This window comes from Lissotriton vulgaris, chromosome 7 (assembly GCF_964263255.1).
Source record: "Lissotriton vulgaris chromosome 7, aLisVul1.2, whole genome shotgun sequence".
NCBI lineage: Eukaryota > Metazoa > Chordata > Amphibia > Caudata > Salamandridae > Lissotriton > Lissotriton vulgaris.
The window spans coordinates 272,368,110-272,440,198 of NC_141695.1; the positions used below are offsets into that span (position 1 = coordinate 272,368,110).

Sequence of the window (72,089 nt, forward strand, 5' to 3'; positions counted from 1 at the left end):
CCCAAAATGAGTAGGCTCACCAAAGATGCTTTCCTCCCCTTATGACAACCGTTTTTTAGCTCTTACCTCAGGTTCTTGTTGGTCATGTGTAGAGTCCACAGTAGTGGCAGGGCCCTTACCGTAGGCCGGTGTGTTGCTGAAGACTACAGGGTTCAGTTTCCTGCATAGTGGCACACCTTTGCACTCTCCGAGTGTCACATGACATGCAGGGGTCCTAAAGCCTCCCTTCTTCACCTGTCTCAGCCACCTTGCTGCTGTGTCCTGCAGTCTGCCACTGCAGAGCCCCAAGTGTGACCAAACAAAGCACTCTCCCTTGACTGCCTACTGACAGCTTGACAGCCACAGACAAAAGCAGCACACAGAGGCCTGGCATCAAAGCACTGCTGCTTTGAAAAACATGACCTTTACATTTTATATTTATTCAGCGCGTCAAATTTGCACATGGAATAAATAACCCAGCAGCACCTACAAAAGGATATATCAAAGCCCATTATGTTTTAAAGCTACAGGTTCAAATACGCTCAGAAAAATAAAAAAAATGCCATTTTGTGGTCAGAAAAAGCTGTCAATCTACTACTAAAGTGAGTTTTGGAAGGATGCAAATATATTCTGACATGCCATTGCCAAGGTGCTGCAAAGCATTTTGGGGTAGGGATTTTGGGAAGCATCCTGGCTGGGCCTTTGAGCCAGTAGGCTTTAATGTGGACAGTGGAGAGCTTTGAATTTTATCCTTGCATGCCCTGGGAGCTGATGCTGAGCTTTCAGGGCTGGGTGGTAGTAAGTTCAACACGCACAAAAAGAGTTATTCATTAGCAAACAGACGGCACAGAGCCGCCTCTACGGGGATGGGGGCGGGGGCGGAGCAGCATCTCCGCAAGGGTTTGGAGGGGCACAGAGCCGCCTGGGTGTTTATGAAACATCTACAGGGCACAGGCAGGCAGTAGATCATGACCGTGCCACAACTGCTACCAGGTGCGCAACACCCATTGGACTCATAGGACTTCAGCCCCCCGTCGTGTGTGGCAGCCCGGGATTAGACAGCTTACCGGGCACACACACAGCCGCACCTGAGCACTTCAAAGGTCTTTAAAAGACCGTTTGCATATTAATGAGCCCCTGCAGTTGTTTCTAAGAGCCCCTGCAGCTCTGCATGTTGCCTAAAGATTCAGCCCCCCAAAAAATTTGTGTTAGCCCCCCCGGAATTTGGCTCTAGTTGCGTCTCTGACTGAGGCTAATTTATAAAACCATTACCATAGCCAACGAGGTGCGTCTGTACTACTGATGCTGTGTACGTGCGTGCGGGACCCTCGCCCTACCGCCAGTACCATCTCTGCAGTTCAGCTTTACTGCTCCTCACAAAGGAATTAAAGTAGTTGATCTGCTAACACCGCCCAGTTCCACAAAACTGCACAAAATAAAGCTGTATTTCTTTTTCCCTTTTACTTACAAAGAGGTCATGTTGTAGTAAAATTGTTTTGTGTTGATCTAGAATCCCACTTCCAATTTTACATCCTATTGTTGTTTCCTATATGATTGAATCGCACCAGACATGACGTGGAGACACAAACTTGCAAATAACCACTAAACTTCGAGAGTCCAGACGCAATTGCTGCCACCTCGAAAAGGCCTGGAGGAACATCAAATCCACCGAAGCACTCAGCAATTTCTGAGCTGCTACCAATGCCCACCACCAACTCATCAGCAAAACAAAGAAAAAAGCAAATAAGACAGATTATTCACACACGCACACAACAGCAAACAACTCTTCATCATCATCAAGAAGTTCGCCCAACCCACCAGCGTGTCGACTCCCTCACAAGAACACTGCAACAAACTCAGCACCTTCTTTCACCACAAAATCAAGAGCATCTACGACAACTTCGGCCAAGACAACCAACACACAAAACCCCCAGCAACCACTGCTGACACCCTGAAGCCAGCAATTGACAACTGGACGGCCCTCACCACCAAAGACACATTGAAGACGATGAAATTATTCCACTCCGGGGCACCCGCGTACCCCTGCCACCTCCACTTCTTCAAAAGAGATGCTGACACTATTGCACCGATTCTCCACCACACCATCAACCGCTCCCTGGCAACCGCCTCGTTCCCTGATGACTAGAAACACGCAGAGATCAACCCCCTCCTGAAGAAACCTTGGCGGACCCCACCGACCACAAGGCCCCGCTCGCCCCATCGGCAGAAACTACGGACTCAACTTTGTGTCATACGCAGATGACACCCAACTCATCCTCTCCCTATCCAATGAACCCAACATCGCCAGAAACAACTTTTGAGAAGTCATGGAAGCAATTGCCAAATGGATGAAAAACAGCTGGCTACAACTAAACACCAACAAGACAAGTGCTCATAATGGACTCAAACCCCGACACCTGGAACGACACCTGGTGGCTCCCCACCCTTGGAAACCCGCTCACCCCCACAGACCACGCACACAACCTGGGAATCATCCTGGACTCCAAGCTCAAAATGTATGCCAGATCAACTCTGTCTCGTCCTGCTTCCATACCCTCCGGCTCCTACGTAAGACCTTCAAATGGATCCCCTGAAACACAGAAAGACCATCACTCACACCCTGGTCACCAGCAGACTCGACTACAGCAACGCACTCTACGCCGGAATAAACAAAAACCTCACCACAACCTACAGATCATCCAGAACGCTGCCGCAAGACTGATCCACAACCTTCCAAGACACTGCCACATTTCCTAGCACCTGCACACACTCCACTGGCTCCCCATCGAGGCAAGAGTCACTTTCAAGATGCTCACCCATGCACACAAGGCCATTCACGACACCGGACCAGCATACCTGAACAGCCAACTCAATTCTATGCACCCAAAAAGACCCTATCATCAGCCCAGCTCTCCTGCGCTGTGGTCACACGCCCCAGAAGAACTAGATCAAGAGGCCGTTCCTTCTTCCTCGCGGACGAAACCTGGAATGCCCTTCCGCTCCACCTCAGGCAGACTACATTGTTTACCATCTTCGCAAGAATCCACAAAACCTGGCTCTTCGACCGATAGACTGGAGCCTGCAAACGCCCCCTCCCCCCAGCACCTTGAGACCTTTATGGGTGAGTAGTCACAATAAACAAACCCACTCCTAAGACTGATTTGCATATGGCTGGGTCCAAACTGGGGTGGCATGGTGGGCAAAAGAACAATGGATTTAACCCAGATCTTTTGACTGGGGGAGAATGTTTGCATTGTCAGCATTCCGTCCATCATTTGTTTGCTGTAACACTTTTCGCCTTAAGTGGGATGAGTATGCACAGACGTGGGTCCCTTGCTCACTGTGCTACTGGATTCAGGCTAGCCTGCCTGAAGAAGAGTGACATACCCTGAAACTGTTCCCAGGATGCTTGTATCCGGTCCAGGGGAGGATCTGGCCTGCTAGTTCGGTCTGCACTGTTCCCATGGGGCACAGGGTCAAGACTGATTTGCATATGGCTGGGTCCAAACTGGGGTGGCATGGTGGGCAAAAGAACGATGGATTTAACCCAGATCTTTTGACTGGGGGAGAATATTTGCATTGTCAGCATTCCGTCCATCATTTGTTTGCTGTAACACTCACAGCAGGAGAGCAGTGCCAGTATTGGATAAAGGGGTCTCTTCCAGCACTCCTAAGAGCACTGGAGACCTGCGCTTTCTCTAACATGATATTATGCTATACAATACTTTTTTACTATATTTTTTAATATTGTTTACCATGATATCTTGTCATTGATCTCTACAAATGTATTTAGATCATTAAAATTCATAATTTGAGACAACCAAATATAAAACAATGTCATTTTCAACTTTTCATTTAATTTTAGATAGTAGTGACTCTGTGAATCAGACCCCAAATCCATGAAATTAAGCACCAGAATCCAAAAGTAAAGCCATAGCTGAAAGGCCCCATTTCAGGAGACATCTTAAGTAAACAATTTTCCGGACCATTCTTAATGACACGTGTGTGTGTATTTTCAGTTGTCAAAATACTTTGCATTTGTGAAACACAGACAGAAATACTTTTGCAACTTTTGATGCTAGTGAGTGCTAAGTTCATAAAAGAATAAGTGACATGCTACAGAGTTTTGATCAGAATATTGCTGCCTTTGCAACTGAAAGTCAAGGTGCTGAATGATACAGCTGCGTTTCTGTCACCCACCGCTAGACACTCACTGACAGTTTATTTCACGCCTGGTGTTCTCTTTCTCTCTAGTCATTCTCTTCTTTCATCTTACCCACTTTTGTGTTTTTAATTCTTTCTCTGGATCATAGTCTGTTTCATAAAAAATAAATTAAGATTTTTTAAAATGAATGAGAGTTGGCCACAGGCTCAAAGTAATCACTGCTGAATGCACTTGTTTTTATAGATTTGGGCACCAGCCACAGAGTGGCAGCTGCCATGTACCCAGGAAGGTGAGGTTAGAGACTTTTAAAATGTGCATGTCTGGCTGGCCGTCCCAAGACAGCCAGCCAAAGAGACATGCACAGTTTAAAGCACACAGCTTCCTGTTGCCACTAGGCAAGACTGGCCCCACCGTGTCCTACCACTTAGTTCAGGATGGGTTGGTTGAGAAAATGAAAAGGTGATAAATAAACTTTATCACCATTTTATTTTTTCAGTACCGGTGTGTTGGGCAACGCTCCAACACTGAAACAGAGGAGCCGCCCCTGTCACCAGAGCGGTGTAAACATGGTGCCACCATTGGAACATTTTCCAAACGACTTCCTCCGCCCATTGCTTCACAATATAGATTAACATGCATCTGAAGTGCCAGCTAGTGACTGCTGCTCTACAGCTGCCCTTCTACAACTGCACACCTGTAAGAGTCTGAAAAATGCATTCTCGAATGCCAACATCTCTTACACAGGGACAAATTGCTACTCGATTGATGCATTTAGAATTGTAAGGGAACAGTGTCAAAAAATCCAGTTTGGGCTGTAGCAGGCCGAGCTATTTATAACTAATCAAACCCAAAACAAAAATACACACACATACGTGCAAACGCACAGATGCATGATCCTGGGCAGCTCCCCTTCCTTCAAGCCGGCATCTCTTTGGCGAAATTGCCTAGGCCTTGCCCCGGCCCCTAAAGACCAGATTAAGAGCCTTGGTGTATGGCTGGATTGCTCCCTTACTTTAATTCAACAAGCAACTAAGCTTTCAGTAACGTGCTTTGGCCTACTAAAGATGCTTCTAAAGGTCCTCCCCCTTCTCCCTTTTCATGCTAGAAAAACCAGGGTTCAAGCTCTGATCCTCTCCCGTTAGAGTTATGAGAATGCCTTATACCAAGAAGCCCCGCAGTATACCATCAACAAGCTCCAACTGATTAAGAACTGCGCCGCCCTCAGTCTTCTGCATATTCCTCGTTGGCTGCCCGTTAAACAAGCTCTAAAGAGCTTGCACTAACTGCCGATCAGGGAAAGGATTCAGTTTAAGGCTATGTGCCTGTCCCATAAAGCCTTTTGGAAGAATGGCCTGCCCATTCGACAATCTCTGCTCATTCCTTATCAACGGAGGAGAGACCTTCGGTCAACTGCCGCTTTTCTTGCCCTTCATGCCAGAATAAGGAGAGCCAGATGTGGTGGGCGCTCCTTCTCATATAATGGTGCCATGGGTTGGAATGGAAAGAGGCTAATCTGCTCTCATTCCGAAAACTCTTAAAAACGTGTCTGTTCTAGATCTATAGTCACTTCTTACTGTTCTGTTTCCTTTACCTGTCTGCAGCTCTGGGCGGCCTCCGGGTAGCCATTGTGCTATATAAATTTTATTTATTTCATTCATTCATTCATTTATTCATCCACTTAGCGCTCGCACGGACGTATTTAATGCACACACGCGTAACAACAAATCTATAATTCTAACTTACATTGCAGAATAGTCATCCCCCGAAGGTGGGAGGCACGGCACTAAGCAATCTCTTATATGCCGATGATTTGGTTCTTTTGAGCCTCACACGGGTCGGGTTGCAAAGGCTCCTAGATAAACTATTTAGCTACACCACCACGAACCAACTAGAGGTTAACCTAAAGAAAACCCAAGAGGTACCCTTTGGGAGGAAACGTCATGTCGGTGGTGGGTGGTCATACAATATTATAAGCCTTGTTACAGGGAATACATATAAATACTTAGGTGTCCACTTTGACTTTAGGGGTAACTTTACCAAACAGTGTAATGAGATCACAGTAAAAGCTACGACCCTAGGGGTGACCCTTGCCAAGCTTTCAAAAAACCTGTCCGGTCCAACTCTATCGCCATTACTGGAAGTCCTGAGAGCCTAAATTGGGCCTACCCCATCATATGGCATTGAGATATTTAGGCTCAAATTGAACACTGTTTTAAATCAACATGTGACTAAAATCTATAAAAAGGTCCTCTATCTGCCCAAAAATGCCTCTGCTGCCCAGATACGATTAGAGCTGGGCTTACTAAATTACAAGGCTTCTAATATTGGGACTTACTCACATTTCTGCCATAAATTCAGACAAGCGGACACAGGCACACTAGAGTCCCTAGTCTGACTAGAAATCACTCAGAAAAACCCAGGGGGCGCGTATGGTCACCTTTTTAAGGATTCTATTCGCAAAATGCCTGCTGGTGATCCATGGGCCCTCAACCCTAGCATGACAGCATTTAAAACCACTATTAAAAAATGTCTGAGAATGAGCTCTCTCATTATCGACAAAGCCCTTTTTGCCAAACGTAGTCATGCTTGGGCAACTATGAACTCCTATGGGCGATTGTCCTCTGCCATCTACTTGTCTTGCACATACCCATTGTATTTAAAACGCAACTTCATGGCTATTAGAATGGGTGATTGGCGATTCCTAAAAGATCTGCCCCCTTGGCGACGCATTACGGAAGACCTTATGTGCAGAGGGTGCGGTAAGACAGCAGAAACTTTGGTCCACGTGGTCTGCCTTTGCCCCGCCCTTATCTCCCAACGTAGACGCAAACTTAAGCTGAATGGAACAGGCTGGGCGTTCGGACCTGCAGACAAGCAATCATTGCAGCTTTGAACCCTGAAACCATAGACTTAAATATAAGACTAATAATCTATATACGGCAGGCATATTGTAATTTTACGCATAAGAGGCCCAGCTAACGCTCCCGCCTTATTTAACCGTCTTAACCAATACGTACTTTTCCTCTAAGTACTAAAAAGAGAAAGAGGGAAGAAGGAAAGAAAATAAAATAAAAGGGGAATAAAAGGAGAAAAAAGGAAAGAGGAGCATTTTATGTTTTAATGTGACTGGCCATTGTATCCAGGAGCACTCTCCAGAATACTGGATTGTTTTTTATATGTACAATATCATTGCTTGTCAGCGCAACACAATTTTCTTGGCTTTATGCCATGTGTCTGAACTATTTTGCACATTAGGTCTCAACTTTTAATATGTAATAGAAACAGGAAGATCGTGATGCGGATGTTCAACATTTTACTATTGTAGTCCAATTGACCTCTTGCTTTTATTTATTTTTTGTACATGGTGTGAATTGTTGAAAAACTCTTTTAAGGATATTTGTTTTATATCCAAATAAAGATATATTATTATTACATTGCAGATCTTAAAGTGTGAAAAAAGCAGCTGACAGGAATTGTTTGATTTACATATGAATTTAATAATGAACATAAAACAGAACAGTTTTAGAAAAACATGCCTCATCGACAGAACATTCGGTGAACAAGACGGTAATGCAAGGGAATGCATTAAAATATAACTCTTTTTCCTTGTTAATTATCCTACTTGGGACACTCAGACATGGGCACGCATGTGCGATCGGCAGCAGAGCGGAACACATAGCCCGTATCGCAGACACACCAGGGCTCGCAGGCTCTGGTGTTAGGTTTGACATCCAGATTTGCACAGGTTGCATGATCGGATTTCAAACAAGGCTGAAAATGCATGTTCGCCGGGCACTTAACTTGGCACGTTTCAAATGTTACACATTTCTTAGAGTCGCTGGTCTCGAATATGAAACCAGGATCACATTCACACCCGTAGTTGCATTCCCTAGTACAGTCAGGAGGTTTGTTTTCGCTAAGCTTGTCGCAGTTTTCTCGACAGGTCTTCATGCATTTAAATGTGGCGTTGGGTGGGCACCCTAATATAGGGAGACACAATTGGGTTAGTGATATTTTTGTTTTGATTTCAGCATCATTCACATTAAAATATTACACACAATAACCGGTATTCACCGACAAAGTGAACTAAAGAAAAATTAAGAAATCAGTAATTAAAAAACAGGCATTCTTAATTATTACAGTGAAATGCATTTACATGCATCTTGTAATATCACCAGCTATTCTTTAACGGAAGTACCCTATTCACAGTGCATTGATAGGACCTATTACTTATAATTTCTCTGCCTACTTCTAATCCTGCGCTGGGAAATGGCATCACGTCTACGGCCCTGTGAGGAGAGTGTCTCCTAATATTTTTGCAATTATTACCCGCCCCGAGATGCTGCACTGGTGAGTCTGAGGGCATGACTGCAACTTGTCCAGTCTATCCAGATATTTGACCACCGTCATTTCATCTGATCTTTATAATTTTTAAGAAGGAATCTGTCAACTACAGGTGGGTTCCTAAAACTCTGAATTGTAGTGAGTCACAATCACGCCTACCTCATGAATATTAACTATAATTGGATACCATTATAGGGAAGGTGGCTTGCAGCAGCCAGCAGACCATCATGTCTGTGACTTCCTTTCAAGAAAGTATTTCTTTTGAAATGCCCCCCATTTTTCCTAAAGAAAACAGGATTGCAATTAAAAATTAAAGAGGACAATTGTTTATTATTTTTATTTTAAAAAGGTGACCCCTTCCATTTTGTGTATGGATTGTCACCTCCTCTAAGATGTCAGTAAAAGGCAACATTTTGTTCAATCAATTAAAATGTCATATCGTTTTTTGGCCATTTTACACAATTTTCACAAAGGAAATTACATACATTTTGCCAAGGCCAAGTACATTTTTAACTTTGCCTCCCTTGCCCAACAGGGCAACCTAAAGCACCTGGAAACAATTTAGTTAAGCAGTGTGTGCTAAGAATGCTAAGAATAAACATCAAACACCTCCACCACTACATAAGCCGTCCAATAAATTCCCAGCTGATAGTTATTTTTCAATCTTTCCTAATATACACCTTAAAGCAATTTAGCAGTACTTCGAAAGAGCTTTTCCTCCGCACAGCAGTCTGTCCTGTTTTGCATCTTTCTGTGTCTAAAAAGAAGATATAAACACCTCAAAAAGGGATGGAGCAAAACAGTACACTTACATATGTCGGTGTCAGAAAGTGGAATGGGATGGCCCATCAATCAAATATGACACATTTCCTAGGTTACAGTACAGTTCACTGTGAAATGGCTAGTGGCCCCCGAGTCAGTCGAGCACAAAGTTCCAGCCTTATTTTCAAGATAAATGCATGCTACATTCAAGCAGTACCAAACATAATTCAAGTCAAGAACACCATAACATTTCCAAACCAATTATAGGATGCTAAATGTCACAAAATGCTTAAAGTACGGTTAAGGGAACAATAGATATGAACTCATGATGTGAACGCAAAAAAAATCCTTTCGAACAATGGGGCTGTAAAAGTCACTGTTTAAAAACAGCCAGTAGAGAAGACAACAAGAATTACATGCAATCTATTCTAACATAGAGAGACCAGAAACTCAGAGGCACAACAGGTTGCCTTCCAGGTTGGTAATCTCCAATGCTTTCAATTTTCCTGGTGGTCTATTGAGGGACTCAAGTTGCATGTCCAAGAGTATGACAGAGTACCTTCCTCCTGATTGCCATTTCAGTAAGGACTCACACATTGCTGTAGATCATAGAAAAGACTCCGCTGGTCTCTCCAGAATCTCTCAAAAAAGCTCCTAGGGAGCAGGCCTCTCCCTAACCTGGGCTCCCATATTATCTACTCCGTTGCAATTCATTTCCAACTCAACAGCGAAATCATCCTCAAAGGAAAAAAGGGGCATATTACCAAGGCGGGCGATAATTCTATCGCCCTAGTAGCAAGCTGTCGCTAACAGCAGTTAGCGACAGCTTGTAGGCGATAGCGAGCGGTTTGGGGACCACTTTGCATGTCAGCAATATTTATCGCTAATGACATGCAAAGTGGGCAATACTGAAAGCAGTCGTTAACGTCGCTATCGCATTAGCAAGGCAGGCGTAGCGATGGAAAAATTCACACTAAGCGCGAATATCTCCAAAAACTAATGCCTGCTCAGACCAGTTCTTAGCCATTATATCCAATGGGAGTTGGATATTATGGCTCAGTCCTCATTAGCAATAATGCGTGAATATCACTGGATTACAAGCGATATTCATGCATTTCGCTGCTAACCCCGGATATTATATCGCTTTAGAGATAAACGTTGCTAAAAGCACGTTATCTCTGCGATAATAATCGGAGATGCTTGGCGTTAAAAAAATACTCGCTAGTTGTTGGTAATGTGCCCCTAAATCCTTCTTCATCTTCCTGTGTCCATAAGTCAATACATAAGACCATTGGGTGTAGTTAAGCCTGCCACTTGTCATAGGGACAGAGAAAATGCCCTACCAAAATGACTAGCAGTGTCATGGTCCTCTGAATCTTCATGCCAGCACAAAGCAGTCCATAAAAAGGCGAAAATCTAATGAGACCTTGCAGAAAACATTATATTGTTAGAGTATGTATATTTTTGTGCATGTAACCACGTTGCAAACATAACTGGAACGCATTGAAGGAAGAGCAGCACAGAAGACTCGTGAAAGTTCATGGGCATTTAGAGTGAGGGAGAGAGAAGGTGGTAACTTTGCGGGTGAGATGATTCTGTCGAGATATGTCTCTTCAGTGGCCTTCTTTTTTTTTTGTGAAAAAATACCTGGCACATTCAATAATAAATACAGTTTGCATTGCAGTATTGATAAAAATCTAATATACATACATCTGAAGCTTATACAATCATACAATACATTACACAATAAATAGATTAGGGCATGACTTTATAAAACAGTAATTAGAAAATAATTCATTATTACAGAGTAAACCTGGGCTGGTATCTCCATACCAGAGATAGAAATACACATCCGACGCCCTTGATAAGCTAGTACATACAACAAAAGGATGTAGGGGATCTATCCCGGGAGCTTCGTACAGACCGGAATCCTCCATCCCTTAATAGGAGCCCAAATATTCAATCCTAGTTCCCTCATTTTCCGACCCCTATGCATATATAGGGTGGATTTAATATTATGGATAATGAGGAGCCTAGCCAACAACATCTTGAAGGATGGTGCTACAGTATCCTTGTATCCTGCCGCAAGTAAAATCCTGAGGCCCGCCACAGATATGAATACAAAGGCTTCCTCCTCCTTGTTGAGCCCCAGATTGCTATTGATTCCTATTATAATTAGGGCTGATCTTAACGCCTAGCAGCCCCTCCCAAAATTTCTCAACTTCTCCTTGAATTGCACTTAATTTATCACAGTAATAAAACGTATGCAGTAAATCAGCGGGCCCTTCCCTACACCGCTGGCACCCTATCAAGCATGCTTCCGCTCCAACTAACATACGAATTCCATCAGAAAACCGACAACATGATCTAATAATTCATATGGTAGGACAAAAGGGCTAGGATTAGTATCCAGAAACTGAGACTAATAAAGAAACATGGAGGCCTTAATCTCACGGATTTCCAAACATACCAGCTAGCGTTCTTGGTAAACCAGGGATCACAATTTATTTATTTATTTAGAATGTTTTATATAGCGCGAACAAGATCTTCGCAGATATCAGAGCGCTTTACAGAGTAGGGGAGCATATATAAACAGATACATCAATAGTGTTAAAAGTACAGTGAAGTGATATCATAAACAATCAAGTAAGTCAGTTTCAAAGTCAAACAAAAATGCAAAGGGTTCGAACAAGTAGTACAGATCAGTATCGAGTCTTTGACGCTAATCCCCAGTAGTAGTTCAAGTTACTCCCCAGTGTGGCTCCAGGTAGAGAGAGCAATACTAAACAATAGACAACCCCTCACACTTCTCACAACAAACACCTTCCCCTCCTCCTCCAAACAGACTTTCAAAAACACCAAGATATCCATGAAAAAAGTAGACAAATAAATTGATGACCAGTATCAAGAGCTCCACCTATGAATCGCCATGGGCAAACCATAGAATCAAATATAGAGGGAGGAGCCTCAACTTTGAGACATGGATAGAGAAAGTTTTTTATGGCTAGGAATGTAGTCTGGGTAATGTGTATGGTGAGGATAACTAGTTTGATTCTGTAGTACTCTGTAACCTGTGCCATACTTTGCTCTCTCTCTTTCTTTCCCTCATCTCCCTCTTACTGTTCTCTCTCTGTCTTTTCTACCTTATAATACTTGCCTGAGAGTATACTGGACCTCTGCAAGTGAATTTTACGACTGTACTGTATCACCCGTAAAAATCTAATAAAAATATATATTTTTTTTAAATTAAAAAGGGTCTTATAATGTTGGGCTCTCAGATTCATGGAGCGAAAGAGTTTCCCCGCAAGTTGCAGTGCTTTATCTATATCCACATCTGGGTCCCCAAGTTTCGCTGCCCACGAGGCTTCACATTTTTCCAAATCATCCTGAGTCCCCAATAACAGGGACCCATGTGTCAATTTAATCCTAGTTCCACCACCTAATAAAGAATCCAATATATTAATTCTGCCCCCAGGGGTAATCCGTGGTCTGATACCCATTAAAGTTTCATGGATTTGAAAAAACTCAAAGCCTTGATTGTCCGGGATGCATTATTTCTGCTGAATATCTTCAAATCTCATCAGGCTGCCCCCCTCAAAGATATCACCTATTCTTTTAATTCCATGCTGCTCCCAAAGCCTCCCCATCCTATCATTACTAAATTGAGGGAACAGACTGGAGTTCTAAAGCGTTGTATAGTGTATAATTTTAGGGATTGTTATTAATGTTTGCATTAGTTTCCCTATTTTCCGAACACCATCTAAAACCTTATAATGCATTTTCTTATAGTAGCACCTATCGGTTTTGTGGAGCAGAAGCCTGAGAGCTTCTCTGCCCAGCAATAGTTCAAAGATGGAGGGTGGGTTAATATTGCCAAATGGAGTGTCCGCTAAATTTGAGGCCGGATCAAATAAAATCACCATCTGGCATAGCAAACAAGCCCAATGATAAAATCTATTATTGGGGATTGCACACCCACCTTTTCTTGTGGAAGAGACAGATATCTCATAGAGCGCCTGATTTTACCATATTGCCAGATAAAATTCATAAAAGCTGCCTTTACTGGCTTTATTAGGCCTTCCTCGATCATAAATGGGATAGAATAAAAGAGATATAGTACATTGGAGAGCATGATCATTTTGAGTACATTAGCTCTCCTTACTAAAGTTAGATGTAAGGCATCTATTCTTTTAAGGTGTGTTGTTATTGACTTCAGGAGCAGGGTAAAATGATCTTTTATAGTTGCATCTGTTACAGCGCTGTTACTGTCTCCCATATAAACCGCTGAATCAGTTACCTATGACCCTTCCCAGCTTTCTAGATAGAACCTTGGCATAGATCTTAGTGTCCATATTGAACGATATGATCCGGGGTTCTCCTTGGGCTTCCCTTTCTTATGGAACACAATAATATTTGTTTCCTTCCAGGATTCTGAAATTAGACCAGAGCATATTATACCGTTAAATAAATCCAGTAGCATAGGGGCAATCTCATTCAGGATACTTTTATATACTTCAAGTGGTATACTATCCTGCCGCGCGGCCTTTCCTGCTGCTAATTCCTGAAGTGCTTCCAACACTTCACCTATTGCCAGATCATTCTCCAACATTTCTTTATCCAAATTACCCAGCTGGGGGTCTATATCCTCAAACCCCAGGCTAACAGCTTCAGGACCACCCTCTTCTTTGTACAATGTTTGATAGAAGTTTTTTAAAATGTTCAATGTATCGGCTGGGTCCATATAATCCTGACCCCCCTCTTGTATTCTTGAAATTATATTTCTGCTACTTTCTTGCCTGACCTGGAGTGCTAATAGCTTGCCTGCCTGCTCTCCCGTCTCATACATCTTGCCCCTATTTGTCTGATACTCATCGGCAGATTTCTGGGATAGCCACTTATGCAGCTCTGCTTTAATGGTAAGAATCTTCTGCTGGCTCACAGCAGCCTTGCACCCTTGCCCAATATCCTTTATATGCTGTTCTTTTGCCGCTGCTAGCTGGCAGACCAATCTCTCATTTTCTAGCCGAGCCTCCTGTTTTAACCTAGCTGCCTTAAATGCATCCCACACATTATTTCTGGATGAGCAGAAACGATTCATATCAAAATAATCTTGGGCCCATATCCTCAGGTGATCTACAAATCTGGGGCCAGCTAATAACTTTCTCTTGAAAGTCCACCTTGAATAATTTTTAGTTAAAGTATCTAAATCATACTGCAAAGTTAGTGGATTATGATAGGACAACACTTTAGGCATTTTATTAATGTTAACGTTCTCCAGTTCAGATGAAGAGATCAGGAAATAGTCCAGCTTAGTATATTTCTTGAAAGGGCATGAATAATATGTGAAAACCGATCAGTAGGTTCCAAATGTTTGCCAATCCGTGTGATCCCAATAATGAGGTCAGTGCCCGGTATACCCTGGGCTTGCGGCCTGCATAAATAACATTATTTGTAAAATCAGCAGAGATATTCAAGTCCCTGCATACTATAATGGGTCTCGGCCAATTCAATAATTCCACTTCAAGATGTTCACATATCTCAGGGTTATCCAGGTTGGAACCATAGATCGTACATATTGTAAATCCTAGACCATGTTCGGCCAGTGCCCACCTCCCAGGGGAATATGCCAGATGGTGCATGCCCCTCCCAAGGTAGATCAGGCCAGTATTGCCACCCCTCTAACTGTAGATGTCTGTGAGGATCAGGCCAATAACTCAAAACCACGTATTCTTAACAGATGGCTTTTTTGCCCATGGTAGATGGGTCTCCTGTAAACATAGCACATCCACATGGTTCGGCCTTACAAAATACCCCATCATTTGCCTCTTCCTGCAGTTATTTAGGCCCCCAATATTGACCGTACAAATCTTAAGTTTCCCCATTTAACCCTGCTTGGATGCCAAATTTCTTTTGAACCAGCCCATACATCTGATTAGAAACAGAAAGCCCTAAACCATCAAAAAATAACACCAGGTATTTTTTATTTTTTTGGCTTTTCCCCATTCCTTCCCATCCTCCTCTGCCCCCTCCAATCCCCATCCTTCCCTCCCCCTGCCCCCTACTCCCTCCACCCTTAAGAAGCACTCAGACCTATGTCTGTGCATGTGATGTCTGCAGCATTAGCAGCCTGGGTCCTTTCTAGGCTAATCACCATATCTTCCTCCTACCCCCTTAATCCTACCAAAACATAAATCTTACACGCAAAATTAAATCAGAAACCACAAACTGAAATATATATAACTCTGGAGTGTCTTAACACCCCCTCCACCCATCCTCCCATTAAACCATAGAACCACCACAACCAGTCTCTTTTATTCTCTCCTCTGCCTCCCTTTCTTCACCTCACAGCCAAACTTTTTATTCGTCAACCGCGTCCAGGTATTCTCTGGATTTTATCTCGGAGGAAAAGCAGCGTGTATGTCACTCATGGATCACCTTATGTTGTGCCGGGTTAATTAGATACGTCTGGATATTCTTCTCCTGGAACGGTTTTATTAATTGTCTCAGCCTCCAGCGTCTCTCTACCGTTGAGTGGCAGAAGTCAGGGCGAAGGAAAATGAGACCCGACCACTAGATCTCTTTGCTTCTGGTCTGGCCTTCTCTGAGATAGCCTGTTGCAATAGAAAATTCCCTAGGAACACCAAAATTGCTCGTGGTTTATCCCCCTCTCTCACTGGAGCTCGTAATTTAGTACGGTGTGCTCGTTGGATTTCAGCAGTCTAGTTCCATTCCACTGCTCCAGAAAGGCAGACTTAAACCGTTTGATTATGTATACCCTAGCGTCTGACCCTTCCACTGCCTCTGGCACCCTCAATACCCTGAGGTTATTCCTCCTCTGCCTGTTCTCAAATTCCTCCAACTTCCACTGGATGTCCTTAATCTGTGAGCTTTGAGCCCCCACCTGGGTTGATGCACTGGCTGCTTCTGCCTCTGTCGCAACTATTTTTTCCTCAAGGTTTGTCACTCTCTCACCTACATTAAAACATGCCTTGGAGAGCTTCCTGATGACCCCTTGCATTTTCTCATGGCAGCCTGTGCCTTGTGACGGTCCTGATGCGTTTCTTTCCTGTGGGAGACGATGGCCTGATGTATAACCTCCAGCATAGGAGGGGTGGTGCTAGTTACAGGGGGGGGGTTTACCAGAAAGTGGGGTGGCAGATGAATAGTCCTATCTTAGGACCTCTTTTCCTCAGCCTTGTACATCTCATTGCGGATTAGCTTTTTTAGTTATTGTAGGGAGGTCTAGATTACTGTCTTCCAGGTCTGAATCCAAGTTACTCCCCCCTAGTGATGAGCTCCGATGATTCCGCCTCTTCAGAGACAAAAAAAAAAACAGTCACTAGGCTCCTTATCTTTATCCAGATCTAATCCGTCCTTACCCCTTACTGGGAGATCTGCTCCCCACATTGCATCGCCAGTCCCCAGCATTGAGGCAGATTGCTGTAGCCCCCTCTCAACTGTCGCTTCTTCACAAACAGAGGCCGTATCTGCATTCTTACTGTTAGTTTCTGCATCTTGTGTGACCTCTCCTACCTCGTAGGAAGCGGCCGCTCCCCGTGCATCCTGCCTGACTGCCACAGCGCTTCACAGAGACTGGTATTGTAGCGCTATACGCCTGCCTGCCATAGTTTTGCCTGCCACTGCTGCCGCCTTGTATACCTGCACTTTATGTTTAAAAATTGCATTGTGCGCTCAATTCCGATTTTGCTAACGTGCACCTCGGCATTTTAACATCGATTGTCAGCCAGCGCTCAGACTCACTTTTCTAACTCTACGTAGCGCCGGTGCCACTGCCCTCAGCGTCTCTCCTCTCATCCACCCCAACCTCGCCCAGGCTGTATTTCGATCCCCCCACCATTTTGATTGTTGTGCTTAACCAGCACCTAGAGCCCACCTCCCGCCTCCCAGCTGCCCCTCCCCCGCTCCGCCCCCTCCACTATCCATTAATGTCAGATGTCCCAACGCGCAGCGTCCACGCGCTACGGCCGCGCCGAAGGTGCGCCAAAGGTAAGCCCGTCTACGCCCGTCCGCGCCTGGCCGGCGCCCAGCGCCAGTCCCTCTGGCCCCCGTCCCACCCGCATTACTTACGCCGCCTCCACCCTCCTAGCCCTTAACCCCGGCCGACTCTTCAATTGCGCCCAAGCCGCCCCTGGCCACACCCATGGACCCTTCTCTTGCAATTCCTGCAAGTTCGACGGCACCAAGACCAACTCCTCATCCACGAACACCAAACAGAGCTCCAACGCTAACCACCTTAAATGCATCCTGCTCAACACCTGATCGGTCCACAGGCACGCCATCGACCTCTGGAATCTACTAGACACCATCTCCCCGGACGTAGGCTTCCTAACAGAAACATGGATGAACGCCTCCTCAGCCCCAGACATCACCATTGCCATCCCGGAAGGATACAAGATCATCCGAAAGGACCGCACCAACCAAACAGGAGGAGGCATCGCTATCGTCCACAAGAATTCCATCCGCATCTCAACAAGCTCAGACGTCAACCTTGCCAGCGCCGAACACCTTCACTTCCAGATCCACACTGACCCCAACACAACACTCAGAGGCACTCTCCTCTCCCGGCCTCCAAGGCCCCGTGCACAATTCAGTGACGACATCACTGACTTTATCACCCCACACGCCATCCCCTCCGAGGAATACATTCTATTGGGTGATTTCAACTTTCACCTGGAAAAGAGCAACGACAATAACACTACCACCCTCCTGGACAACCTCGCCAACCTCGGACTCAAACAACTTGTCACCACCCCCACCCACATTGCAGGTCACACACTCGACCCTATCTTCACTTCCAGCAAACATGTCTCCTTCAGTCACACCACAGCGCTCCATTGGACGGACCACAGCTGCGTTCACTTTATCTACAATAAGACCACAACCCACAACCATCCTCATCCTACCCTGCGAAGAAACTGGAACAAAATCACCATCGACCAGATCTCCTCTGTGCTTCTTCAAAACCCCCCTGCCCACCCCTCAAACCCCGACCAAGCAGCCATTAACCTCACCCAATGGCTATCCAACAGCGCCGACATCCTAGCACCGCTGAAAAAACGTCAAACCAAACTAGGCAGCAAAAACGCCTCCTGGTTCAACGATGATCTTAAGAAATCGAAGAAACTGTGTCGCTCCCTCGAGAAGGCCTGGAAAAAAGACCCAAACACCACCACCAGGGATGCCTTCAAAAACGCCACCCGCATACACCACCAACTAATCCGGTCTGCCAAGAAAGCCGCATTCAAAGACCGACTAGATAACAACGCCCACAACAGCAAGGAATTATTCAACATCGTCAAAGAATTCACCAACCCATCAGCCAACTCCAACGACATCACCCCCTCCCAAGCCCTATGCGACTCACTAGCTTCCTTCTTCCACAACAAAATCGCAGACATCCACAACAGCTTCGACAACCGACCCGGAGACCAACCCACCCAACCTTCTGCCGTACCCTCACCCCCCTTGAACATCCTTAATGACTGGAACCCAATCTCCACTGAGGACACCATCCGCCTGATGAACTCCATCCACTCAGGATCCCCAACAGACCCATGCCCTCACCACATCTTCAACAAAGCAGACTCCTTCATAGCTCCACACCTCCGTGACGTCATCAACTGCTCCCTCAACTCCACCACCTTCCCGGAAAGCTGGAAACACGGCGAACTCCGCGCCCTTCTGAAAAAACCCACAGCTGACCCCACCGAACTCAAAAACTACTGCCCCATCTCGCTCCTTCCATTCCCGGCCAAAGTCATCGAGAAAGCTGTCAACAACCAGCTCGCCGCCTTCCTCGAAACCAACAAATCCCTCGACTCCTCACAGTCCGGCTTCCGAGCCAAACACAACACTGAGACCGCCCTCATCGCAGCAACAGACGACATTCAAACTCTACTGGACAATGGAGACACAGTCGCCCTCATCCTCCGCGACCTCTACGCAGCCTTCGAGACAGTCTGCCATAGCACCCTTCTACAGCGCCTCAGAAACATCGGAATCCAAGGAAAAGCACTGGAATGGATCACCTCGTTCCTCACCGGAAGAACCCAGAGAGTCCGCCTCCCACCATTCAAGTCTGAGGCCACTGAAGTCATCTACGGTGTACCACAAGGATCTTCTCTCAGCCCCACCCTCTTCAACGTATACATGAGCCCCCTCGCGGCCATCGCACGCCAGCACAACCTCAACATCATCTCCTACGCTGACGACACTCAACTGATCCTCTCACTCACCAAAGACCCTAACACCGCCAAAACCAACCTACATGTAGGAATGAAAGAAGTATCCGAGTGGATGAAGCACAGCCGTCTGAAACTGAATTCAGACAAAACAGAAGTCCTTATCTTAGGTACCTCCCCCTCCGCCTAGGATGACTCTTGGTGGCCAGAGGCCCTTGGAAAAGCACCCATCCCGACGGACCACGCACGGAACCTGGGCGTCATCCTGGACTCCTCGCTCTCCATGAACAGACAAGTCAACGCCGTTTCATCATCCTGCTTCAACATTCTTCGAATGCTCAAAAAAACATTTCGCTGGATCCCCACCGAAACTAGAAAAACAGTCACCCACGCACTGGTCACGAGCCGCCTGGACAACGGAAACACCCTATACGCCGGTACCACCGCAAAAATCCAGAAAAAACTCCAACGCATCCAGAACGCTTCAGCCAGACTCATACTAGACATCCCGCGTAAAGACCACATCTCTGGTCACCTGAAAAACCTCCACTGGCTCCCGTCAATAAGAGGATCACTTTCCGCCTCCTAACCCACGCACACAAAGCACTTTACGAACTGGGACCTGAATGCCTCAACGCACAACTCTCCTTCTACACCCCCTCTCGCCAGCTACGATCCTCCAACCAAGCCCTTGCTACTGTACCTCACATCAACAAATCAACCATGGGAGGTAGATCCTTCTCCTACCTAGCAGCTAAAACCTGGAACTCCCTCCCTACCCACCTTCGCCTCACTCAGAACCACCTAGCATTCAGAAAGCAACTTAAGACATGGATATTTGACAAGTAATTCCCCACCCTTCCTCAAGCGCCTTGAGACCCTCTGGAAATGTAGCGCGCTATATAAATCTTTTGACTTGACTTGACTTGACTCCTGGGGGGCCAGAGATACCGTGGCCAGAGCTACTGTGTCATCCCCCCCGCATTCTCTACTGGAGAGGGACTGGTGTTACTGTCACTGGGGGGAGCTGTACAGCAGGTGGAGCACACTCACTGAGATCCCTAGTGGTTAACTTAAATTTAGTGCCTTGAGTGCCTTGAGAAGCTTCAACAGACCTGCTCGGGCTCACCTCCTCATTTTGCTTCCTTCTTGTATTGTTTTCTGTATTAGGGACCACTGCCGCCCCCTACCACCTATGTCTGTTGTTGCTCCTTGCCATGCAATGTTATGTCATGTTATGTTATAGCGCTCTTGTATAGCGCACGGCTACTCAGAAAGAGTGTCCCGGCGCTTTCCACCTGCAACTCAGAATAAAAATAACACAACACAGCAAAAAAAAGAACTAAAACAGAAACAATGAGAACAGCCTAAAGATTAAAAAGCCAGGTCTTCAGGCTCTTCCTGAACTGGAGCAAATTGGCAGTGTTGCGCAGCGAAAGAGGTACCGAGTTCCACAGCTGGGGAGCTTTGCAGCTGCAATAACATGTCGGCTACTGAGGGGGTGGCTGGACGGTTCTTCCCGGATGCCCCGCTGCTCCCCCTCCTTGGCTGATCCGGAGTACGTGCCTGCTGCGGCTTGCTCTGCGCTTGTTCCAGTATACTCTTCTCCAACACCACTTAGCCTGCGGCAGACTCATCCGCTGCCGTTGTCTTGGAGCCCACGGCATTCACCGCCACTTTCAGAGCCATCCCTCCGCTGTTCCACGTACACAGACTAACCAGGTGAGACAGAAACTTGGGTATGGAGTGCCTGATTATCCGGAGCCCAAATTTTGTAACAAGTGCCCAAAGTCTTTTATGGGAGTACTGCGCCCCCAACATAGAGTGGTATGGTAGGTATGGGGTGGTATTTTCAAAACTCCTTAAGGAGTTAAGCGTATTCTGCAAGCCTTTAGGGGTCTTCACATCATAACCTGACTCAGAGCGGCTTCGCTGGTGCTGCAATAGGCCTCTAAGCGGCCGCCATCTTGCTCCTCCACGAACAAATGATTCATGTTGTGGGTTGCCTCCTCTTCAGGGGCCTTCTTAATCACAGTAGAGTTGAACAGGTGCAATGTCAATGGGGATATGCTTCCAGATAATGGGTATATAGACTGAAAAGGTATGAACATTTCCTTCCTGAGTAAGCTTATCTATAACCTAGCAATGGCCTGGCTCTAATTTTGAAATTGACCATGCAAGGTTGCTAATTTCTCTGTCAGGTATAGTTGTGTTGCTTCTGAAGGTCTTGTAGGTGATGAGGGTGGTATTGAAAATGATGCAGGCTGTGAGAGGGATCAGGTTAAGTGATCAAATTGGTTCTGGTCCTAGATGAGGTGAACCTACAAGTGCTGGATGCCTTTCAGAGGAGCCAATGCAGTCAGTGATGTGGTAGACTAGAACACTGCCTCTATCTAGTTAGGAAAGAACTGGTCACTGTTTAACAGAAATAAAATTTATGTAGGAAAGGTTTGCATTTTTATGAGTGAAAGAGCTGTTTCCCTGCGATCATGTTAACTATAAATCAAAGCGATTTTGTATTTGATGTTGGGGTAAAGAAGTCTATGCTCGTGCCTACTAGCCAAGCATGAATAAAAGGTTGGTTGACATTGTTGGAGAACAGTAAAACTTCTGTATTTATCAGGCTGAGCTGTTGGTCAGGTCTTGACATTCAGTTTTTAATTAGCTTTATGCAGACTTTAAGTAGTTGAGTGTTATCAAGTGGACTGATTTTGATATACAAGTTTGTGTTTTTGGCAAATTAGTGTATATTGCCATTATTCTGAGTAAGTAATATCCCCTGGGGTTCCAGATTGAAGTTGAAGATGTAGGAATGGGATGCATCTTTGAGAAACTAGAAAGGATACAGGGAGTTTCGGCTAAGCGTGGGCGGAAAATCCGTTCCGCTCGCGGATTTTGCGGATTTTCGGGAAATCCGCAATCCGCGAGATTTGCGGATTTCCCGCAAAATCCGCAAATTCGCACGCAGCGGATTTTTTTGGCGGCGCGCGGCGTTGGTGATACAATTTTTGCGGCGCGCGGCGTTTATCATCGTTTGCCGAGTTGTTTTTTTCGATAGTTTGCGAGTGCTGCGCCATTTTGGATCTTGCTGTGTGATCCCGCGGGAATTGGCGAGCGCGATTACGTCATCGCGGCTTGCCAGCGATAGCTTGTCAACGCGAGTACGGTGAGATCACGTCTCGCGGTACTTCGCAATTGCGAGATTTGAGATGCGGCGAGCGAAAATATAAATTTGCAATTCTGCGCAAGAAATCCACCAGCAAGCAGCATAAACCTTCTAGAAATGATGATTTTTATGTGAATAACTCCTTAGTTTGACATTTGCCTGCACTTTTTTAGCGAGGAGTCCATTTTGGGGAGGGGGGCAGGGGGGTGGGAGGAAGGAAGTGCCCCATAGTCTTCAACTTCCTGTTCCTGTTCAGCAGGCTCCTCCCAGTGCTTTGTCCATCTCCTGGTCACTTTTCATTTGGATGTGGACCTGGAAGGATTACTTTTTGTGGATGCTGCTGGATCTTTGGATTTGAGGCCTTTTTGACTTTCTTTGGATCACTGTTGGATTAGAAATTTTACAAGTAAGTTTGTTTGGGGCATTACAGTTGCTGCAACTAAAATTTTGGGATTTTCGATTTTTGGGCTGTTTTGGGGCCTTTTGCCCAGTGGTGGGTGGACTGATTCTTTCTGTGGGTTGTCTTGAACTTAAACATCATGGAGGCCATAGATGAATTGGGATTGTGCTGATTTTTCTGTGTTTTTCGATTTTTTTTTTGTTGTAAAATTTTGTGTTTTTCGATTTTTGACCTGTTGTTGGGGCCTTGACCAGGGGTAGTGAGTGGTGCATGGGCCTAGTCTTTCTGTGGGCTGTCTTGAATTTAAACATCATGGAGGCCATGGATGGAATGGGATTGTGCTGATTTTGCAGTGTTTTTCGATTTTTGGGCCTGTACTTGTGGCCTTTTCACCAGGGGTATTTGAGTCTAGCATGGGCCTAGTCTTTCTGTGGGCTGTCTTGAATTTAAACATCATGGAGGCCATGGATGGAATGGGATTGTGCTGATTTTGCAGTGTTTTTCGATTTTTGGGGGTGTTCATGGGGAGGGACATGCCATGTGGCTGGTGGCCATTTTGAGTGCAGCTACAGGCACTGGCCATGTGCTGGCAGGCAAGTGGCCATTTTGAATGCAGGCTTTGTTGTTAGGCCTCCAACCATTTTGCCTACTTTTCAACCTTTATTTATGCCCAGGGGTAGTGAGTCTTGCATGGGCCTAGTATTTCTGTGGGTTGTCTTGAATTTAAACATCATGGAGGCCATGGATTGAATGGGATTGTGCTGATTTTGCAGTGTTTTTCGATTTTTGGGCCTGTACTTGTGGCCTTTTCACCAGGGGTATTTGAGTCTAGCATGGGCCTAGTCTTTCTGTGGGCTGTCTTGAATTTAAACATCATGGAGGCCATGGATGGAATGGGATTGTGCTGATTTTGCAGTGTTTTTCGATTTTTGGGCCTGTACTTGTGGCCTTTTCACCAGGGGTATTTGAGTCTAGCATGGGCCTAGTCTTTCTGTGGGCTGTCTTGAATTTAAACATCATGGAGGCCATGGATGGAATGGGATTGTGCTGATTTTGCAGTGTTTTTCGATTTTTGGGCCTGTACTTGTGGCCTTTTCACCAGGGGTATTTGAGTCTAGCATGGGCCTAGTCTTTCTGTGGGCTGTCTTGAATTTAAACATCATGGAGGCCATGGATTGAATGGGATTGTGCTGATTTTGCAGTGTTTTTCGATTTTTGGGTGTGTTCATGGGGAGGGACATGCCATGTGGCTGGTGGCCATTTTGAGTGCAGCTACAGGCACTGGCCATGTGCTGGCAGGCAAGTGGCCATTTTGAATGCAGGCTTTGTTGTTAGGCCTCCAACCATTTTGCCTACTTTTCAACCTTTATTTATGCCCAGGGGTAGTGAGTCTTGCATGGGCCTAGTATTTCTGTGGGTTGTCTTGAATTTAAACATCATGGAGGCCATGGATTGAATGGGATTGTGCTGATTTTGCAGTGTTTTTCGATTTTTGGGCCTGTACTTGTGGCCTTTTCACCAGGGGTATTTGAGTCTAGCATGGGCCTAGTCTTTCTGTGGGCTGTCTTGAATTTAAACATCATGGAGGCCATGGATGGAATGGGATTGTGCTGATTTTGCAGTGTTTTTCGATTTTTGGGCCTGTACTTGTGGCCTTTTCACCAGGGGTATTTGAGTCTAGCATGGGCCTAGTCTTTCTGTGGGCTGTCTTGAATTTAAACATCATGGAGGCCATGGATGGAATGGGATTGTGCTGATTTTGCAGTGTTTTTCGATTTTTGGGGGTGTTCATGGGGAGGGACATGCCATGTGGCTGGTGGCCATTTTGAGTGCAGCTACAGGCACTGGCCATGTGCTGGCAGGCAAGTGGCCATTTTGAATGCAGGCTTTGTTGTTAGGCCTCCAACCATTTTGCCTACTTTTCAACCTTTATTTATGCCCAGGGGTAGTGAGTCTTGCATGGGCCTAGTATTTCTGTGGGTTGTCTTGAATTTAAACATCATGGAGGCCATGGATTGAATGGGATTGTGGTGATTTTGCAGTGTTTTTCGATTTTTGGGCCTGTACTTGTGGCCTTTTCACCAGGGGTAGTTGAGTCTAGCATGGGCCTAGTCTTTCTGTGGGCTGTCTTGAATTTAAACATCATGGAGGCCATGGATGGAATGGGATTGTGCTGATTTTGCAGTGTTTTTCGATTTTTGGGCCTGTACTTGTGGCCTTTTCACCAGGGGTATTTGAGTCTAGCATGGGCCTAGTCTTTCTGTGGGCTGTCTTGAATTTAAACATCATGGAGGCCATGGATGGAATGGGATTGTGCTGATTTTGCAGTGTTTTTCGATTTTTGGGCCTGTACTTGTGGCCTTTTCACCAGGGGTATTTGAGTCTAGCATGGGCCTAGTCTTTATGTGGGCTGTCTTGAATTTAAACATCATGGAGGCCATGGATGGAATGGGATTGTGCTGATTTTGCAGTGTTTTTCGATTTTTGGGCCTGTACTTGTGGCCTTTTCACCAGGGGTATTTGAGTCTAGCATGGGCCTAGTCTTTCTGTGGGCTGTCTTGAATTTAAACATCATGGAGGCCATGGATTGAATGGGATTGTGCTGATTTTGCAGTGTTTTTCGATTTTTGGGTGTGTTCATGGGGAGGGACATGCCATGTGGCTGGTGGCCATTTTGAGTGCAGCTACAGGCACTGGCCATGTGCTGGCAGGCAAGTGGTCATTTTGAATGCAGGCTTTGTTGTTAGGCCTCCAACCATTTTGCCTACTTTTCAACCTTTATTTATGCCCAGGGGTACTAGTGAGTCTTGCATGGGCCTAGTCTTTCTGTGGGTTGTCTTGAATTTAAACATTATGGAGGGCATGGATGGATTGGGATTGTGCTGATTTTGCAGTGTTTTTCGATTTTTTTTTTTGTGCTCTATAACTGAACTGATGTTCCTCTGTCTTCCATTTTTTTTAGGTGCACAAGACTCAAGAGAACCACCAGTGCCAGGAAGAAGTCCTGCAGCGGTGTGTGTGTGCAGCATAACGTCACGCGACGTCACGTCTGGCCTCAGACAACTCTACAATTCGTGCAACTGCGGCCTGCTCTCTGACCTGCTCTGAAGAAGATGGCCCCGCCCCCAAAGAAAGTTCTCCGTAGCTCCTCTAGCAAGAAAGTTGCTAGTAAGGAGCAGAAGAAGCAAGGTACCAAGGAGGCTGGTGTGCCACCCGCCACGTTTTTTGGGAGCAAAAAAAAAAGTACGCCTGCTGCAGCAGGTTCTGCTGGGGACCAAGCTGGGAGCAGCACCCCTGCTCCATTGGGTTCAGTGCCTCCACCACCACGCCAACTTAAGTCAAAGCCCTTGAGTGCTTCAGAGGCAGTCAGTGTACTTCTCCAATCACCATCGACCAGTGATGTTGGCTCATCGCAAGAAAGTAGCAGCAATGTCCCTGAATCAACACAGCCGCAACAACAACACCATGTGCAAGTACACGCCCAAGTACATGTGGAAGGAGAGGCAGCAATAGGAGATGCGCAAGCAAAGGTGCATGGAGGTTCACAAGTGCCCACAATAGTTGTTCCTCCCGAAGTAGGGGCACATCAGGAAATCGACAATGAAGCCGAGGTATCATTGGAAGCCACTCCTCCTGATGATCATTCATTGTCTTCCACATCCCTAGCAAGGAAAAGATCAAGGGGGGTGTCTACATCTTCTTCAAGCCCACCTCCTTCTGATGATAACGATCTAGCTTGGGAACCACAACTGCGGTCTGACAGTGAGGCACACCATGATCTGACACCGGAACCTAAGCGTAAAAGGAAGGTCGTCCAAAAACTCAAACCTATGGAGTGTGATGAGGCTCAACAAGAAGTGACAGATACTGCTGGTGATGAAGCCTCTCACGATGACGACCAGCCAGTCATCACAAAGGTCACTGCAGCCCCACCGGGCATGCAGCAAAGAGACATTTTGACCCTATCCCGAGAAGCTGCTGAGCGTGATGATGATGTCGGCGAGGAGGCAATGGAAATGGAATTATTAGATTTGGAGTTAAGTAGTACACCAAAACCTACCGCTTCCATATTTCTTCGCAAGAAGGTACCCACCTCGTCCTCGACCTCAATTCGTGGTGGTGAAAGTGCAAAACGTACTGAAGTTCGGCAATCCACATCCTCCACTTCATCTGTCATTAGCAGCAGGACCACCACCACCAGTATCGCCGCCTCCTCCGGCCCCCGAAGACATTTCAAGTCTCCAGTTTGGGACTTCTTTAGTGTTTGCCCAAAAAAGGAAAACGTAGCCATTTGTAGCCTTTGTAAGCTTCGATTTAGTCGTGGTAAGCTTGGTTCTAACTATGGTACCGGAGGCCAGAGAGGTCATCTTGAGAGAAGGCACGCTGTCGAATGGTTTCCGCACCTAGAGGCGGTCAAGAAAGCCGGAATTGCACGTAATGAAAACGTTGATTTGTCATCTGCTGATGACGAGGAGGTAGAAGAAGACGATTCAAACACTTCACTTACACCCAGTTCCCATGTCAGCAGCACACCCCATGGGAGCCACACTAAGAGTGTGGGAGAGAGTGAGACATCAATGCGGAAAAGTTCATCAGCGAGCGTAACTGGGTCGAAGAGATCATCATCATCCCGTAAATCATTGGTCCAGGGCAACATTAAAAAGATGTTGTTTACAGAAGCGCAATATGAACGCAACCACCCAATGACCCGTCTGTATAACACTAAGCTGGCTAAAATGCTAGCTCTGGACCTTCTCCCTTTTTCTTTTGTAGAAGGGGTTGGTTTTCTAGAATTAGTGACAGCGCTCTGCCCTAAATGGAAGGTTCCTAGCCGGTTCTATTTTGCCCGAGTTGCGGTTCCAGCACTACATGAAGATGTTCTGAAGGTGATTGGGGCAGCTTTGCAGAGGAGTGCTGTTCACACTATACATCTGACAACAGACATGTGGACCAGTGGCGCAGGCGCTGATTACATGTGCATCACTGCACACTGGGTCTCTTTTTCAGGGGCTAAAGCAAAGCTAAACTCAGGTGTTGACACTAACATTGTTTTTAAAGGTGCTCGCAAACATGCAACACTAGCCATGTTTGGTTTGGAGAAACGTCACACAGCAGAAAACATTTTGGATGTCTTTAACACAAAGGTCCTTAACTGTCTGTCCCCACTAAAACGCAAGGTTGGTTATGTTTCCACGGACAATGGCTCCAATATAGTTAAGGCCATGAGGGACGGTTACTATTTCAGAGTGCCGTGTTTGGCGCACTGTATAAACCTGGTTGTCCAAAAATTCTTGGGTAATAAACGCAGTGCAGCGTACAGTGTATTGGAGAACTGCCGAAAAATTTGCAAGCATTTCAGGCATTCTTTTAAGGCCCGCAAGCAGCTGAGGAGCATGCTATATCAATGTCAAATGCCAGTGAAAGCACTCATCCAGGAGGTGGTAACACGTTGGAACTCAACCTTCTACATGCTTGAGCGTCTGTATGAGCAGTATACGCAACTCGATCAATATTTCTTGAAAGAGGGTATAGAGGAGCTGAGGATGGGTGGGCCGCAATGGAACATAGTTGAAAGCCTAACACGCATGCTTCGTCCTTTTGAGGTCTTCACGCGTGCAGTCAGCAAGGAGGACTCTAATTTGGGAAAAGCTATCCCATTGTTGTACATGCTGGAGGACCAACTGAAGGAGGTGTGTTCTGTGTTTGGAAAAGATGACAAAAAGAAAGACTCTTTGCTTCTGGCTGAGCAATTATTAGAGCTCCTACAAGGTGATGAACGTCTTAAAAAGATCCACTCAGAACAGCATTACATTTGTGCTACTATTCTGGATCCACGCTACAAAAAGGCGCTGGCAGGCAGAGCATTCTTTCCTTTTGGTGATGAAGATGTTACAAAGTACAAACGTTGGCTAGCCTTGTCAGCCAAGAAGTTTGAAACAGAACGGCTGGAAATTGAAGGAAATGGCAGTACATCAGCAGGCCATCCCCAGTCAAAACAATCCACTTCTGCACCTGTGGCTGTGGCACAAGTGACCTCTCAGCCGTTAAAGACACCGGCAACCGGATCATCTGCACGAAAGACAACAGAAACATTGGAGGCTGAAGAGGATTGGCTAGCTCTGCGTGGGTTTGGTTCTCAAAAGGTCAGAGGCACAGCAAGAGCTACGCAAAGTGGAGGAACCTTGGAGGAGGACCTTGAGTCGATGGTGAAGGACTATCTGAATGACTCCACAGAGGTCTATGTTAATTCTGACCCATTGGCGTATTGGCATGGGAAAAAAGAATTGTGGCCATAGCTCACCAACCTGGCTTTAAACTACTTGTCTTGCCCACTCGCAAGTGTGTCTTCTGAACGGGTTTTCAGTGCGGCTGGTGGGATTGTAACTCCCAAACGGAGCCGCCTCTCGCCCAAAAATGTGGAGAGGTTAACAATGATCAAGATGAATCAGCACCTCATACCACCAGATATAAGAGTACGAGAGAGCGTGCCGGATGAAGAGGAGGTGGCCAGCACCATAGATAAGGGAATTTCTACTCTGTCAGGTGGCACTGACCTCACCCTGGCTGAATTCGCAGAGTATGATGACGAAGCCTTATTCTTATTCCTGGACCGTGATACCGACTTCGAGCCCTGAAAATGAGACAACGAATCAATAACTTTCTTTTTCATCCTTATTCACTTTTATTCCTGTGTGTCTGTCTTTCTTTGTTGTGCACAGTTAATATAATTCAAACTTTAATCAGATAATCACAAAAACAAGCCCATCAGCAGAACTGTCTTCACTTGTTTGCTAATTTATTTGAAGGTGCCGCAGTCTGCATTCCTCAGGTTCACAAGTTCAGAAGAACATGCTCCTCTATCCTCCTCCTCCAGACTCCTATTTCCATCAAAGCAGAGGGCTGGTTTACGCCCAATGAAGAAAGACTCAGCACTTGTGGGGGTGTTGTTCTACCTCTTTGCAGGTGAGTTGACGGGTCTGGGGCCATTGCTGGGAAGCACTAAAAGTGGTTTGTGCCAAATCCGAGGCGGAAAATTTTTTGTGTTTTTGATGACTTGCTTGCCTTTGAGGTGCTCTTAGGGGGGGTTCCGTCTGTTTGTGGGTGCGTTTCGTGGTCTGAGAGCATTGCTGGGACACTCTAATCTTGATTGCATTTGCTTTTCAGGAAATCCGTCGTGCCAACCCCGACTTATGGCCTAGCTACGCAGCGCGTTTGGACCGAAGGCCCAGAAATGTTGCAAGTATGAGATTTTGCTTTTGGCCTGTTTGGGGGTGTTATGCTTCTTGGCGGGTGGGTTGACGGGTCTTGGGGCATTCCTGGGAAGGTCTAATACCGGGTAGAAGTGGTTGGGACAAAATCCAGGCCGATTTTTTTTTTGGCTATTTCTGACATTTTGCTCTATGTAGCGTTTTCGGGGGCCTGTTTGGGGGGCTTCCTGGTGTTTGCGGGTGAGTTTCGTGGTCTGGGAGCACTGCTGGGACACTCTAATCTTGATTGCATTTGCTTTTCAGGAAATCCGTCGTGCCAACCCCGACTTATGGCCTAGCTACGCAGCGCGTTTGGACCGAAGGCCCAGAAATGTTGCAAGTATGAGATTTTGCTTTTGGCCTGTTTGGGGGTGTTATGCTTCTTGGCGGGTGGGTTGACGGGTCTTGGGGCATTCCTGGGAAGGTCTAATACCGGGTAGAAGTGGTTGGGACAAAATCCAGGCCGATTTTTTTTTTGGCTATTTCTGACATTTTGCTCTATGTAGCGTTTTCGGGGGCCTGTTTGGGGGGCTTCCTGGTGTTTGCGGGTGAGTTTCGTGGTCTGGGAGCACTGCTGGGACACTCTAATCTTGATTGCATTTGCTTTTCAGGAAATCCGTCGTGCCAACCCCGACTTATGGCCTAGCTACGCAGCGCGTTTGGACCGAAGGCCCAGAAATGTTGCAAGTATGAGATTTTGCTTTTGGCCTGTTTGGGGGTGTTATGCTTCTTGGCGGGTGGGTTGACGGGTCTTGGGGCATTCCTGGGAAGGTCTAATACCGGGTAGAAGTGGTTGGGACAAAATCCAGGCCGATTTTTTTTTTGGCTATTTCTGACATTTTGCTCTATGTAGCGTTTTCGGGGGCCTGTTTGGGGGGCTTCCTGGTGTTTGTGGGTGAGTTTCGTGGTCTGGGAGCACTGCTGGCTATATATACTTTACTTTGCAAGAGGTTTGAAGCAAATCCATGGTGGCAGAGGGGACTTAGGGCCTAGCTGCAGAGCGCGCGCGGAGTGATTTGGGAAATTTGTGAAAAATTGACTAAGTCCCCATTTTTGTACTTTTGCTCTTTGGCTGTTTGGGGGTCTTCTACTCGTCTTCTCCTGGGTTGACGGCTCTGGGGCCATTGCTGGGAAGCTCTAATACCAGATAAAAGTGTTTTGGACCAAATCCCAGGCGGAATTTTTTTTGTGTTTTTGATGACTTGCTTGCCTTTGAGGTGCTCTTAGGGGGGCTTCCTGGTGTTTGCGGGTGAGTTTCGTGGTCTGGGAGCACTGCTGGGACACTCTAATCTTGATTGCATTTGCTTTTCAGGAAATCCGTCGTGCCAACCCCGACTTATGGCCTAGCTACGCAGCGCGTTTGGACCGAAGGCCCAGAAATATTGCAAGTATGAGATTTTGCTTTTGGCCTGTTTGGGGGTGTTATGCTTCTTGGCGGGTGGGTTGACGGGTCTTGGGGCATTCCTGGGAAGGTCTAATACCGGGTAGAAGTGGTTGGGACAAAATCCAGGCCGATTTTTTTTTTGGCTATTTCTGACATTTTGCTCTATGTAGCGTTTTCGGGGGCCTGTTTGGGGGGCTTCCTGGTGTTTGCGGGTGAGTTTCGTGGTCTGGGAGCACTGCTGGGACACTCTAATCTTGATTGCATTTGCTTTTCAGGAAATCCGTCGTGCCAACCCCGACTTATGGCCTAGCTACGCAGCGCGTTTGGACCGAAGGCCCAGAAATGTTGCAAGTATGAGATTTTGCTTTTGGCCTGTTTGGGGGTGTTATGCTTCTTGGCGGGTGGGTTGACGGGTCTTGGGGCATTCCTGGGAAGGTCTAATACCGGGTAGAAGTGGTTGGGACAAAATCCAGGCCGATTTTTTTTTTGGCTATTTCTGACATTTTGCTCTATGTAGCGTTTTCGGGGGCCTGTTTGGGGGGCTTCCTGGTGTTTGTGGGTGAGTTTCGTGGTCTGGGAGCACTGCTGGCTATATATACTTTACTTTGCAAGAGGTTTGAAGCAAATCCATGGTGGCAGAGGGGACTTAGGGCCTAGCTGCAGAGCGCGCGCGGAGTGATTTGGGAAATTTGTGAAAAATTGACTAAGTCCCCATTTTTGTACTTTTGCTCTTTGGCTGTTTGGGGGTCTTCTACTCGTCTTCTCCTGGGTTGACGGCTCTGGGGCCATTGCTGGGAAGCTCTAATACCGGATAAAAGTGTTTTGGACCAAATCCCAGGCGGAATTTTTTTTGTGTTTTTGATGACTTGCTTGCCTTTGAGGTGCTCTTAGGGGGGCTTCCTGGTGTTTGCGGGTGAGTTTCGTGGTCTGGGAGCACTGCTGGGACACTCTAATCTTGATTGCATTTGCTTTTCAGGAAATCCGTCGTGCCAACCCCGACTTATGGCCTAGCTACGCAGCGCGTTTGGACCGAAGGCCCAGAAATATTGCAAGTATGAGATTTTGCTTTTGGCCTGTTTGGGGGTGTTATGCTTCTTGGCGGGTGGGTTGACGGGTCTTGGGGCATTCCTGGGAAGGTCTAATACCGGGTAGAAGTGGTTGGGACAAAATCCAGGCCGATTTTTTTTTTGGCTATTTCTGACATTTTGCTCTATGTAGCGTTTTCGGGGGCCTGTTTGGGGGGCTTCCTAGTGTTTGCGGGTGAGTTTCGTGGTCTGGGAGCACTGCTGGGACACTCTAATCATGATTGCATTTGCTTTTCAGGAAATCCGTCGTGCCAACCCCGACTTATGGCCTAGCTACGCAGCTCGTTTGGACCGAAGGCCCAGAAATATTGCAAGTATGAGATTTTGCTTTTGGCCTGTTTGGGGGTGTTACGCTTCTTGGCGGGTGGGTTGCCGGGTCTTGGGGCATTCCTGGGAAGGTCTAATACCGGGTAGAAGTGGTTGGGACAAAATCCGCGCGGAAAAGCCTTTAGTTTTGGCACTTTTTGTAACTTAGGGTTCGTTAGGGTTAGCCCTAGCAGCAGGATTGCATGTGTTTCGGGGTGTTCTAGATTTTTCAAACTGAGTTCTGGGGTCTTAGAGCACTCGTGAGAATGTGTAATTTTGGTTGCAAGTCATTTGAAGAAAATCCATGGTGGGAAAGGGGGGATTTGGCATAGTTAAAGAAAGCCTTTGCCACTATTCTTAACTTAGGGTTCGTTAGGGTTAGCAGTATTTCTATTGCATGTGTTTGAGTGGGGGGGATTTCGAGTCTTGGAGCGATGCTGGCTATGGCTACTTTTGCTTGGTTGCTTGCAAGTGGTTTGAATGCAATCCACGGTGGGTAATGGGTAATTAGGGTACTTCGGCCTACTTTTACTTTTAAAGTAAGTTTTGTCACCAGTTTTCTGCTAGGCCTCGTTTTTTGAGATTTGATTGGGGGTCTTCTACATTTTTGCAACTGGCTTTAGTAAGGGTCTGGGTGGGAGCACTGCTAGGAAGATCTAATTTTGTTCTAAAACACAGTTTACAGTACACCTAGCTTGAGGGGCAAGATCCGCTACATTAATTTGCCCATACTTATTTATCCTTCAAAAGGTGACTCAGAGTACGCACTTTCAAAAACATTGTACTGTCTACTAGGAAAAACAAATTGTGACTTTTTGCACTCCACAGCCTACATACCTTATATTTATTTATCAGTGGTGTTGTAATATTATATCACTTCCTGTTTTTCGTTGAATAATTACAGGCCGGGTTTCAGTCTCTGCAATGGGGAAAAAAGGATGGAGTCAGGCTTCACAGTAGCGAGCCACAATTCAGCATCAGGCAGGCAGTGGACAGGGTGTCTTCTGGTGACCAACATCGATGGACGAAGCGTCGGCTGCAATGGAGGAGTGCCGCTAATAGGAGGATTTTTTTTCTGCGGGCAACTTACTTACCACTTCCAACAGGACCACTACAACCACATAGATACAGTATCCCTTGCCTTTTTCTCTGACTGTGACTGCATTTCTTGCCTCTCTCTCGGCTTCTACATTGATCCCTTAACACATCACTTAGTCCACTCCACTATCACATCTGCACCACACATAGTCATTTGTAAGTGCTCCTACGTAATTCGCAAGTCGCAGCACGCCCCAGCCCGTAGAGGACTGGGATGGCCCCAATGATGAAGCATGTCACCAAGGGGCAACCCTGGTGAGTGAGGGGACACCTAGAAAAAAAGCAATTTCTCCTTTTCTATCTACTATACCTTCTGTCAGGTTACGCAGCCCCTAAGCGCCTACCGTACTATGAAACTACATTCCCCATGAGTAGGCGGGAGACTTGCAGACTATTTAGTGAGACTATATGAGAGTACCCTTGTATGTTAGGACAGCACTTCACTGATGCCTGTCTTGTCTTCTGTTACAGGTATCCTTTCCCTGCTGACCCTACCTTTACCCATCCCACATTTTTTATTTTAGTTTGTTATTTTTCTCCCCCGCCTAATGCCTCGAACACCCTGTGTTTACACTTCTGGGTGTTGGTGACATTTGGAGGTGGAACCATATTTGCATCGACTGGATCACGGGGAGTAAACCTGACACCTTCCAGACCAACCCCATTGAGTGTTGTTGTGAATGGATTTATAGTGACCAGCAAGGCTCTCGGGTATCTGGCTACAGAGACCTTATGTTGAATATAGTTATCAATATTTCCACCCACGCCCTGTACTGTCGCATTCTTTCTTCCACAGTTGTCGAAAGTACTACTTACTTTTAACTGACATGCATGCAGTAGTGTATGCACTTTCAAAGATTGATGGATAGGTTTGTACCCAAAGATTTGTTTATGTTCACAATTGTTCGTCCATGCTGTGCTACTTTTTCTTGTCTCCCAAAACCTTTCCCAAAAACCCCCGTACCCATCCATTTTTCAAACCCTAACCCTCTTCCCCCGGGCTGTGTGGTTTTGATTGATGTGTGACTAAATTACAGCAATAAATCCACACACTTGCTGGGGAGGATAAGGTGATAGCAACAGGCTGGTGAAGAAATCCGAGGATATATTCTTACTCTGCTTGACAAAGACCCATGGCTAATGTCAAAGAACTTCAACCGAATTAGTTATACTTTAACATTTGTTAGGCTACAACGTGGCACTGTTCTAGTGTACTTCTGTCACCTGCTATATTCTGTATTGTACCTTTGTATTGCTCAGGAGGACAAACCAGATTTCATTTTCTTTTTTTTCATAGGCAAGCAACTGCCACTGTGTCACACCACTAGTACCACCGCTATGAGGAAATTTTATCCGCCCAGGATTGCCAACCTTATTTGCTGTTTCCCGTGGAGCCAGCCCTGGGCCTAGCCCTACTTGCAAACAGAAATTACAGGTAAGATAGGCGTTTGGTTGGAGGTGGTATAATGGAGTATTAGGAGAGACGAGAGATTTGATTGACGGTAGTACTACTAAAGTCCTAGGACTATTCAGGAAAACAAACTTACTGTTATGTTAAACCCCCACCCACCAGACTCAAAAGCAGTAAAAAACAGGTATGGTCAGATAAAGTTTCAAAAAGTATATCTTTATAGCCCTAACAAAAAAATCTCCCGCAAGACCCTCCCTAACCCCAACGATTGTCCTTCAAAAGTCCCCAAAAATCACAACTCCCAATTCCCACCCCCCAAAAGTCTCTAAAAAAGGGGCAAGGGACACTATGGCAGGGTGCTGTTGGAATTAGCAGCCAGGGCATCATGCTCCTTGCGGAGGGTGGCAAGTTCGAAGCGGAGGCCCTCCACCACGTTCTTATAATTATGGACCTCCTGCTCCAGGTAGGACAGTCTGAGGGATAAGCGGCGCCGGTGTGCCTTGCAAATCCTGTGAGGGGCAGCTGCTTTCTTTGCTGCTGGGCGGTGGTGTTTGGCTTTGGTAGCCCGGCTCCGTACCGCTGGAGCACTGCGCTGGCTGGCAGCCCGCACGGAGGAGGATGCAGCTGTCCCAGTGGACGTTGTTGTTGTTCCAGACTGTGTCTCCTCCTCCTCCAGGGCCACCAGCCGCCGATATTCAGCAACAGTGGCATCCAGCCTCCGTTGCCGGGCCATTCGAGCCAGCTCCTTCCTCCTTGATGGTGTCTTGGATTTGGAAGGAGCAACTACATGAAAAAAGTCTGTAACCAATGCTCCTTAAGATTAACACAAAATGATTGAGCAGAAAGTTGTCACAGTACAAGTAGCAAATTGAAAGCACAGTGCATAACTATTGAGGACAGTATCTATGTAACCTCCGACTTCTTCATCCTTGCTCTAACATTAGTGGGAGTTTAAGGAACAAATTCTACGAGCACTATGGACTTCTATTACAGTCGACTATGACAGTACACCACTCTTATTCTTCTTCTTCTCTCTTGTTTAGGAAAATTGGTACGTTATCTTATGCAAGCCGGCATAATGCCAGCGCAGTGAACTTGCACCCGAGAAAAACAGACGCACACCATGGTGAGTGAGACAGACTTGCGTTACTGTACCGGTCCAGTACATGCAGGTGGTGAAGCTCTTACTTTTCTATTACGGGTGGCACTGAGAATACTCTGTTAAAAGGGCTACTGCTTAATTAATTTAGCTTTCACCCTACAGTGCAAATGAGTATTAGAAAAGGAAAATGAAGAAGCTAAATTATCTGATTATCTATCACTTCACATGGGATGCATTTGATGACATATGGGATGACTTTAGGTGCTTTGCTTATTATTGAGTGAACAGTGATACCCCCACACATGAATGACGTACTACTACTAAACTAAAGTTATTAAGGGAGGTAGGGAGTGTCCACCGTAATAACTGGATATATGCTGTGCTTGCAGTTGCAATACAAACTACTGCTACTATTCATGGTAGTCTTTGGACAACGTTACAACTTCTTTTCCTTGCCTTTCCTACACTGGAACGGACGTGCGGGTGCGGTGTTACATGCTCTTCAAAGTAACACTTAGTTCATCCAGTGACCGTCTACTCTCTCTAGATTCACATATGCTATCTAAGAGTCAGATAGTACCATGAATGATCCAGGCATCCATCCATTCAAAGTATATTGCACACATACAGTTTCTGTCTCACCCACCCAGGCTGTTCTCCTTCCACCCATCCTTGCTTCATCATTCACCCAGCCATGCACCATACCATTTTCTTACCTTCCCAGCCACCTCGGGGACCAAGCAAACACATATCATTCTTCTTTGCCAGTCATCATTACATTTCTCGTGCTTCCACACTTACTTACACCCTTCTTTCGCTTTTCGTTCATCCCATCCATCAAGTTCACCTCAGATCTGATTGGGATTCTTCTCGCCAAAAACTTCACAGCTAAGTCGAAGTACATTTAGAGGAGGCTACTACCTGCTTTTTTTATAATACACCCGTGCAGAAAGCACACTCTGCAGTCTTCAATCTCAATGACTAAGGAATGTATAGCTTACCTCTGCCCGCCACCACCGTTTGAACCCTCACAGGCATGTCCTTTTCCGGCACTTGCACCGCCTCCTCCCCAGAGTTGTCCTCCTCGTCCAATGCCACCACCTCCGCGCTGGCCCCGTCTCCAGATGTTCCACCTACAAAGTACATTTAATAATGTTAGAATACACCACTCACTACTATATAATATTTGGTCTAGGAGGAAGAAAGAAATGTGAAAAAAAGTGTACAATTTAATAATTTTTGACTGTGTACTCTAGAGTAAAAATGTCCCTTTTTCCAGGGAAGGCTGTTGTCTTGCTGCACTTTTTGGCACAACTGATGAATGTTTGCTTTTTACTTTTTAACACGCACCACTTTTTCTCCTAACAGACAGAACCTTGACTTCTAAGAACACGAGCAGGATCAAGTTCAAACCAGGTGAGAGCTCGGCTCGACCACAAGAAATGTGTCCAATTAATCGTCAGCACTAAGCACTTTTCCATTTTCAGTTACACGTTCACTTTTATGACAAACTTGAATTTAATAAATGTGTTTACTTTTAATAAAGCTTTTAAACTTAAATAGACTCTGTGGTTTTTGGTCCTCCAGACTAGAGTGGATGAGCTAAAGGTTTTCGAATTTTTGCAAGCATGAGTCCGTGCCTCTGCCATCGGTGACTTTGGGAGCTAAATGACTCTGCCACACTATCTAGTCAGTAAGGAGATTGGGGGTTCAACTACAAAGTCTGTTATCACTGAGGTATGTGGAAAGTCTAACAGTTACAGCACCTATTATAATTGATAAGCTAAGCGATGCATTATTTAGTGTCCATAGTTCTGTTTGTGCAGATTTGTCCCTGCAACAGTAGTCGAATGGATTGTCCTCCTATCCAAACCAAAAGTAAAGTAGTATCTTATTATTTCTTGGTGGTGGTCATTCACCTTTTTATTGTTGGCAATGGTCAAAGCATAAACATTTAGAATACTTGAAAAGACATTATGGACAATCCCAGAGGACTACACTCAGTGCATAGAGCTATTGCTGACTAGAATGGGAGTCCAATGGAAATGCCAAATGTGCAATCTTAGTTAGCTACACAGACAGACTAATAAGAATAATCTAGTAATACCACACGGAGTCATAGTCGAGGCAGGATAAGAATTTAGATCCTGTCTACAAGAAGATCAAAGACGATTTAGAAAAAATCGAATGAGGAACGCTAGGAAAAAATAAGTACTCTATATTAAAATTAAAACTTACTGGGGCCAGCAAAGGAGCCCTCGACTGCCCGGTCCTGGCCTGCATCGACAACAGCACCCTCCTCCTCCTCCTCCTGTGTCCTCCTCTTGCCCCTGGGGGAAGCTGATGTACAACATGAAAGAAAGAAAAACAGAAAACATGGATGATATTTCTCAACCAAATCAAACATTTAAAAAAGAACTAACAAAGTAACAAAATATTTTTGCGAAATAGCAAATAGGGAACGACTCCACGGGATATATTATTGACCAATCTCATGTGGTCGACTACGTCATTACTTTAGTATTGCTTGATTTGCGGACCGTCGAATTGGAAACTACCCTATGTAACTCACTAAACAAAGTACTAAAAAGGTTTGCCTAGGATTGGCAGGCAGCAGTCCGCAGCACGCAAAGTGACAGCCAAAGTCCATCATGATTGAAGATCAGCGACAACACTAAAGTTTCCTACTACATTCACCAGTCATTAAAATACTCAAACTATTAATCCACCACCACTATTTCTTCTTATCGCCATGTGTACAAAGGAAGGACTGGACTTGAGTCTGTAGGGGCTGATTTATAAGGCCCTTGCGGCTCTTTTGCTCCATTGTTGCGTGACTTTTGTGACGCAGCGACAGCACAAAAGAGGCGCAATGGTGCGGCGTATATTAACAACGTGACGCATCTGGGAGATGCATCACGTTGTAAAGCCCTGCGCCAATAGGGGTGTTCCGGCGCAAGGGAGGGCGTTCCTGCGCAGGAACGCATCCTAAAAGTGGCTGAGGGAAATCTACAAGATTTCAATCAGTCACTTTGAGGACAATGATGCGTGACTCAAACCCTGCGCCTGCTTGAAGCAGACGTACGGCTTGACGCAGCATTGGGGAGATAGGGCACCCCAGAGAATTGATGGAGCTGCACCATCGTTGCGACGCAACTCCAGCAATGCGCCACCTTTACGGCACAGATGCGTAACGCTTTGGTGACGTTTTGGGCCCATGGCGCGCCGCATTGTAAATACGGCGCACCATGGGTGATGGTGGCGTGACGCACAATTACTGGCGCATCCCTGCAACTTTGCAGGGATGCGCCGGTAATTAAAAATCTGAACCTTAGTGTGTAGCATTGCGCAGTTCTTTCAACTACACTCATACATAATTTCACAGGCCAATGAAATGAACACAAAATCTAAAACAAATAAGCATAGTAGCAACACTACTGAGAAGGAGAGCAGTGTACCTGAAATGCACAGAAGATTTTGAAATAAAATGTACCTACAATGTAATGAGCAGCATTATTGCTCTTGGTAAAAAACAAAAATTTGCAATATAATAACACAGCAGGAGAAAACATAGTAGTAAAGACATAGCTACTACTACTCACCAAGCCCGGGGATCTCAAGGCCAAGGAGGTCGAGCAGATCTCGCTCACGGGTCAGGACATCCGTCCAGCGGTGGGTGGCCTGGTTGTAGGTGCGCCAGACCCGAGAGTGGTGGTAAATGGCCTGGCACACCTTCTCCCACCGCTTCCGGCGCTCCCGGGCCCCGTACCCGGCACTGATCTTGCCGCCTCCCATGATGGTCCTGGGGAGGCGGCGCTGAACATAAAAAATGAGTTGGGCCACCTCCTCCGGGGTAAAGATCTCCCGTGGCATCACTAGCTCCCCCCTCAAACGCCCGCACGGGAGCCGGACACGGGGTGCGGGACCCTTCCCCTTCTCGGGATGCTTCCCGGCTCCCTTCACCATGGTCTGGGCGGAAAGGAATAAAGAAAATAGAATAGGGAAGAGAAGAAAAGAAAAGAGTTTACAAAAGTAGTTTAAAATTAACCAAAAGTAGCAGTAAACACAAAAATATAGGGCTAGAAAAATAGAGGGATAGATAATAAGTAAAATAGATTAAAAAAAACTTCAAACAAGCAAAGGATGGCAGAGATTGACAGAGGATACAAAGACCATGCCCAGAACCATAGCAATGAATGAGAAACAAGATGGCCGCGCCCGTTCACGACCGCGCGGGTAAGTTCCCGCGAGATTTTCCTTGCGAACACGCGCGAGACTGTACTGGCAAGCCGCAAACTTTGCGAGATTACACTTCGCGCCCGGAAACGGAAATACGTCAGGCAAACAAGATGGCTGCGCCCTTGAACGACCGCGAGGGTAACTTCGCGTCTTGCGCTACGAGCGGCTCGCAAAAACGCACAAAACCTTGCCAACTAACACGCCGCAAAAAAAACAAATAGCATATTCGCACGAATTTGCGGCTTCCGAATCCGATCTTGCGAGTGTTCGCACCCCGCGAACCCCGCGAAATTGCAGAAAAACGAGTTTTTCAAAAGTGAAAGCACTCGGCAGGGGCAAGAGTTCAAACTCATCATTAGTAACAATTCCCGGTAGTGCTTCCTGACTGGGGCCCCTCCAGAATTCAGTTGCTAGTTGCAACAATTGTATGACCCTGCTCTGACCCTCACAGCAGGCTCATACAATAGCTACAAGTAGGCCACAAAGAAGGTCCTGGGGAAAAAAAATGCACTGCAACAGAAAGCAAAATTACAGATAAGGAAGCAGGTGCCAGACAGTGACACATTAATAAACTAACCCCAAATTAATTCATCTCAGTTGAAGCAGGGCTGGTGTGCTTGCTTTTCCCCCCCATAATCTACAGTAATGATGAACCAGAGGGTGGCATTGATGTAACAGAGGGTTGCAGTGGTGAAACAGAGGGTGCTGGGAACCTGTGATGATGAACCAGACGTAGAAACAACATAATTCGCGACCGTTGCGCGACGAAATGTAAGTTCGCAATTGCGAACTGGTACGAAACCCTCGCGAACTGGCAGAAATCCTTGCGAACACAAAAAAAAAAAAATCCGCAAATTCGCAAGAATTCGCGGATTTTGCGGATTGCGAGTTCGCAAATCCGCAAATTCGCGAACGCGAGATTCGCAAAATTCGCCCATGCTTAGTTTCGGCAATCTTGAGGCTCCCATCAGGATGAATGGGTTGTTGTTGACAAACTGATGCTGTTGTTTGATAACACTCTTTTCTAAATTATTCTCCAGAGAAATGGAAGGTGGTTGGTTGGTAAGGTTGGTAAGGTTGTCCAAGGCCAAAGTAGGGTTGTTCATCAAAGATATGCTCTGTTGTGGTTTGGTTTATATATAAAGAAAGTGGTCCTAGACACAATTTTTTAAACACTGCAAATGATGTGAGTATTACTTCTTCACAGTCAACAAATAGTCAGACTTAATCTGAACACACAAACACATGGAGATGTATAATTAGCTAATTCAGCTATAAATGCAATAACCCAACACAACAGTATCACGACAAATTCTACTGCAGTTTATTTACAATTTCATAAAATTTCAGCAAGAGGAAAAAAGAAAAGTTGGTGCTCAGGTGATGAGGAGAAAAAAGGTGTAAGTAAAGGTTTAGAATGATTCAGTGCAACAAAGAAAATATTTTTACATTGCACATATAAAGCCTACCCATACACAGTATATATACAATATTATACAGGGGGACAGGTAGGGACTGGTGTAGGCTTTGAACAATAAAAATGGGGGGATCGTCGACGTTTCGACCCTGGCACAATAAGGGAAAATCACGACCTCTGCTGCGGGTCTTCTTCAGGACGGTTGGGGGGGGGGGCTGGGGAAGCACCACAAGAAACTGAGAAGGTGTAGCAATTCCAGATCAGTTGGGCGATACACCTCTGACTGAGGTTGGCTGTCTCCATGAAGAGATTCTGTGATAAATGATCACAGCATTTTGTCTGTGTAGGATATAGTGATGAGTGACTTTAGAATACCTGTTTATTTAGCATGCAAGAGGAGGTCCAAATCTAGTAACTTGAAGAAAAAGCAGAGTAGGTGTGTCTGCTTCATGTTCATATTGGTCAAAAGCACTGCAGTTGGTGACTTATTGTCATATTCTGTAATCTGGAAGTAGTGTAATGCAGTGCATGAGAGATTTAAAGAGGGATTTGTTTATAATAGTCATTGTTTGATGCCTATCTTGTAGAGGGGGCTGTAATTGAGTTGATTCACTGGCTTAGTGAAGTGCTTTGAGTTGGATGAGGTTGACAAAGGCATTGGTCTGTTTCAATTTCTTATCATAATTTCACATATTTCAATCATTATCTGTTAGTTCATTGGTTTACTAATAGTCAAAATGGATTTTGTTTTGAGGACCATGTTTTAATGATGCATTTATTGGCAAATGGTATTTTGAGGACAGTAATGTATTTGTTTTGATGTTTATTAAGATCTGATGAGGCCTGGAGTGTTTGAGACTTTATTGAGTTCCATTTAAAATTCATCCTTGGCAAAGTCTTCAAGGAAAATGTTTTTGATTTTCTCTTTTTGGTTGGGTGTGATGCTTAAATGTAGTGTGGAGAGTAGCATAGTATTTCAGTTCAGTGGTAAAGGGGCATTACCTTATTATGGTGCATGCCGATGGCTATTTGTAATGGTTTTTAGTAACTGTACAATAAAGCACTGAACCTGAACCTTATTATGGTGCAGGGTGCTGCTCTGAAAGTAAATAGGTTTGATGATTATTTTCTTGGTGTCAGATACTAGACACGTGTACATACATATACTTTCACTGCTTTGGTTCTGAAGATGTTCAGAACATTGAAGTTTCAAAGGAGGTTTTGGTGGGAGGGCTGAATGGGGCACTAGTAATAAAGGGCCACATGTACGGGCCGTTTGGGACCGGTAACATGCATTTTGCTATGTACAAACCCTATTTTGCAAGTTGGCAACCTATTACCGGCTCGCAACATAGGGGTTGCGAGTCACTAATAGGAAGGATCATGCCAAGGGTGTCACTTCCTGATAGCCAGTCGCAGAGGGATGTACTATTGTTTTATGAACAAAATGCAGTCACAAAACAATCACAGTTTACCTCCTACCTAAAGTAGGTGGTAAGCCAGTCACAAAAGGGAAGGGATCCCCAGGTCTTTGTGACTGGCAGTGAAAACATTTTTTACGAGCAGGAAGTGGTCCCACAGATCACTGCCTTCTCTTAAAAATGAAAGAGAAACTTTTTTGTTTCTTTTTGAAACACAACTTGTTTTCCTTTAAGGAAAACGAGCTGCATTAAAAAAAGATGCTTTTTTAAAAACACAAACAGAGACATCCCCAGTAGGCCACGATCCCAGTGTTAAAGCCCATTCCAAATGGGTTGCAAAATGCGTCCTGAATCGTGAATATTGACGAGGTAGGCCCATAGCAACCACATTGGGAATCACTAATGTGTCTGACACACATTAGTACATTTCATTTTGCAATTCTCTATTTGCGAGTCACACAAACATAGCAATTACAGACACAAAATAAAATGGTTGCACATGATCTGATATTTAGGAGCTTGTTGGAAATGGTCTTTGCATGATGCAGAGAGGAAGAAATGGGAAATGAAGAGGTTGTATTATGATTTGGGTGGTAGTTGTTCTGTGAGAATGCACAGCCAAATAGGCTTGTGAATGATGGCAATCCCCTTTCTCCCCATTCAGTGTAGGGCCATTATGTTCAGTGATATAGTCTGCTGTGTCAAAAACATGATTGTGTTGGAAGTGGGCCATATTACGTGATAGCAAAATGCATCATAGTTGTTTTGTGCAATCATGCACCTATTTCAAGACAATGTATGGTTGTAGAGTGTGCATTATTCAGCATGAGGTGGCGAGTTGGAGGGTTTGTTTTGTAGGTGGTGTGTGTGTGCTAATGAGTAGAATGCAATTAAGGTATAGGTGTTTGCTCAGTGGTAATCTGTGACACAATGCACTCACTGTAGTGTGTGTATTTTGTGTGTGGTGTGTGTGTGCATGTGTAGCATAGTGTATAGGTGTCTCATTAGAGGCTTAGTGTTCTAGGTCTAGGCACTTCCTTTCCTGAACAGGCCAAAAGGGGTGACGACATTGTCAGTGTTCACCTGGTAGACTGCACCTTAAAATTGTGACAATTAAGTACCTGGCTCTGATTGGCTAGACAATGTGGGACTCGATGGACCTTTCTGTGCTGTGTAGTGGGGGGTGTTACTTTGTGGTCTTCTGTCTATGGGAGCACAAGTTTTGCTAATGTGTAAAAGATGAGCTTGGCACTGATTGGCAGGGGCCAGAAAGAGGTGAGGGAAATGTCTGTGTGGTTCTGGCTGTGAAGTTCCTCAGTGGCCTGCTAGCCTTGAGATTGCTGATTGGCCTGGTTGAAAGTAGTAGTTATGTTGACAAATGTGGTGGGTTTTGTTGGGCTGGGGCATGGTCGGGGTGAGTCAAAATAATATCCACAATTTTCTGAAAACATTTAATGATTGTCACTATACCGTGCACACTGGGGCCCTGCTGTCCAGTGCCAACTGTACATGCTCTGACCACTAAAAGGCCTAATCCCTGGTTGGTTTATTTAACCTTTCTGTAAGGCCATTGTTTATGGTGTGGATATTTATTGTGATATCCACTTCTGTGACAAAGGAAAACATGGCTTCAAGTGAATTATTGTCATTGATTTGCTGCAGTGTGATACCTGCAGTGTCACCTGTTAACACAACCCTTACTAAGAGTTTAAGGAGTCCAATTTTAAATATTAGGAAGTCAGTTCTATGTAAATATTTTAGCCCACAAGCTAGGGTGCATAGTATTTAAAAGAGGGACATACAGAAAAGTAATGTTATCATGTCCCCACAGCAACAAAAAAAACTAAAAGCTATATTCACTGTGGCAGTGGTAGCTACCATGTGTAAAACAAATTGAAAATGAAGATTGCTATATCGAGAATGGGAAAAGCTAATAAAATAATGAAATACCTATCTATAATAGGTATTAAAAGTCCAATTCAATGGTAAAGTTGGTTTTTAATATATATTTTTAGAAATGAACGTTTTAAAAGTTACCCTTAACCTGCCTGAACTAATAGAAGGCTAATTAGCATAATCCTCTGCCAGCTTCCAGTCTATGCTCAAGCACAGGAATTCATGTGAAATGCCCTCCAAGAGAAAACAATAGGTTCACCTGAATATGCAGGGATGACCCTTCTGAACTCCACAGAATGTTCTATGTAGGGCATTGTGGGTATCCTGTTGATACCCCAATGTCAAATCCTGATTGATATACATTTTATACCGCATGTAATACTAGTGGCACATTTGAAAGGGAGTGAACAGGATTCCAAGACAGTTCTTGTGTATCCCTCTCTAGTTGCTTACGGCCCCTGTGTTTGCCCTACCAGTCTTCCATCAGAGGCTTGTTTTTAGTAATGCAAAGGTCAGCAATTTACCCTAAAAGGCCCATGTGCGTTCAGGAGACATACTACTCAACTATAGAATGGATGGGAAAGTCAGAGTAGTGAGTTGCTTCGGCAAAATATCACATTTATTTTAAAAAGTTAAATGCCAGAAAGTTAGTCGGGGAAGATAGGTTTGCATAGTGGTAGTTGTAATATATGTCAGGTCAAGCTTCACAATTGAGAGCAACGAAAGGACCTGTAATAAAAGTGCCTGGTTGTGTTATACTCACATGAACGTATGTTTGTAGAAAGAGGGTATATTTTTAGATTTAAATGTACCTTGTTCTTTCCTTTATTCATCTTCTATAGGCTTTCAGAAAATTGGCTTTTGGGCAGTTTCCTCACAGCCAAATACTGTATTAAGCTGTAAATGAGATTGAAATTTAGCAAAAGATATATAGTAACAAATGTGCTTCCTCTGCCATTTTGCAGTGAAGAACATTTGATTCCTTTAGAGGAATGTAGCGCCTTTTGTGTAGTGTCCTCTTAAAAAACTGCTTAGAGTTGCTTTGCCATAGAGCTGGCACTGAAAGTGACCAAGGGAATGCACGGTGAAAGAGATAATCAATGCATTTAAAAAGTCCAAACTTCACCAAATGACTATGAAATACAGATCACGTTCTTTGTGGGTAAAATGTCATACCTTCTGGAGGAGAATCAGCCAGAAGTGTGTTGACAAAGATCAGCAATAGACCTGAAAAGATACATAGTGTGTTAATGAGCAGACTGGGTTGTGGCAGCATCCGTGCCATATCACCCTTTTTCTAGGTACTCTTGTACTCACCTAACATCAGGAGCTGAAGGTATGAGCTGAGTTGCTTCATGTTGTCCTCTCCTTGTTTCTGGAAACAATCAGTATCAGAGCACAATGATTAAGTAAGTATTTAAAGACAGCTATAAAACCATAAATGTATAGATGCATACGAAATATTACCCTGTGCATAGAGAGATGTGACATACAGCTTAAACCAGCTGGGCAAATGGGAAGGCATTGGGACAGTCTTTAGGTCAAGGATAAAACACTGTGAATGATGAGGTGACCATAGGAAAGTTACAGTAGACAGAAGGAAATATGAAATTACTACACATGCACATACCTGGACACAAAAACATTCATAAACAAACACACTGCGCAACATGTTTTCCCCATGTTAATTTCCATAGGGACATTCTGACAAGGCTACAGCTCGAACGGCTGAACGGAATTACACTAGATTTGGCAAAATGGTAGGGACTGGTATGCAGCAGTGCCTTTTGTATGTTTGGTGAAAATCCCTCCAGTAGTTCTTGAGAAAATTGAATTTGAAAATTTTCAAATGGCATTTTCTATGGGACCTTTAGACACGGCTACAGCCCGAACGGCTGAACGGAATTACGCCAAACTTGGCAAATTGGTAGGGACAGGTATGCAGTAGTGCCTTTTCTATATTTGCTGAAAATCCCTCCAGTAGTTGTTGAGAAATTGAATTTGAGCAAATTATATATCTATATGCGCTCAACATTCTATTGGGAATAACTTTGGCGCCAATTGAGGAATCTGTGTGTAATTTTCCAGAATTTTGGCCAGCTCCGCTCCGCTCCTTCCCTGAAAGTTTCGGGGGGATTCGTCAAGCGGGGGCCGAAAGGGGCGTCCTAAAACATGTTTTCCCCATATTAATTTCCATAGGGACCTTTAGACACGGCTACAGCCCAAACGGCTGAAGGGAATTACACCAAACTTGGCAAAATGGTAGGCACAGGTATGCAGTAGTGCCTTTTCTATATTTGGTGAAAATCCCTACAGTAGTTGTTGAGAAAATTGAATTTGAGCAAATTATATATCTATATGCGCTCACCGTACGCGCACCGTACGTGTACCATAGCGTACCGTACGCATACGTGCGCGTACTCTTACGTGCGCAAGCGAGTTTCTGATTGGCTGGCAGTCGACTGTCAACATTCCAAACTGTCCAAACCAGGAAGTGTTGGCCACCATCTTGTTTTTCAGGAGAACTGAGGTACAAGAGAGCACAAAACAAGAGTGGAAAACATGAAAAGGGGGTAGGGTAGAGACCCCCCAAAACTCTAGCCCTTCTCAGGGGGTCCCAAAAGGACCCCCAAGGACAAAAAACAAACAAAACAAAATTCGGAAAAATCCCGGGGTACGCGCTCTGTACGCGAAAAAAATATAGGTTTCACGATTGATAAAATTAGAAATTAGCATTTAAAAAACCTTGCAAATTCACTTAAAAAAACATAGGTTTCAGGCCTTATATAGTTAGGAATTAGCATTTAAAAAACCATGCAAATTCACTTAAAAAACCATAGGTTTCAGGTCTTATATAGTTAGGAATTAGCATTTTTAAAACCTTGTAAATTCACTTAAAAAACATAGGTTTCAGGTCTTATATAGTTAAGACTTTGCATATAAAAAACCATTGAAATTGCTCCTATATAGTTAGTTGTACAAACTATATTTCGCGCACCCGCCATTCACTGCTGATGATGTCACATATTACATCATTCATGACATGGTCAGTGACATCACTGATGATATCACTGATGACATCTCAAATGACATCAATGATGACATCACTGATGACATCTCATTTGACATCACTGATCATATCACTGATGATATCATTCATGTGATAATACGATGCACCTCCTCACACTCTAATATAACCTTTGATACACCCACTGTTAAATACAGACTACCATTCTTGAAACCATTGACACACCAATACCAGTTACTACATACGCACTCACTGATTCCTAGGTCTACACACACATTCACTCATTCACCCATAGAATCACTCATACATACAGTCACTCATCAATACAACACTATCATATGCACTCATACACCTATACAGACACTCACAGACTGCCACTCATCCATGGAGTAACTCACACACCTAGTCAGTCATGCAAAGAATCAATCACACTTCCATGTCCTCAACTATACAGTTATACACACAACACCTTACTTATTCAAACATATACTAACACTTACTTACTCAATTATACCATCACTGATACAAGTACACAATGATCCATACAGCCACTCGCACATTCACTGGATCTCATGTATAGTAATTTATATATGCCAACTCTCACATGCACTGTGTTTTAACTATGTACTTACTTAGACATGTAGCACTGAGATATCCACTCACTCACCAACACACCCATGCACACAGTCAACCGCCCATGTAGCTGTTTCAACATGCACTCTTGAACTCATACACCTAGTGAATCAACTGCTCACACATCTATGCACAGTCACACACCTCCCAGCCGCCCACACACATACTCAGTCTCCCATTCAAATACTTGGGCAACCAATCAATAACCCATATAGCCACTCATATAGCTACTGATCAACACATGCAGCAGCTTACACAACAACAGACATACTGATGCACACATTCAGACAGTTTAGTCACTAACTCATGCATTTAGTAAGACACATTTAATCACTCACTCATACAGTCAGTCACGAACCTACTAAATCCTTCATCTAGACACTTATACATCCACTCATTTTTCAATATGTAAAACATATTTAAACTTTACAGAAACACACAGTCACTGGATGATGTCATCAGTGATGTCAAATGAGATGTCATCAGTGATGTCATCAGTGATGTCATTTGAGATGTCATCAGTGATGTCACTGTCCATGTCATGAATGATGTAATATGTGACATCATCAGCAGTGGATTGCGGGTGCGCGAAATATAGTTAGCACAACTAACTATATAGGAGCAATTTCAATGGTTTTTTAAATGCTAATTCCTAACTATATAAGGCCTGAAACCTATGTTTTTTAAGTGAATATATATATATATATATATATATATATATATATATATATATATATATATATATATATATATATATATATATATATATATATATATATATATATACACACGCAAACATTCCAGTGGAATGAACACAGGAAAGAGCAACAGCACATATCCAAATATACCTACCAGTATATGCATGTTTAACATCAAAAAGAATATTGTGAAGATAAGTATATGTAGGTAAATAGGTAAGTATAGGGTTACCATATATCACTTCGCAAAATTTAGTGCCAATATATATATGTAATACAAAGGTCAAAGTGACGTTATACTCAGCTCAGATTTTACTCATACAAAGTCGGTGAAATTCAGCACTTATAGTCACCTGACCTAACTATAACTTACACCCCCGCAATGCACTGCTTATGAATACACACATAGCATCACTCATGACATGGTCAGTGAACTCCATGATGACACCTCAAATGACATGCCTGATGACTTCAAAGTGAGCGAGTGCTAGAGAGTTCGAGGGGAGTTAGTGTGTGAGTCTCCGTGTGGGTCTAGGAGTTGGTGCCCGAGTGTCTAAGTGGGTCTGTGAATGGATGTATGAGTGTCTCAGTGGATCTGTCAGTGGGTGTGTGAGTCTCAGAATATGTTTGTGAGTCAGTGTGTGAGTGTTTCAGTGAGCCTGTGAGTTGGTACATGACTCTCTCAGTAGGTATGTGAGTGTATGCATGAGTGAGTTTATCAATAAGGTTGCGTGAGTGTCTGAGTAGGTCTATGAATGGTGCATGATTCACTCAGTGGGTCTGATGTCTGTTACTGGATATATGAAAGTCTGAGTGGGTCTGTGAGTGGGTACATGAGTCTCTGAGTGGGTTACCAGCTTAGCTGTGAAGTGTATGCTTTTTAAAGGAGCATAACACAGGCCCCTGCACCCAAGGGGCTGTAGAGGCCTGTGTTACGCTCCTCGCTATCCTCTGCTGCTCCAACCAGGAATCAATAGGCTATGGGACTGTGGGGAAGCCAAATTCAGAAAACTCAGTAATGTAACATTGAATTTGTCCACTCGAGAGTGGTGAACTTTGTTTTAATTTCAAGCTCGGCTACAGCAAACCCTTTTGGGTAAAGTGTATAGTGTAGTACCACAATTACTTCGGAGGCCTACTGAAGGGCATGATTGGTATTTCACCCGGTGAGCAGATGTCTGCAATTAGCTTGCTGGACTGCCAGGCATTTGTCATGTGAGCAAGAGCTGAGGAAGTCTGAAACACGTTAGGCCTCATGAAAAATAACTCTACATAAGTTACTGGCTTCGCTGTAGTCTGCAATAAAGACATTCAGAACTGAATGTCAGTGCGCCTATGTCAGAGAACAACATTTTCTTGTGGAAATAAATTATATATAAATTATATATATATATATATATATATATATATATATATATATATATATATATATATATATATATATATATATATATATATATATATATATATATATATTTGCGCGAAGTGTAACATGCTGTTTATTTCCAATCTTTCGAATGTTGAGTGTTGGGTGACGCTCAAGAGTTGAAACTTTGAGTGGAGTGGGTCATACATGATTCCCCTCCCTCATATCTTCATGGTATATAGGTGTGGAGTTACAAACGGTCAATCTATGCATAGCAAAAAATTCTTACCTTCACAACATTCTAGTTTAGATACTTGGGGCACACCATTTTTGGATGTCAATTGGTCTTAAATAAATCCCGAGGCTTTTGCGAGGCAGTTGCCTCTGTGTCTGTTAAAATCACCTTGCGGAAACCTGCAGCTTTTTAAAAATAGCGGGTCTATCTCCATCTAAAAGTCGAGTTTTCTCCCCCGAATTAATCTCCAAACACTGCAGCGTTTTAAATGATGGCAGCACAGGTGCTTACATTTTTTTTAAACCTCCGTTCTCCCACAAGCAATGACGGCAAAGACCACAATTAATATTTCACATGATTTGTCATCCCTTATTTCTTGCTCCAAGTATTCTTGACCATAAAATGTATCATTAGGCTGTATGCAGGTCTCTTTTATGTATGTGGCACTTCTATACCTTGTACCTAGCCAAAAGGCAGCAGAGCGCTGTGGTTTCCATATTAGAGTAGCCATAGAAATGGCAGCTCCACACTAATATCCTTATCTTTCTTTTTCAAAGAAATTAGTCTAATTTGACAGACAGATAAGAATAAAGGAGCAAAGTAGCAGCATATTCATCAACACAAGGAATCATGATATTTAGATTGTTATCCATGAAACTATTTGATTCAATCATTTATTGATCCCTTAAATGACACATTATTAATTATAAAAATCTTCTCCTAGAAACATACCTCTCTCTCCTTTTTTGTGGATAGACTGTTCTGCACCTCCGCTTCTGTCTGATTCTAAAAGGCCACCTGCTTGCTTTTATATCCCATAGCAGGTCATTGGTTACAGCTCTTGGCATGCAAATAATATTGTTGGCGAAACAAACTTTTGCAACACTATTACCTAATAGAGAAACAGGAACATCCCAAATGTAATTAAAGCATGAATCACAGGTGTCCTTGCCCAAAGCCTATTGCATGTAGGTTTATTCTGAAGTGTCAGTGATGCTTTATGCCAAGTGACGGTTAGTGGCCCACAAAAATGATGGGGCGAGATAAATAGAATATGTTCAAAAACATACATACAAATAAACACACATTTAACCCTTGTTCTGCCAGGCCTCCCCCAGTGACACCCTTTTTTGGATTAGTTCGAGCCTATGCCCCCATAAAGTTCTGTTCAAATAAGGTAGCCACACTAAATTTGTGTCCTTTTCTTCCATCATCTTGAGGATTCTAAAGGTACCAGTGTTTGTGGATTCCCCTGGAGGGTACTGAGAAATTATGCAAAACACAGCTAAATGTGTTTTTTGGGGCAGACATGTGTTAAAAGTGCTGCAGAAGAAAGTGTCAGGATTCTTCCCTACAAATGGTATTAAAGAAAGGTTTATGCTGCTAAATTCACAATTTTCCCAGCTTTCAGGAACAAGCAGACTTTTGTCAGAAAACCAAAATATTCTATACAGGTTTGTCAGTTTACTGGACATAGCCTATTTTTCCTATTTGTTGTTCTTTTAACCTCCTTCCAGTTAGTGGTAGAAATGGGTGTGAAAACAATATAGGATCCTAGAAAGCTATACATTTCTGAAAAGTAGACAAAAAAATCCGAATTCAACAAGAGGTCATTTGTGTAGATCCTTCAATGTTTTCCCATGAACAATAACAGTTGAAAATAAAGAATATTGAAATTTTGTTGAAAAAAACAGACATTTGTGCCTACATTTTCACCTGTAACTAATTCTAACTGTGTTAGATTATTGAAAGCTATATAACGTTACGTCCACTAGACCCTTTGGGTTGCTGGGTTATATGAGGCTTGTAGGTTCACCAAGAACTGGTGGTACCCAGAGCCAGTAAATGAGTTGCACCTTGCAATGTTTTTTCATTGTGTACAAGGTATACAGTAATTAATTTGATAAAAAATGAAGAGTGAAAAATCAGTATCAAGGAAACCTAAGAATTTCTAAAATTGGAACAGGATATGGAGCTTAGAAGCAGTGGTTCTCGGCAGCCTTCGACACCGTATGCTATCACACCCTAATAACACGCCTCTTCAACACTGCGATCCAAGGAAAGGCCCTGGACTGGATCACCTCGTTTCTCTCGGACAGAACCCAGAGAGTCCGCCTCCCTCCCTTACGCTCAGAAGCCACCAAAATCATCTGCGGCGTACCCCAAGGATCCTCACTCAGCCCAATGCTCTTCAATATTTACATGAGCCCCCTCACCGCCATCGCACGCAAACACAACATCAACATCATCTCCTACACCGACGACACCCAGCTGATACTCTCCCTCACCAAAGACCCAGCCACCGCCAAAACCAACCAACAGGGAGGAATGAAAGACGTCGCAGAATGGATGAAGCTCAGCCGCCTGAAGCTGAACTCAGACAAGACGGAGGTCCTCTTCCTCGGACAATCCCCCTCCACCTGGGATGACTCCTGGTGGCCCTCAGCACTGGGCTCCACACCAACACACTCGGACCACGCACGCACCCTGGGATTCATCCTGGAATTCACCCTCACGATGGCCAAGCAAGTCAATGCCGTCCCGTCATCATGCTTCAACACCCTACGCATGCTCTGAAAGATATTCCGGTGGATCCCCACCGAAACCAGAAAGACGGTCACCCAGGCCCTCGTCACTAGCCGACTGGACTACAGAAACGCCCTAAACGCAGGAACTACCGCCAAACTCCAGAAATGACTACAACGCATACAGAAGGCCTCTGCACGACTCATCCTCGACTTCCCTCACCAAAGCCACATATCCGCCCACCTGAGAGACCTGCACTGGCTCCCCGTGAACAAGAGGATCACATTCAGGCTCCTCACCCATGCACACAAAGCTCTCCACGACATGGGCCCCGAATACCTCAACAACCGCCTCACGTTCTCACTCCCACCCGCCGGCTCAGCTCCGCCAGCCTCGCCATCGTCCCACGGATCCACAGAGCCATAGTCGGAGGAAGATCGTTCTCCTACCTGTCCGCCAAGACGTGGAACTCTCTCCCTGTGCACCTACCACTGATCCAGGACCATCTCACCTTCAGGAGGCACCTCAAGACCTGGCTATTCGAGCAGTAGCAGCACCCTCCCTCCCTTCAGCGCCTTGAGACCCTCACGGGTGAGTAGCGTGCTTTATAAATGTTTTGATTGATTGATTGATTGATTGATTGGTTATTTGTGCATCTCTGAAATTGTAGATACCCATATTAGAATGTGAACTAGAGGATATTTTTCAAAAATTACTTCTTTTTTATACACTGTCTTACATTTGGAAGCTAGAAATACATTGAAATACAAATAGTAATAACATGTGTTGTACAATTCTGTGTTTCCCTAAGTCTCCTGATATAAATGGCACGTTACTTGCGTGGGTAGGCCTAGCGTCCGCAAAAGAAAACTGCCCAAAATGCATTGTTGGTACATCACCTTTTTTCATTGAAAATTGACCCTTTTGTTACAAGGTGCATAACTGTGGATTTTAGGCCCTAGCTCAGCTGGCACTAGGAGAAACCTAGGCAAACAGTAACTTTTTTTAAACTAGACACCCAGGGGAATCCAGGATGGGGTGACTTATGTGGCTCTCATCAGGTTCTGTTACTCAGAATCCCTTGCAAACCTCTTCCTCAAATTTCTGTGATGGAACGTTCTGGAATCTGCAGGTAGCCACACACTTCTACCCACCCAGCACTCCCGCAATTCTCTTGATAAAAATTGTACCTCACATGTGTGGGTTGGCTTCGTATCCGCAACAGGAAATGGCCCAACATGCAACACGGACACATCATACGTTTCCAGTGAAACCTGCCCCTTTTTTCACAATGTGCCTCGCTGTGGATTTTGGGGCCTAGCTCGCCCGGCACTAAAGGAAACCTAGAAAACCTGTACATTATTTAAAACTAGACAACCAGGCAATCAGGATAGGGTGACTTGTGTGGCTCTCCCTAGTTTCTGTTACACAGAATCCTGGGCAAACCTCAAACTTTGTAAAAACAAAACACATTTTCCTCACATTTTTGTGAAGGAAAGTTCTAGAATCTGTAGGGAGCCACAAGCTTCCACCCACTTGGGTGAATGCTGGGACCGCATTCACCCAAGTCTTCTGATAACAATGGTATCTCACTTGTGTGGGTAGGCCTAGTGTTTGCGACAGGAAACGGCCAAAAACACATAGTGGACACATCACATTTTTTAGTAAACACTGACCCATTTTTGCAATGTGCCTAGTTGTGGATTTTGGGCCCAAGTTTGGATGGCACCTAGGGAAGCCTAGCAAAGCTGTACATTTTTTGAAACTAGATACCTTAGGGAATCTAGGATGGGGTGACTTGTATGGCTCTCAAGAGGTTCTGTTACCCAGAATCCCTTGCAAACCTCAAACCTAGTAAATAAAATACATTTTCCTTACATTTCTGTGATGGAAAGGTCTTGAATCTGCAGGGAATCACAAATTTTTGCCCAACCACCATTCCCCCAAGTCCGCCTATGAAAATTGCACCTCACTTATGTGGGTAGGCCTAGAGCCCGCAAAAGGAAACGGACCAAAACGATGTGTGGATACATCACATTTTCCAGTGAAAAAGAACCCTTCAATTGCACTCTGCCTAGCTGTGGAATTCGGGCCCTAGCTCCCCCGGAACTTAGGGAAACTTAGCAAAACTGTACATTTTTTTAAAACTAGACACCCGGGGAAATCTAGGATGGGGTGACTGTGTGGCGTGCACCAGGTTCTGTTACCCAGAATCCTTTGCGAACCTCAAACTTTGTAAAAAAAAAAACAACACATTTCCTCATATTTCTTTGATGGAAAGTTCTGTCATTTTTGGGTAGCCATAAACTTGCACCCACCCGGCATTTCCCCAAGTCTGCCAATAAAAATGGTACTTCACTTGTGTGGGTAGGCCTAGTGACTGTGCCAGAAAATGGCCAAAAACGCAATGTTGACCCATCACATTTTTAAACAGACTCTTTTTTGTAATGTGCCTAGCTGTGGATTTTGGGCCCAGGCTCAGCCGGCACCTAAGGGGGACAGTGTGGGGTGAGAACCCCCTTCTGCCTCCTGAGGGCACAGAAGACTGTCCTTTTTGTGTTGAGGGTGAGGACATTGACATGCCCATTGTGGGCAACCCCCAGCCCTCTTTCATAAAAAATAATCATCCAATGTCGCTAGTAGGCCTTCTGGCCCCTGGGGGGGGGGGAGGATTGGGGCTATTACCCTTCCTTTGCACCCCGGGTGGTGAGAAGACTGTCCCCTTTTTTGAGAGGTAATGGCCATTTAGGGCATCCCCCAAATCTAATTTTTAAAAATAAGGAATCCCTGGGGTCTAGTGTCCTTACTGCCCCTATCGGCACTCCAGGGGGGGTAGAAAGACTGAATAGACCCAAAATTAAAAGGGGGGAGCAAATTCCCTTGCCCAATGGGCAACTCCCCCTTCCTTGCTGTCTGATAGGTGGATCCCTGTTTGGGGATCTCCTTCCTGTGGTGATCCCCAACCAGGTGTCCACAGGGGAAGTATACCATTGGAAAGTGGAGATTCCCCCCTTTCCAATAATACCTCTCCCAGTCACCTATATGCTTGAGGGGCTGAGATAGTCCCAGGAGCACATAGGCAGTGAAATGAGCCAACAGGCTCATTTCACTTTTACTTTCAGTGTAATGATATAGGCAGGCCGATCATCATTACTCTGAAAAACAAAAATACTTTAGCGAGCTGGGGAAACTTTTCCCCAGGTCCGGAGGCACAAAGAAACAATAAGAAGCCCCTCTGCTGTGCTGTTTACAGCAGATGGATTTCTTATTGCTGTGCCGAGGACGTAATGGTTACATCCTTGGCACAGCAGTACCACAGCCGAGGATATAATCATTACGTCCTCAGTATAGAAGAGGTTAAATATGGAAATAAAAAAAACAAATTTACCTGAGCTGCAGCACATCCTCACTGTTCTCCAGTCCCCAGCTTCAGACTCCTCTGAGTGTGAGGTCTCACCGCTGCCACAGGTCCTTATCCAATCCAGACACTGCTATCATCACCTACCGCAAAGGAAGTTCATTACGAGATACCTTATGCAGTAGCCATGTTACTACTCCACGTGATACATGGCCACCACCTAAACCACACAGCCTTTTTACCTGTTGGTCCTGTAATATTTGCCCTTTTGGTCTGAATAAAACCACAGACTTTACCTACAATACATCCCAAAAATATAGGATTAACAACTACATCAATTGCAACACTTCACATGTGATATATGTGTTGGGCTGCAAATGTGATATAATTCAGTACAGTGTGTCCTATGAAGGCCCGTATTCAGGAACACTGTAGAGCCATACTTAACAAGGATAGCCAGTACCCGGTCAGTGTACATTACAATGATACAATCCCCAGACGACTTATCTTTCTGGTTTCACAGAATTGACCACGTACCACAAGACAGCAGGGGTGGTGATCGTGAGTTAGCAGTTAGACAGAGGGAAGCTAAATGGATATGTTGTTTGAAAGCAACCCAGATGGGCCATAATACTGATAGGGAGCTTGTTTATATCCTGGGCTAGGTGCCTGATCCAGTACATTTGGTTCTTGTAATTTAACCCCTTTCATGCAGCTGCGATTCTGCGCCTGTGCGGCAAAATCGCAAGTGGGCGGGTTCATGACAGCCCCCAGCCGTCATCAGCACATGAGCACCGTAGTGCATGACAGACGGGGGCCGTCATCAGCATGCAAGGGGTTAATGCTATCTGAAAGTGAATTGTGTGTAAATCTGATAGGGTATATACGATGCATATTAGACTTAAATTTAACGTACTTTTAAGTATTTCTTCATGTCCTGTTGTCCCCATCTGGTATTTTTGTTACAAATTAATATCTGTAAAATACAAAACAAACTTTGATCTCTGCCTACAATGTATTGATATTATGATGTTTCACTGGTTGGAACCGGTTTATCTCTTTACCCCCTCTCTAATTATCTGCCTTTTTCTTCCTGTATCCCTTTTGTAGTACTTATATTTCCCTAAATAGGGGGTTACAGTAGCATGGATGAAGGTGATGACCGTACGACTGGGATTTAGCTTCGATAGTATTTATTCAAACGTATACTCGCCCCTCTTTTGACAACAAATGGTCAGACATACACTATTGGGTACCCTTTCTTACTCTCAACTTTCGGTGGAAATATACATAATATGGCCATATCACGATATTTTTTTATTGTGACAAAAATAGGTAATGATATTGCGATGTCACTATTCATCACATATATCAATTTCATTTTTCGTAAGACTTTGGCAGTAGTACTTCGCCTGAGTTTAGGTACCTTTTTTTGTCAACCTTAATTAAAAAGGTCTTAAATAATTGGGTACCCACAGGTTAATTTTAAGATATACGACGGGCACATATAAAAATCTGCCAATACTTCTGAGCAGCTGGCTCCGTTCCAAGATGGCCGCCATATATGTTTTCATTATACACATTTCGGGGAAGGCGGGACGGACCTTGATGACGCGTGACGTCCTCACCGACAAACTTAGACAATTGTTTGCCCTTTAAAAATGGAGCGTACGGTCAGGCGCCGTTTGTGCTGGCTTTCGGAGGTACGGGAAAATTTTGCGCCATATCACAGTTAAGGGCTAAACCGAGGGGATTCTGGTTGATCCTCGCGGCATTTCCTCATTCATAATTTGTGCTATTATTAATACAGGTGCTGGGATTTTTTTTCATCCACACTACGGGTGAAATTCCGACGGGATACATGGCGGAACATATTGAGGGGAAGTGCATCTTGCCCATACGTTCCCCGTCTCTTCTCCGGGAATGGTGCCTGAATGTAGATATGTTTTAAGGGCGAGTATCCGTATTATGAGTTATGTGATTTTGTTTGGTTTGCCCTTTTATGAAAGCCCTTTATTGCTCAATTCTTTTATTAAGATACGATGATGCGACATTCCCATGACGTCAAGGATTGTGAGGGGCGTTCAATGATACTAGGCCAATAGCTTGAGGTATTTGGGCCATACCTATTATGGGGGGTGTTTCTTGTTTTTGTTATATTGCTCGTACAATTGAACATGTCCCGACGTCTCAGACTGTGGCATTCTGTGGACTAAACACTATGGTATTTCTAATACTTGAGATTTCCCACTATTATTACGTTATGTGTGGTGGGGATTTTATGAGCCCGCAGTTTTTACCAAAGGCTGCATTTGACAATATGGGCAGTATATTCTTTGAGCTCCAGGTGCTAGTGTCACACAACTAATATATATATCTTCTACATTGTAGATACAATTTATTTATATTAAGGCATATTATCTACGAATCCAGCTGTTCTTATTTCAATTTGGAACACGTATTGAGGTGAGATTGGACCTTGTCTGGGTGTCTAAATGTCTGATTATCTTTTTTATCTATTGTTGATACTTATTCTATTTATGGTATATCATAGGATTGTGCCACTCTTAACTTTTATATTCTCTCAACAGTTCGAACTAGAATTCGGATCATTATTTGGGGTCTTGAAAATTAGTGGTTATCGCCAGGTATGATTGTTACAAATTTTGTTTTTTTCACCTGAATATGAACTTGGTGGGATTCTACAGGTATCAGATGTGATTGTAATGTTTGGCATCATTTAGTTAGGTGGTACTACTTAATAATTGGGCTTTCTGCTGCCTTGTATGATGATACCCTGATTGTAAAAAAAAAAATCTCATGAACTGTACCAAGTTTACATTTAAGGGGGTAGAACCTGTGAATTTTTGGGTTTGGTATAAAACGCATGAGTGATTGATTGTGTAACTGTTTTTTTAAACATAGGAGGACCCCCCAGACAGGAAGATAGTAGTTATCGACCTATGAACAAGGCAAAAAACAGTATTGGTGTTTGTTTCTGCTTCGATTCAATTACATAATCGGTACTTATGCAGAGAACCACTGAGCACGGGAAGTAAGGACGATCCCTAAAAGGATATTTAAAACTGTAATATAATACGAGTGAACCTGCACGCTTTAATCTCTTTCGTAAACGGATACCAACATTGTTTACTGTTCTAACAATACGATGTCGAACCAGTACTCTGTTAAGTGGGCCCACATGCCAAATTGAATGGAAGCAGAAACAAACACCAATACTGTTTTTTGCCTTGTCAATACTATGCCGACTGACTCTCACGGTTAATTCCACATTGCAATTCGCCAACAAGTCCCCCATAAATGCTAACACTGATTGAAGAACTCAAATAGGCAAAATATGCCTGCACAGATAATTAAGATAAGAGTGCCATATAATCAATACTGCACATGCAAAGGCAGACTAGCCACAGATTAATAGAAATGCCATAAGTATAATTGTGATTTCTTTTTCAGGTCAATTGAGCCTTCAATACAAACCACAGTGGGTACAATTATAACCCCTGGTATACAGCACGAATGGTGTGAGTATTTTTAAAACTGTTTTTTGTCCTGACGAATGCTCCACAGACCCGGCTGGGCAAAAGGGAGCTGAAACATGTTGACAGTTTGTTCTAAGTGATATACAAGGATCCAGTTGCTTGATCCAAGAGTATACCCAAGTGTTGCTTATTTAATAACAGACCACATCCGTTTTAGAATAAAGTGGTTTTTTGGATGTTGGTGTGTCTTTTAATATCAACCTTCTTATGCGGCGGCACCTTTTCTCTGGACATTACTACGGTACTCCAGAGTTGACCTCAGGCTTGAGGCTGGCATGTAGCACAATAGATCACCCAATGATAAATGCCACAACGTCTATGTGGGGCGGAGAACCAAGATAAACCGCACAATACAAACATAGCGTTTATGAGGGTTATCTATATAACTCTGTGTAACGTAGTTACAAGTGTCTTAGTCCACTTATGATAAATGTATCTAAACTGGGGAACAGACTAGACACCTATTCCTCCTCCCCCCCTTCTGATTAAAAAAGTATTAAGCAGCGCACAGCTGCGGGAGTATACACTGGCTACAAATCCAGTAGCATCATAAGAATTCATCACAATAGCACTATGGAGGATAACCTTGGCTTGAGTTACACGGAGAATGACATCAGTGAGATATTAGTGGCACAACCTTTATTACAGAATACAGACCTGACCCAGGCACTAGTACAGACGGACGATTGGGAAAGCCTATCGGAGAAAAAATGAGACCAAATCAGAACAGCCATCCATGGCATCATAATGACCGAATATTTAAGATCTAAATCAGCACCAAGGGGTTTGTGGGTGAATAATGCACTGAGAATCTTTCTACACGACCTGGCATTTACACACGATTGGTCGTCAATATCGTGGAAGTGTACCCTTGACTATCTGGTCCTCATAGTAAAAACTGCAAAGACGCTATAAGAAGCATTACTGGCACAAATACAAACCTGTGAGAATGAATTAAGGAAAGGAATATCCCATCAGTATTTAAAAAGATACTTGATGAAATCAATACGGAGATGAATGACACACAAGAATATCTCATGCAAAGCAAGATACAAAAACTTGCAAAAGACCTGAAGAGATTCAGTCAGGAAAAGATGCATCCCTACATTAAGGAAGAATATACACCACCCGACCAAGACTCCGATAAAGATTCAGGAGGGTGGAATTCTACTGATGGCTCTGAAGATGGCTCTGAAGACTCCACTTCAAGAAGAGGGAGAAATAATTTTCGCCAGTTCCGCTACAAAAGAGGAAACAGACAGCCAAGACAGAACTTCGCTGGTAGGGGATTTGTTGGAAACCAAATCCCATATTTCCAACCACATATGCCACCATATGGAGCATGGATGAATCCCTACAATCAAGGTATGTCTCACATGCCTCACATGATGGACCTGCAAATGCAAGGAGCAGAGAATCCTAATCAACAGTCTTTTTTAGGAAGTGGCCAACAACAAAGAGGACGTCACAAAACCCTCACATGGCAAGATCAACAGAGGAATATACAGAGACGCAGCATGACAAACGAAAAACCAGGGACAAGCAAGAACAGTCACTAATTGTCAATTTAACTGATCTGATCCTCTCTGAAGACCAAACCAACGTCCTTAATAAGGGACTTGGATTCGTGCCCACCCCAACCCTAGACACTTTTAAACTCAAATGTGAGCTGGCTGAATTCTGCCGCACTTTGAAACTGAAAGCATATTTCTCAGGTACTGAACAGAGAACAGGATGGAGACAACAATTTGAAAAGAAAATCTACTTTTAACCCTCCCAACATCTTTATACCTGTAGAAATTCAAACCTTCAAGCAAGCCATTTTGAAAGGGATTGACAAAATAACTATTGAAAACAACCGAACTTATCAAAATCTGTCAAAAAAAGAACGACATGCCCTGGAAGACCTACGAAATAATGACAAAATTGTCATAAAACCCGCAGATAAGGGTGGTGGCATTGTTATCCTAGGGAAAGAAGGCTACAAACAACAATGCCTAGCATTACTGGCCGATGAGAGATTCTACACCAAAATAATTTCTGATCCAACACCGAGATTGCAGAACTCCATTGCAATGATGGTCTACGAAGCAGAGACTAATACTTGGATATCTAAGAAGGAGGCAGATTACCTAATTACGAAGGAACCCAAGATCCCCTTTTTCTATTCTTTACCAAAAACACACAAGAATAGATCTCCTCCTCCAGTACGCCCAATAGTATCGGGCATAGCCTCAATATTAGAGCCCTTTTCACAATTTGCTGACCAATTTTTAAAACTTTTAGTCCAAAAAACACAGACTTATCTGAAAGATACTCGAGATCTCCTTAATCAAGTACTTGAGATGCCTTTCAATCAATCAACGATGCTGCTAGTAGAACTCGACGTGGAGTCATTATATACAAGCCTACCCCAGCAAGAGACACTGTGTATGCTGGAAGATACTTTATTTTCTGAGGAGTGGAACTATCAAACACCTCGCCACTTTGTCCTTGAATGTTGCCGGCTGGCATTGAATGAAAATTACTTTGAATTTGATGGCAATCTGTTCTTACAAAAACATGGAACTTCCTTGGGAAGTGCATTTGCCCCTTCGGTGGCAGACCTGTATATGTTGGTCAATTTGAAAGAGACAATGTATTTTCTAACACCAATCCCTTCGCCACCAGCATCCTTTACTGGAAGCGCTATATAGATGATATTCTGATGATTTGGAAGAAAGAGAAAGATCTGAATTTATTTATAGACTGGTTGAATACGAGAGATGAATGCTTAAAATTCACATTTTCAGCAGATGATACCAGCATAGACTTTCTAAATCTGACAATCTTTGTAAAAAATGAACAGATTGAAACAAGAACTTTCACCAAACCAACAGCAAAAAACAGCTTGTTATCATATAAAAGCTTCCACCCAAAACCAACCTTTGAGAGACAACCTGCCCTATAGTCAGTTTTTGAGACTCAAAAGAAATTGCAGCCAACAAAACGACTACAGAAAACAGGCACAAGAACTGAGCACAAAATTCCAGAGACGCGATTACAAACAAGCCACCATTGCAAAATGCCGGAAAAGAGCAAATAGTCAACCTAGAACTGCCTTGCTGGAAACCTTTATAATGGAACCTGTCCAAGATCTGGTTACCTGTGTCACCACGTATTGTCCAGCTACCTACAAGGTTCAAAAACTGGTGAACAAAAACTGGCGAATACTAACATCAGGGAATCGTTTATGGCCCAAACCCAGATTCGCAAATCGCCGAACTCGTAATCTCAAATATATACTTGTCCATACTCGCCAGAGGAAGCAGCTTACAACTGGTAATCTAAGGAATCCATCAATGGCCATAATAACAGGCCATTATCCCTGTGGGGCTTGCCTTGCCTGCAATTTGACTACTACCAGCAAAACGTTGCAACTGACAGAGACATTACTCTGGACCCAGAGACAACATACTACCTGCAATTCGACACGTCATCTATATGATTACATGTCCTTGTAAAAAATAATACATTGGAATGACCTGCAGGAAGGTGAAGCTAAGAATCGGGGAACATAAGAGTAATATAAGACTAAAGAAGGTAGACTAGCCACAGATTAATAGAAATGCCATAAGTATAATTGTGATTTCTTTTTCAGGTCAATTGAGCCTTCAATACAAACCACAGTGGGTACAATTACAACCCCTGGTATATTGCACGAATGGTGTGAGTATTTTTAAAACTGTTTTTTGTCCTGACGAATGCTCCACAGACCCGGCTGGGCCAAAGGGAGCTGAAACATGTTGACAGTTTGTTCTAAGTGATATACAAGGATCCATTTGCTTGATCCAAGAGTATACCCGAGTGTTGCTTTTTTAATAACAGACCACATCTGTTTTAAAATAAAGTGGTTTTTTGGATGTTGGTGTGTCTTTTAATATCAACCTTCCTATGTGGTGGCACCTTTTCTCTGGACACTACCACGCTACTCCAGAGTTGACCTCAGGCTTGAGGCTGGCATGTAGCACAATAGATCACCCAATGATAAATGCCCCAACGTCTATGTGTGGCGCAGAACCAAGATTAACCGCACAATACAAACATAGCGTTTATGAGGGTTATCTATATAACTGTGTGTAACGTAGTTACAAGTGTCTTAGTCCACTTATGATAAATGTATCTACCCTGGGGAACAGACTAGACACCTATTCCTCCTTCCCCCCTTCTGATTAAAAAAATATATGAAGACGAAGCCTCCTGTGTTTCCCCGCTGCCTGCCTCGAGAGTCGCGTCATGCCCAGACCCCACCGGAGAAGGTCCGCAATATACAAAAATCGTTATCTTTCGGCACTCGTATAGATAACCACGACTCCTAGTGTAGCTTCAAATTCAATTTATTCGGCTCAGTTCGGACGCGTTTCGGCTGTCCTTGCAGCCTTGTTGACCGAATTACACACTCAAGAAGCGCCATTTTTAAATTACCACTGTTACTAAACACAGACTCTGATCAAATATGCGGATATAGACCGCCAGAAACTATTATCAGAACTGGAATTATTGAATAGCGAACTGGAAAAAGAAGAAAATCAAGATGCAATCAATAAATTCAAAAAGGAAATGGCTACAAGACTGCTAAAGCAAGAACAAGTGATCAGAGAAAGAAAGACCCAGAAATTCATGAGAGATAGGTTGGACTATGAACGAGGGCAAATCTATACGTTTGCCCAAAAATTCGACAATATTCAGAGGCAAAATATGTCACAAGCAAATAAACCACCCAGACAAGTGCACTCGGGGCAAAGCAGTCTCCAAAGTTCAGAGGTCGACACCGACTTAGAGGAAGACGCGAGTGCGCAAAAGAATAAAACAATTCCCACAGTTATCGATGAATTCAGTTATTTAAATGCCGAGCGCCGGTTTAAATTAAGACCAAGGCAACAAATACGGACAGCCCAGCCGCAAAGAGGAAGGGGAAAAGGCAAAGGCGCAAAAGGCGGAAAGCAGCAGCCCGCAGCAGAAGGGACTCAGCTGAAAAAGAAGGGAGGGAAGAATTAACGACAGGAGAACAGACGAGTATCATCAACCTCACTAAGATCAAACTCACTGAAAGCGAAGAAAAAATATTGAACTTGGGACTATCATTCTGCCCAGATACAGATTTTGACTATGTACAAACACGAATAGATCTATTCAAATTTATACGTGTGCTAACATTGAAGAAACATTTTCTTGTAAATAGTTCTCTAAGGAATCCTAGTCTGCTGGGGCCTGTAACCACTGCTCAGGATGGATTAACAGTGGGAGATGTGAACCTATGGATGGGTTTGAGATCTATAAATGATGATTTAACCACAGTTGATGTGAACACGATAGCAGAGGAGGAAGGAGTGGTGATCTATGAAGGAGTATCCACTGGATTTAGGCCTAATTCCAGGTTTACACCGCAAGGGAAAAAGGATGTCATCGATACATTCAATGACATTGTTACTAATGAACTAAAGCTCCTCAATGCACAAATCTGCAAAGATAAAAACAAAAATAAAAATTCACCTCATGCATTACAACAAATTGAGTATCATCAATTAGTTAAAAAACTAGCAGAAAACCATGAGTGTATAGTGCGTAGTGCTGATAAGGGGGGAAATGTGGTTCTATGAGATCGCCAACTATATCTAAAGGAAGCATACAAGCAATTGAATAATGAGACATGTTATTCTAAAATCACTGATACTCTGATGACAGATTGCTACCGCATATTTAATGATTTATTACAAACATGGCACACTGATGGTTTGCTTACTGATGATGAACTAAAATTCTTGAGTATTGATAAACCTGTTACCCCCATATTCTATCTAATACCCAAAGTCCATAAAAGTTTAACTAATCCCCCTGGCCGCCCAATAATCTCAGCAATAGGTAGTGCCTTTGAGAACACGTCAAAATTCATTGACTCTTTTTTGAATAAGGAAGACCAAGTGTTACCTTCATATCTAAAAAATACGGGTGATTTTCTTAGACATATGTATAATCTACCATGGGAAGAGGACTACTTACTCATGACAATCGACGTTACCACCTTATACACTAGTATTAGGCATGTCGATGGATTGAGAGCAGTCAAACACTTTCTTAGAAACAGACCGATTCGATTATGGGCACATACAAATATGCTCTTGAAAATGGTGGAGACTTGCCTAAAGAGCAATTTCTTCCTATTTACAGATACCCTATTCCAGCAGATCTGTGGTACTGCGATGGGCACCTGCTTCGCCCCCAGCTATGCGAATTTGCATATGGGCTGGTGGGAGGAGCAGGTGATCTGGAAGTAGTACTCAGATATCTGGGAAGAGCATATTATGCATTGGAGTCGTTATATTGAAGACCTATTTGTGGTATGTAAGGGAACACGAGAACAGGCAGAAAGTGTTATTAATACGATTCAAGATAATGAATTAAATCTAAAATTCACTAGTAACATCAGCCAATCAGAGGTCAACTTCTTAGATGTGACTGTATACATCCATGAAGGGAAAATTGGGACAAAATTGTATAGGAAACAAACAGCCGCAAACACTGTATTGCATGCAGATAGTTTCCACCCAGTTAATCTAAAGAGAAGCATCCCGTATGGTGAATGTATGAGAACGAAACTTAACTGCAGTGAACAAGATCAGGTGCAGGCAGAACTAGGTAACCTCAGAGAAAGGTTCAAGAAAAGAGGCTATCCAAATAAATGGATAGGGGCAGCAATAGCAAAAATTGATAAAGTCAAGAGAGAAGATATTTTATTCGGGGCTCCGAAGAAAGAAGAAAAAAGAGAAAAGGAAAGAATCCCTTCAGACTTATCGCCAAGTATAGTGAACAGCAAGATAAAGTCAGGAGCATTCTAAATCGGCATTGGAACCTGATCAATAGTGATGAGATTCTGGGTAAAGAGGTGACTCGCAAACCTGACATTAAATTCAGACGAGTCAAATCTTTAAGACAATCATTAGTCAAAAGTTTCGTTGAGAAACAACCAGTGAGGAAAAACTGGCTAACACAGAAGGGAGGTTTTATTAAATGCACCAAGTGCAAAGCGTGCCGCCATGGGATAAACACAAAGGAATATAAAGTAGGGACATCTAATATAGTGAAGAAAATCAGGAATAATTATGATTGCAAGACAGATTTTGCTGTCTACGTGCTCATGTGGTCTGCGATACGTAGGCAGCAAAACCCTGGAAGTCCATAAAAGAGTGTTACAACACCTGAGGGCTATCGTTAATGCAGATAGATCCTACCCGGTGGCATGCCATTTTGAAAAATTCCATAACCAAGTAACAACAGGATTGATGTATTATGTAATTGATTCAGTGAAAAAAGATGCTAGAGGGGGCAACAGAGAGAAGCAACTTCGAATACTTGAATCAAGATACATAATAGAGCTAAACTCCAAACAGCCAGAAGGTCTCAATGTTGAAGAGGATTTGCATAGACATCTGTAGAGAAACGAGCATAGTATGGCAATCACCAACAATGTCTGCATGATTTTAAGGTTTTTAATGATCACGTGCTGAATGTTTTATTGCATGGTAATCTGACATATGGTAAAGGTTTGTGACTTTTTTTTAACAAGTAATAATTCTTTAAAAATTCCGGTAAGAGGCTAACTCTATGTTATTATGAGGTACTTAGTTGCCCACATGGGTTTGAATAACGCCGTCATAATAAACTAGCCCACTTGGGCAGAATGTAGAAAAATCAGTGGCGAAATCCAGGCTGTAGGCAGGTTCATTCAACTATGTGAATGAGGTTTCTCTAAGCTATTGGCAAAACGCCTAAAATGCTTCAAAACTTAAAAAGTTAAAATAAATAACTTGGTTGTATAAAAGTCACAAGAACTTTGAAAAATGTATGCCATACGTCGATGCTTGCTATGTAATTTTATTGAGCTAAATTGTGCAGAACGTATGTAAAAACTACTAGTCTGTTTACCATGATCATGTTTTGTAGTTCAACACGTGACCTGTGTTTAGTAATAGTGGTAATTTAAAAATGGCGCTTCTTGAGTGTGTAATTCGGTGAACAAGGCTGCAAGGACAGTCGAAACATGTCCGAACTGAGCTGAATAAATTGAATTTGAAGCTACACAAGGAGTCGTGGTTATCTGTACGAATGCCGAAAGATAACGATTTTTTTATATATATATATATGTTGTGTAAGTTTTAGTATGTACAAATACATAATTTTGTGTATTGTATATTTATGTTTTATATATGTATATTTATATTTGCGTATACTACGACTTTTTGCAGCACTGGCGAAGTTCCCGTGGCACTAGGGGAATGAAACGCGTTGGCTGTGCCCTTTTTTTAAAAAAATGAAAGAAAATAAATAAAGAGAAGAAACTTTCAAAATATCCTTCTGCACAATTGGCTTCATTGGAGTGCACCTTCTATTTTCTATGTACATTTTGTTATCTACACATCCTTTGGCAGTGGATGTTGGGGAGCAGTTGCGCCAACAGATAATTGAAACAGATGGAACTAATGTGCTTGACCTTGGTCTGCTGATGTGCGTTTTTTTGGTACCTTACTGGAGTCAAGCTGTCCTGTCTGACGAGGGCTGAAAGCCTGAAACCGGCCCGAGGATGCTTGATTCTTGTCCAGGGAAGACCTGGCATGGCAGTTTGGCCTGGGCCGTTCCCATTGGGCGCAGGGTCAAGACTGATTAGCAAATGGCTGGGTCCAAAATGGAATGGCAAGGTGAGCAAAAAAACAATGGCTTTAGTCCCAGATCCCTGTACTGGGGTGAATGTATGACATTATTCTGCATTCTGCATTCTGTCCATCTGTTCTTTTTGCATTTGTCACCCCGAGTGGGACAGGTATGCCCAGACGTGGGTCCCATGCTCTCCACGGAACTGGAATCAAGCGATCCTGGCTGATGAGGGCTGAAAGCCCGAAACCGGTCCTAGAATGCTTGATTCCAGTCCAGGGAGGACTTGCCCTAGCAGTTCGGTCTGGAGTGTTCCCATTGGGAGCAGGGTCAAGACTCATTTGCATATGGCTGGGTCAAAACTGGAAAGGCGTGGTAAGCAAAAAAACGATGGACTTAGGCCCAGATCTCAGTACTGGGGTGAATGTATGACATTGTTCTACATTCTTTCCATCAATTGTTCTTTTTTTCATTTGTCACTAAGAGTGGGACGGGTATGCCCAGATGTGGGTCCCGTGCTCTCTATGTCTCTGGAGTCAAGCTATCCTGGCTGATGAGGGCTGAAAGCCCGAAACCAGTCCTAGGATGCTTGAATCTAGTCCAAGGAGGAGCTGGCCTGGCAGTTCGGGTTGGACTCTTCCCACTGGGGGCGGGGTCAAGACTGATTTGCATATGGCTGGCTCCAAACTGGATTAGCATGGTGAGCAAAAAAACGATGGATTGAGGCCCAGATCTCTCTGTACTGGGGTAAATATATGACATTGTTCTGCATGCTGTCCATCAATTGTTATTTTTGCATTTGTCACCCCGAGTGGGACGGGTATGCCCAGACGTGGGTTCCATGCTCTCCATGCCACTGGAGTACTTGCTGATGAGGCCTGGAATCCTGAAACCGGTCCCAGAATGCTAGATTCCAGTCCAGGGATGACCTTGCGTGGTAGTTTGGGCTGGACTGTTTCCATTAGGTGCAGGTTCAAGACTGATTTGAATATAGCTGGGTCACAACTGGAATGGATGGTTTTAGGCCCAAATCTCTGTACTGGGGTGAATGTATGACATTGTTCTGCAATCTGTCCATCAATTGTTCTTTTTGGATTTTAAATACCAACACAACACTTTGGATTTCCAAGAAAAAGTTAAGCAAACCTGGGCTAGAGTCTATGTAAATCTGAGCCTTGTCTTGTCTAGTGGATTGTTTTATTCGATAATTTGTCAGGAGTAAAGAGATTTATTTTTCTAAATGTAATGATGTTTGGATATGAATATTTGCCTGCATAGTAAACAGGCATGTACCACTGCTCTGATTGTCTGACTGGATATGAAAATGGTATCCTGACTTTTTTATGCGTGGCATAATGTTAACATAGCATGTGCATAGAAGCCTAGTCCTGTCTCTGACAATTTGAAATCCAGGGTGTGTCCTGTGACCTGGAGAGGTGTACAAAGCGTGCTCTCATATTATGCAATGGAATACTTCCCTTTCACTAGACAAATCACAGAAAGCGGTCGTGGCAGCACACAAAGTTATGTGAATTTATAAAGTGACCAGACCTTTTTCTCTGTGTCCATGAGAGTGTGGTCTATCTTTTGTAAAGGTTATGTTACTTTAAACCCAGACTGACCTTGCTCTTACATACAGTGTGTATGCTGAGTGTGTGTTTGTACAATGTACTGGTAGTACATATATTGTAGCGTGTTGTATGAGTTTGAGTACTGAAGCAAGAGGGATCCATTAGAAATACACCTGGATTAGCATAGCAGATAATGGATGAGGATAGCTTCTCTGGACAGTGGAAGTGCATAGCCTGCATTTCTGAGGCTGGTGGATGACTACACGGACTCTGAGGTCAGGAGGATTGAAACAAAGCTACCTTTACAAATTTTCATGGTCCTTGTTTGAAAAGAGCTGCAGATTAGTCCTTTGTAAGCACTGCCATTTTAAAGATGACAGGGATGACAAATGGAGTGCAATTTCTGTTGATGAAAGTGAGGAGGACAGGGCTTGCCTTTTGTCTGCCTTGTTGTCTGCCTTTGATTACCGCTTTAGGAGCACTGATCATAGCCATGTGCAGGGATTTAATACTTCATTATGCCCAGGTTTGGGATACTCGTTCTTGGAGCCAATCCCATCACTGTACACAAATATTGTAACCCAAACTGTTTCTGAAGCCCAGGACAGTGGATCCACATCCTCTGCCTGGAAAACAATGTTAATAAAAGTATGATTCAAGGGGCTCACTGTATTCCATTTCAACATCCTCATTACTTAGGAAAGAAGTGATCCACAGAGTACTTGGGGGACTGCTGTGTGACCAGGGCCAATGTCTGCATGACAGCCAGCCTTGCATGGATGATGAGACATCAACTGAAGTCCGC

At 44.0% G+C, this 72,089-nt stretch overlaps 2 protein-coding genes across 2 annotated transcripts; both read right to left on the reverse strand.

Moving 5' to 3' along the window:
* Window positions 1-7,623: 7,623 nt before the first annotated feature.
* Window positions 7,624-52,416, reverse strand: LOC147701375 (uncharacterized). Its single transcript, XM_086928639.1, has 4 exons — window positions 52,317-52,416; window positions 46,942-46,999; window positions 46,801-46,851; window positions 7,624-8,124 (listed from the first exon to the last, which is right to left on the reverse strand). Exons 2-4 carry the CDS (start codon window positions 46,979-46,981, stop codon window positions 7,763-7,765), a joined length of 453 nt encoding a protein of 150 aa, XP_086784765.1. The 5' UTR covers window positions 46,982-46,999; window positions 52,317-52,416; the 3' UTR covers window positions 7,624-7,762.
* Window positions 35,896-45,938, reverse strand: LOC147701376 (uncharacterized). The gene is made up of 4 exons (XM_086928383.1): window positions 45,884-45,938; window positions 38,890-38,991; window positions 37,653-37,784; window positions 35,896-36,332 (listed from the first exon to the last, which is right to left on the reverse strand). The coding sequence occupies exons 1-4, from the start codon at window positions 45,936-45,938 to the stop codon at window positions 35,896-35,898; spliced, it is 726 nt and encodes a 241-aa protein (XP_086784509.1).
* Window positions 52,417-72,089: the final 19,673 nt, after the last annotated feature.

Excerpts from the sequence above, each read along its gene's own strand:
- LOC147701375 (XM_086928639.1), bottom strand. The coding sequence starts at position 46,981 with ATGAAGCAACTCAGCTCATACCTTCAGCTCCTGATGTTAG. Across the intron at positions 46,852-46,941 it reads CCTTCAGCTCCTGATGTTAG|GTCTATTGCTGATCTTTGTC; the intron begins GTGAGTACAAGA and ends GTATCTTTTCAG. Across the intron at positions 8,125-46,800 it reads GGCTGATTCTCCTCCAGAAG|GGTGCCCACCCAACGCCACA; the intron begins GTATGACATTTT and ends TCCCTATATTAG.
- LOC147701376 (XM_086928383.1), bottom strand. The coding sequence starts at position 45,938 with ATGCCCTACATAGAACATTCTGTGGAGTTCAGAAGGGTCATCCCTGCA. Across the intron at positions 38,992-45,883 it reads GGTCATCCCTGCATATTCAG|CTTCCCCCAGGGGCAAGAGG; the intron begins GTGAACCTATTG and ends GTTGTACATCAG. Across the intron at positions 37,785-38,889 it reads GGGCTCCTTTGCTGGCCCCA|GTGGAACATCTGGAGACGGG; the intron begins GTAAGTTTTAAT and ends TGTACTTTGTAG.